This window comes from Aptenodytes forsteri, unplaced genomic scaffold (assembly GCF_000699145.1).
Source record: "Aptenodytes forsteri isolate BGI_AS27 unplaced genomic scaffold, ASM69914v1 Scaffold147, whole genome shotgun sequence".
Taxonomy (NCBI): Eukaryota; Metazoa; Chordata; class Aves; order Sphenisciformes; family Spheniscidae; genus Aptenodytes; species Aptenodytes forsteri.
The window spans coordinates 347651-405655 of NW_008795320.1; the positions used below are offsets into that span (position 1 = coordinate 347651).

Below are 58005 nucleotides of genomic sequence, written 5' to 3' on the forward strand. Positions count from 1 at the left end.
TACCTTGAAAAAAAAAAAAGCCCCCCCCCCCACCCCTAACTCCAAAAACCTGCCAGCCGGTGCCGTCTCCCAGCCCCACCTGCCTGGAGAGCTGCGCTGATGTTGATGTTACTGGCGTGAAAAGAGGGAAGCAAAACCAGGTTAATGGCGATGTTTGGAAACGTTCTGCAAAATTCCAGCACTACGTACACGGCCTTTTCCTGCACGCAAAGCCCCCCGTGCAGGCAACTTGCAGAAGGTGTCTCGGTGAGCTACTACTCACAGCACTTCTCAAAAAGAGGATCTTTAGTAACGACCTGTACTCCTCAGTGACACAAAACTTACTTTCTGTGTTCCCAAGTACATAATTCAGTGCTTTGTCAATCCGTATGATGGTGCCGTGACAGGGTTTGCTTGCGTATTTTTAGGTGTTATCAAAAGTTGTGTGTGCCTGCGTTGCTTTTTCGAGTTCTTGAAAACTATGTGAAGTAAAAAGTCGGTGTTTATATTTTAAACCTGAGTATTTTTAATACGAAGATCCTGTTTTAGTTTAATTTTTTCAAGTGGAATATATTGTAATGGCATGGCTACCCATAGATGGCCATTTGACTGAAGTGAAATTAAATAAAAATCGAGGACAAACCCCATAGTTTGTATTCGTGTGTGTAAAACACATACACAGGCACACACCTCCCTGTAACAAAATTGGTACTTACGTATGGGACAGTCACTCATTTACTTGTTCCTCCTGGCTGCGGAAGAGATCAAAATGTCTCTTTGTACGTTCCCAGATCATCGTTCGATGTAGATAGTATGCAAAACGGTATTTAAAAGCTTAGTTAAATCAGGAATGCTAATCTGTGGTTTTAAAAATGAGAAACACTAATGATGATGATACAGTGTCGCAATGTTTCCTAATGTCTTCAGCGTGTTTTTATTAAATAATTTGATAAAAAAGAGATTCCTGACTGCGTAATGGTATTTTTGAATGTCTGAAAGATGGTAAAGAAATGCCTCAAAAGCAGGACTGAGCCCTCCAAGCACGGAGGTTAACGCTTTCAGCTGGAAGTAGTTTTGTTCAAGCTAATAGCGTCGTGAGTTTCTCTCAAAACAGAAATGTTCATTTTTCAGGCTCTAGATGGTGTTTCTCTTCTTTGTAACGTTCCCAAATACAGGGTTTGGGCCCTATATTTGCACATTTCCAGGCCAAGAAATAGGCTGCTTAGGCTTCATCTGCGATCTTCCTCTAACTTCTCTGATGAAGCAGGACACAGAACCAAGCCAGTTGGTTTCTGTACCGCCGAATGCGCTCCCCACATCGCAGCATCTGCACCACCGGCTGTGGGCGTCGTCGTTCTTTTGACAAACACAGGCTGGGCGAGTAACTGCGTTGAACGTGCTGAAATAACGGTGCAGTGTCGTTAATTCTTTGAAAGAATTATTGTAAATCGGAGAGTGAAAATGCAGAGGTGAGCTACCCGCCGGGGCACAAAGAATCTCTGTTCTCGTGCAGCACTCGGCTTTCCTTAACTCGGCTGAGCTGTCCAAGGTAAACACGCGAGTCGGCTTCTGATATGCCATGCTGGGGAACTCGCATACTTCAGTTAGCAGTGTAATGTTTCTTCTGGTAAACCCAGTCAGGTTTTTTGTTGTGTGTTTTTTTTTTCCAAGGAGACAATGACTTTTTTTATCACTATTCCATCATTACCATGTGTTACAGCTGCTTGCTTCAGCTCTCGGACAAAGTCTTTTTCTGTGCAGTGGCCAAGTCCGTCTGTTTTAATGATGTAGCAAAGCTATGAAGGATCTGTAGGCACGTGAAACTATGATTGTACGACCGCTATATTTCAATGTATTAATTGTAAGTCACAGGGTGAACATGTGGAACTTGGCTCAGAGTGCTGCGTTTCAAAGTTTTCTTTCGCTTCAGTGGCGGAGAGCATTTGCAGTAATTTGCATTTATAGAAGCTACTCATTTAGTAAGAAAATACGTTCTCAAGGTTATGTACAGTCAGCTCTTCCACCTCTTTGAGGGTGATTTTGGGTTTTCCCTCGAAGTGAGTTACCGAGCTGCAAAGCCGTTCTTGCAGAGGTGAGCTTTGCCTGTAGTTAAGATCCTGAAAAGCTTTAGGTCTGGCTACTGATTTTTCTTGGTCTTGTATTTACAAACTGAAGTATGTAGTTTTGATGACTTCGAGTTATAGTTGCACATATAGGAGCTACAAACCTCCAGCAGAAGTTACAGACATGGCAAAAACATCAGTCAACAGGAGGAGTTGATGCTGTGTTAATCTAAATTATGTGCTGGCATCAGTAGAAGGGCAGAGGTAAACGAGCATTCTCTGTGTACGTAAAGCATTAAACCACAAAACGGTACAACAGGAATCGTTTCTTAGAGTAGTTTTCAAGAATATGTTGTACTGAACAATTATTTTAGTAGCCATGTGGCCTAGACGCAAACTTTCTTCCGTACCTGTTAGATGAAACAGAAAAGAGCTGTTCTTTACACAGCGCAAAAAAAACAAACCTAAAGGAGGGGAGGAAACCCCTAAGCCCTGGAAAGGACATAATGTGATTGTGTAAGGACGCGGTGTTGAAAACCATTTTTAACTGTAGTTAGGTTTCTTAATCAGATGACTTTTTATTTTAATTTTTTTGTAATGTAAACGGCATTTTTATTTTTCTGACTGTCTTGCATTACCTGTGCGAATTTGGAAAAGACTTTTACTTTAAGCTGCCATTCATCAAACCACCACTTTTAGCACTAACCATTTGTGTTCAGTTTTATAATCAATTTATTGATGTTATTGATTTTAGCTAGGAAGCATTTACCATACCTTATTAAGATCAAGACCCCAATTCTTTGCTGAGGCAGCAGCATCGTGTACATTTAAGCTCGTGTAAGCCTTCACTCCTGTGGCTGCCCAGTGCCGTGTTAGTGCCAGCTCCGGCGTGGCCGTGCGGTGGACCGTATGAAATCAAATCGATGGGTTTGGGGTTTCTTTAAGGTGAGCTTTAGCCCCAGCAGTCTCCTGCTCTGACTAGATGTGTAAGTTGTTCTGTAAGAAATCATCGAGTATTTCTAGACACTCTCATTGTAGTGGTAATAAAATACTAATTTGGCAAAAAGCAGACATCTTCTCAAAAATGATCAATAGGGATTTAAACAAAATGTCTTAAAGGCTAAATATTTGTCTTTGGTTTCTATTATCTATCTCTGATTGCAAAGGAGCGTTTTCTTGGGCTGCATTATAGCGGTTTTGTCAGTCTCCCCGACAGCATCGATCAGTCTCTAATGGTATGTTCCACGCCGGCATCAATATTTTTGTACCTAATGTAGGATCTGAAACTCAAGTATACTTCGGGGCACTTTTCAGCAAATGTAATACTGTGTCTTAAAAAACCAAAGAAAATAAGCTTTTCTTTTTTAAAATAACATTTCTGGTTGTGATGGCTGGAATTTTACCCTGGTGTTTTCGTAGATGTGCTGGAGTAGCTGTTGCTTTGTAGTCGAGGGTATATGGTAGCTGACAGGATTGGAGTAAGTGGGTGAAAAGAAGAAAACTGTCAAAATCTGGTAGATTTTTTTGTGAGCATAAGCTTGCAGCAGTGTTCATTTTGTGACAGCGACCGGTCGTGACCTCAGTGCTGCTTCCCTTTTTTTTCTTTTGGTCTAAACTACTTGCATTCTGATAAACAGATGCGGTCCCAAAGGCTTTGGTCTAAACTTGAGGTGGTAGCCAAACCTGTGAGTCTTTATTAACTCATTAGCTAAGATCGGCGTATCTGATAGTGCATAGGAGTTAATATTTAAAACGTTGCTTTGAGTTGTTTTAAGAGGTTTGCGTAGCATGTTTAGTGCTGTGTAAGTGATATCCAGGAATAAGATTTCTGTCAAGATCTCCACTGGTACTTGTCAAGCCAAACGAGCATTGCAAAAGCGCGTATTTGTCAACCAGGGATGTTTTTGTATGATCTCATTGGTACTTTATAAATTATGAAGTTGTAACTGAGTGTTGATAATAGTCTTGTTTTGTAAATTATTTCTTGGGAACTGAGAATTCTTCCCCTTGTACCAGAACAATCCTTTGCAATAAATCAACAACACACACCCACAAAAAGTGGGTCTTAAATAATGAAGTAGAGGAGAATGAAATGATGCGTTCTGGCTTTAGGCTTCAGTGATAATTCTACAGCACTTCATGGTCCTTGTCTGAAAGTCTGTATTTTACGGGCAGATTTTCTCAATGTGTATTTTACTTTCTTGCCTGCTTGGTCTATCACTTCTCTTGACGACTGGGACAATATCCTCTGTCATATCCCTGCTGGGCTACTCACTCGTGTTTTTTAGTGTGGTTACTTATCACTACCTAGTTGTAAGATGTGTTAATGGCAGATTGCAGTTCTGTTAGATGAATTTTCAATTAATTTTGATACCCAGCTATTACTATTTATGTTAGTAGTATTTTCCTTGGACGGCTGAGGTCTCAAAGGGGAGGGGATTTGAGCTGATTTTCCAAAATAGATGTATTTTCAGGCAGATGGTGATAGTTCTCAACTCAGAAAGCGTATCAGTTATTTGTGACCTGCCTTTCTGTACATTGGTGCCTCTTTAGACCTGTTGTAGAATCATAGAATCATAGAATCATTGAGGTTGGAAAAGACCTCTAAGATCATCGAGTCCAACCGTCGACCCAACACCACCATGTCCACTAAACCATGTCCCTAAGTGCCTCATCTACTCGTCTGAGTAGCAGACGAGACAGAAGCAGCATCTCGTAGCGATGTGAAGCTGTGCCGAAGGTTTTTCTAGCTCTGGAGTCCTTAAGTGGTGTTTCGACATCCATAAACTGGATTAAGGGGAAAAAAACCCCTCAGCAGCAAAAGGGAAGACAGTGATTGTTTAATATACTGACTTCTCACCTTTTTCTTTCCTTGCAAAGTCTTATGTAGATTGTATTCGTGGCATCCATTCAGCAGCCACCAATTATTGGAGTGGTGTTACTGGGTTTCTCCCTGTTCTCTCTGTACGTGCAATGGACAAGGATTGTCCTTGTTGCAGTCTCTTGCTCGCAATTCCACAAGACCCGGTTCCCCCTCGCCACCTCTGTGGCATTTCTCCACTAGCGAGGGAAGAGCAAAAATAACATCTTAAACATTGCGCAAGTTTCCACCAGCCTACTCAGATTCAAATGTCTTATTGACCTTCTCATTGTAATTAGATTTTTCTCTTGTGCAATGAAATGATTACATTGTACGAGCCTTTTGCATTCGAAGAATTTTGACTCTAATGGCAGACATTTTTAATACCTAGAGAATTGTCTGATGCCTCATCTTAAGAGCTACGAACAATTGCTTGAGCTGTAACAGGAGGGCTTAAGGTTGAGCTGCAGTGGGAGGAATTGTTGGAGGGAAGAACATGCTGCGAAGGCCATGGTGGTTTTGGGGACTGGTGAAGTGTTATCCTGGTATCGCGGACTGAAGGTCATCGTGAAACGGCTTTCTCGGTGTGTGAACCAACGTGAGCCTCGGCAGCAGCTAAATCGCGCGTTTATTCTGTACCAATAGGTTTTTAACTGAACCAGCTGCGCTTGTGGCTACTATCAGTGCAGAGTTAGGTGCTCTCCTGATCGCTAATGAACTCCAAAGAGTGCGAGCGTGCCCTGCTTGTCTCCTAATTTATGAAACTTGTAGGGTTACGTAACTGAATGTTCATTCTTTAGCTAAAAATAAAAAATGGAACATAAAAGCTATTTTTATCTTGCTTAATGAGGGCATCTCTGCTTTTATTTCATCTTTTCTGAGACATTTCAATAGGAGGAATGGGGATGGTTTAGGAACTTTTTTTAGCCTGGACACTCATTCTCTGTTGTTCTCTGAAGTGTTGTCTGTCAACCGGCAAACAGATATGTCGGCCTGCTCAGAATGAGTATTTTCTTTAAAAGTACGTTGTTAGCTAAGAATGATCATTAAAATAAATAGATTTTGAGCGCGTTGCGCTAGATTTAAATATAGCAAAAAGAATTCTTTGCCTTCTGGATATCAAATAATCAATGAGCTTCAAGTATGAGTCCTCTCTGATGTATTATATTGAATTATCAGCAACATACATGCCTTTCTCTTTTTGAAACCCTTTCAGAAAAGAAGGGTGGCATTTGCAGAACTGACACGGGATCTGGTTTGTTTTTAAAAGCAGTGCAAATCAGGTTTGGTTCATGTTGTAGCTTAGCTTGGCTTTCTGCCCGGTGATAGAGCAGAACTCTGAAGAATAGTCACTATTTTAAGTCTCTAGTTGTGCTGTATCCTGTTTTTACTTGCTACTCAGTTGTGACTGTTAAGTTTTAAACAGTAAACCTTTGTTCCCCAGAAATAGCAAAGTGTTTTTAAACACAGAGTGACAGCCTGTGTATTAAATTATTTATTATTTTTTATTATTATTACTTCATTTATTTATTCAAATTCTGCAAGGTGTGTTCTTACTGATTCTTTGCCCTCAAACCCCAAAACATCAAATAGCTCGTATTAGTTCATTTTTTGGAGAAACTTAAATGCAGCTAATGCGAAAAGAAGTGCCACTGTGCAAAGTTCTGCTGGTGTAAAACAGAAATAAATAATTAAAAAAATAAATAAATTGCAGCATTAAATGCTGCTGCCTTCTTCCCTCTCCCCTCCCTCTTTCTCCGCAAAAGTTAAACATTCTGGTTTGTTCTCTTTGGGTTCACAAGAGAAAGGATTTTTGATCTGGAGTGTAATGCGGATTTGGGATGGTTTATAAATAGTAAGTGTACGTTAGGGGGTGAGATCTTTTCGCTTTCACATGAATTCTAGAAGACATCTGGGGGTAGAGGTCCGAGTATGTGCGTAACTTTTACAACCCCCTTTCCTCACAGTTTTATAGCTGAGGCAATCCGGGGAGTTGGTTGCAGCTCCTGAAGGAGAATCTGATGGTGCCTTGGAATTTGTAGATGACTCATAACAGGACAAAACAATCCAGTTAAGTGATTTGAGGTCTTAAATAACCTCTTCAACAGGAAGGTGAAGAAAACATCATGAACTCATGAGTAATAATTGGCTCTCTTGGAGTGCTAAAAGTGCAGTGATGGCTAGTTGGCAGGGATTCAGATGATTCCTGTTTAAGCTTTGCTGATCAATATATATCTCAGCTCTTATGAATGAAACGTCTTTGACTGGACTATAATGCTTTTAGCAAAGCAGTATTACAGTTACCAGTTGGGAGAAGTTTGTTTATAGTAGTGACACTTTGCACCGCAGCTGTGTGGGCTGGGGCTACGTCTAATCTTTTCGGGTTTGCTTTTTCTCCTGTTCTCTGCTCTTCGCTACGTGAATCAGCCAGGTGACAAAGACAGTTTTTTGATGAGGAAGAACCTACGGTAACGGCTGCGCCTCCTGAAACGGAGAGAAAGTGGTCTTTGCCTTTGAAGGTCTTTGCTTTATGGACGTGCTAGCGGCAAAAATTAAATGGTTTTAGATAGTCCCAAAAACAAACCGACAGGAATACCTTCCTCAAATGGCTAGCATTGTCATAGACACTAGAGATAAGAGCTTACTCCATCATCTCCTTTCTCCTTTTCAAAGCACGGAATCATTCAGGACTGCCTTAATTTTGTAGAGGCTTTTGTGCAGGTGTTCCGGTACATGCACACCCTTTGAGACCTCACAGTTTTCCTGGTAAGCAACTGGAATTGCAGCGTGTACATAATACTATCGGGTAACCTTTAAGCTTAATCAGGTTTATAAAATCTTAAGTTAGCTATCTTGCTGTTCCCTTTCCTCTGACTAGCAGATTTCATTACTCTCTTGATGAAAAACCCTCCTTCTGATTCCCAATTTATTTTTCATTGGCACCTGGGGAGAGCTCCTCTTGCCTTTCAAGCCCTGGCTCTGTGAGCTAGAGGGGGAAGATTCTGCTTCCCCTTCCCTCCGTGTGAGCTGGGACGCTCACAGGCTGTAGCAGAATCCCTTTGGTTCTGGTCCTTGAATATGTCACCTCCCGTTTTGTTGTTAATTTCTGAAGTCTTTGAGAAAATTTGGGTATTTTAGTGCATTGGGAAAACCCTCAATCCTTGAGCAGTATATTTGGTAGCGTACTATAGCTATCCCCTGGTAAAAATCAAGTGCAGTGCTGGCCTTGTGTTTGCAGCTCTGCTATGAGTAAAGAGTTGGTTGTGAAGTGTTTCAGTGTGGCAGAAACAAAGCTGTTGCTCTTTTGTGGCTGCTAAATTCCAATATATTACAACAGATTCCTTCCCTTAAAAAAAAAAAAAAGAAGCAAAAATGCTTTTTTTTTCCTTGTCTTGATTTTTTTTGTTCTTAATGACTGTGTTTGGCTGGCCTGCAGAGCTTTTCTGTTTGTGTCCTGACATGTCGATGTGACAATGGATCAAATACTTGAAAGTGACTTAAATGACAGTTATGGTGATGGAAGAGTAAACAATGATGTAGCAGTTCTAAAAGCATGGGTTCAAATCCAGTTCATACCATATGTCTGGATTTTTTCGTGGTAATTTTCGCTTAGTTTGTAGTAGACATTTGGCTTTCTGTTTTGGCTTGGCAGTACTTTTTTCTGCAATATCTATTGCGCTAGGATGCGAATAGCATTAGAAGGCCAGCTATGATTGGCAGAGGCAACAAGGGAAACTTTTGCTCGGCTTGTCCGCACTTGTCTGTTTCTAGCCAGTGTTAAAATCTTCACTTTTATGAAAATAAAACCGTACTAAAATTAAAAAAAAAACATTGCAAAAGATGTTGTTACAAAGCTGGTGATGGAATATTTTAAATCCCGAGTGACCCAGACAGAGCAGCTGCTATCACTGCGGATTATACCTTTCCTCTAAACTTCAGACTTCATTTCCTTTACCAGTCTTCCTGGGAGGAACAGCTGTGCATTTGGATCCACGGCTGCTGTTGGATCAGTACTTGAAACTGCAGGAAATAAGTTACTTTAGAAATCTGGCTTGACGGTGTTTCTTCCTGATTGTGACAGCCCAAATGAGAGAGAAATGCAAGGGATTCTCTTTTCTTTTTCTTTGATAAATTAGTCTGTGTAGTCTGTCTCCATTAGCCAGGAAGAGTTGTGAAGAAGCTAGCTACGCTTCTTCCATTCTAGCATTACTCTGTGTGCCGTGTTCGCTTTTCGTTGTTGCCATGAATGGTTGATTATTCAGAAATAAAAGAACAGTGTCACTTGCTTTGCAGCAGGCACATTTAAATGTGTTCTGATTTTTCAAGGAACGCAGTTTTCAGCGTTCCCTTTTTATATCTACAGCATGCATTAGCTTTAAGGGGCTGATAGCAGGCTGCATACTTCTGTGTAATTCTAGATATTTTTTATCTAGCTCTGTGGTCAAGCCATTTTCTAGAGAATCAGTGTCTTTTATCAAAGAACTTGAGCTGTAGTTTCCTGATACTGCACCTTTCTCTTTTATATTAGGCAGAGTAGCATTAGGTGCTCTGAAAGGCAATTTAAAAGAAGTGGGTTTACATCATAACATTTATTTCCCCTGACTGTCAGGACATACTTTGGATTGAAAAGAAACATCTAGCATATGCACGCTTCTGCGGGTGCATGCTCAGATGAAAGGGAAAGTATTGATGTTATTAGATTTCATCATCTAATTTTTAATTACTTGGAAAATGAAAGTAGAGGGCTAAAATTGCAAATAGACATCCATCTCTTCAGCAGCCTATTCAGCTACTAGATAACATGTGTAGGTGGATTTTAATCTGTAACATCTAAATAATGGAAGGCTTTTTAATTATTTGCAATAAATTGTCAAAAACCTGATAGCACTATAAAAACGGTCAGTATTAACTTATCAGTCGTACTCAAACTACGGAAGCATCATATAGATCAAAAAGTCAAGCATTCCAAAAGTTTTTCCAATCTTCAATCATCTCCTTCTGCGTGAGCAGAATGATAGTCTTTAATTAATTTATCATATATTCCCTACTCCCCTAGCGAGACGGAGACCCCTGCCTCTTTCAGCACAAAAATAGGTAATGGTGGCTTACTGGGAGGCTGTTAAATATCTTGATTTATCCACATTGTTCGGTGCGTGGCTCTGGGCCTTAGAGTGCACCAGTCAAACTTTGGTTTGCTGATAGGATAATTAACCCCCCAGGGAAGCGCTCCACGCCTTACACTGTTAAGGAGTCTGAGTAGTTCAGAAACAACTTACTCTTTACAATATTCCACTGGTGTGATTATTCTTATTTTATAGGAGGATAACTAAGATGCAAGAAGTAAAATAGAAGAAATTGATGCTTTGAACGTCCAATTTGATACCACTTGGTACTCGGGGGGGGAAACCCAACAGCAGGTCTTCGGTTTTCCAAGTGCTTTATGCACTCACAGCACAGGTCCAGTTGACTCCAGGAGAAGTACTACTGTAGACCCCAATTGGTAATGTTGACAGACCCCCGATATTTTGTGTTGAGTAACCTGAAAATGAGCAATTGCCTCTGAAAAAGGCCTTAATTGCTCACGTAGTGTCCTGAGGAACTTTGGTGGCGGAGGGAAGACAGAACTGCCGGGTTGCTGTAACGCGAGGCCCCGTTCTCTCGTTGTTCGTTTGACTCATTCTTTTCATACCTTCCAGCTTCCGCGAGAGCCAAGGTGAGGTTTGCTCAGACATCAGCTTCGGTAGGCAGCCCTGAAACAGTGTGTGAGATTGGACCATACAGCTGAGTTAGTCCGAACATCGAAGAAATCGTCCGTTCGTTGGCTCCCGCCGCTCTCTCCTGTTTCCCTTCTGCTGTCAAAAATTCATCTGGTTGTGGGGTGAGCAAGTTAAGAGAAACCAAGCTAACCCACACAGTTTTTCTGCTGGTTCATCTTTAACCAGATTTCTTTCCGGTCATAAGAGTTTGGGTGCAAGGAGAGGGGCAAGGTTATACAGGCTTCTTTAACCAGATTTCTTTCTGGTCATAAGAGTTCGGGTGCAAGGAGAGGGGCAAGGTTATACAGCTTTCCTGGGAAAGAAAAGGCAGGCAGAGCACTGGGACCGTGTTCTCCATGGTGTGATCTGCTTGGTTGTATTATAAAACGACATCCTCCGCTGCTCGTGAAACTTTTTTCTGCTAATAACTTTCTGTGTCTTCTCATTATTGATATTAATTTTAGGTTCTTGGCTTTAATGAGATTGCGTCTGGGTCTGTTGATGTAGAGAGGGACTGGCAGATGAATACCTGCTATAATTCATGAAATTGTGGCTAACATTCAAGTTTTCTTTTCCTTGGCTTACCAGGATTCTCTTTTATCGATTTGTGAATCCTTCCTCATTTAATTAAATAAATTCTAGACAGCTTTCGTGAAGGGTGGTTTTAGTAAATGAGCAGTTATTTTGATGTATATTAATTTTAGAAATTGGTTGGGTAGCAAGTGCAGAGTTTTTAAAATTCAAATTCTAATACGAACTTTAGAATATTAACAGAAAAGGGTTAGTTTGAGGGGAAGGGAGGAGCCAAGCTCTTTTGGTGGTCAGAGCAGTTAGTTAATTGTCGGATAGTTTTTGGCAACTTGGACACAAACGTAAAGAACTTTTAAAATTTAATAGTTAGATGGGTAATTAGGTGATTTTTAGCTAGCGCCTATATTGCCACTGAGTCTAAATGCAATAACTGCGAATCATTAAATTGATGTTAACTTATCTTTCTTTTTAAGACTGTATTTGCTTTTCTTATCAACATGAGGATTGTGAATGGGAAGAAATCTCCCTCGGAAGAAAATACTTCCACTGGGATTCCGCTGAGTAACTGACTTGTCTTGAGGGTTTGTTTGACTTAGTGTTTAATTTCATGCTGGAGAAGGAAGCCGGATGAGTAGTTTGGGAGGCTCTCTGCCTTCTGCTTGCTCACGGGAGAGGCAGAGCGTGCACGCCTGACCTGGAAAGTTTCTCTCTCGCTGCCCTACCTGTGTAACTTGAAAAGTCCAGTTCTGTGGATAAAAGGGCACTTGGTCTCTGCTGTCTGTCTTTGGCTCTTCTGCAGAGAGGCCAAGAATAGTAATATAAGTGCCTTTTCTTTGAGGCAGAGCTTTCTACCAGGAGTTGGGCTGCGAGTTCATTCCTAGGGAGAGAGCAGAAAATAGCAGTGACATATTATCGAGGATGCCAAATCAATCCCAGCCGGTTTAAAAACTCCAGGCAACCATATATTCTTTTCTGTGGCAGGTCCTGCCTCTGGTTGCTCTAGGAGAAAGCCTTCCTGAGAAATTTCAGGCGTATCCAACTGGGAAACTTTGAACTGATTTGAACAGGATTTGTCTATAATGCAGTCTCTAAAACTTCCAGTTAAGCCTTTAAACAGAATTTAATTTCCAATTAAGCTTTAATAAGACATTTCTAATTTTAATCTGCGCTCGTTTTGCTGCTTATTAGCCTCAACAAGCTAAAGAGAAAGCTTTCTAAACTGAAAAGCTAAAATTTATAAGAAAGCTTGGTATGGAAACTGCAAACCGGCAAAAGAGCAGTTATCATGAAATCTTACTTCCTGTATTCATCAGATATCTTAGGGGGTTTTTTATCAAAAGGACACTCCACCCTTTTATTACGCTTATGGGAATCAAATTTTTATGTATTAAAAAGGGCATTTTAAAAGAAACGGTTGTAGTGGATTTTGATTGACTTCATTCCAGTGTCAGATTTGCTGTTTGATTACCGTTGAGATCTGTCCGTAAGTTTGTAATTTGCCCAGAATTTTTTGGGAAGAACTTAGAGAAGCTGAAGTGTTGAATTTTAATAAATGCTTCCTTTGATTCCCATCTGCATATTTTGGACACTTAGAAAGTCTGTAGGAAAACTGGATATGCTTTTAGGGATATGTTTCCTTTTTTTAAATTTTTTTATTGTATAACTTGAATCTCTCCCTACAGACGCAGCTGTATATCCAGCAAACTTTAACCCAATCTAAATGGAAAAATTGAGGTCGTTCATATAAATGGGTTCCCATAAAAGCTGGTATCTGGAAGAATGTTCTATTGTTAGCAAGTCAGTAATTGTGTTAAATCCAATGTTTTTGATTTCTTACCAAAGTCGTGTGTGTTTCAGTTCCATTAACCAGAGTAAGATCACGTCATGTTACTCAACTGTTAGCTGAGTTAAGAATGTAATTGCTTGCAAATTTCTAATTACTACATGGAAAGGTAATGATTCCTTTCCTGTTTGCTGTAAAGACGCTGCTACTGCCTCGCAGATTGTTTTTCTTGCCCTTTTGCCGAAATTTATTGGTTTTAACATAACTTCAAATCCGGCGGACCAACAGGGTGTCTGCCTTTTATTTGGGGAACGTTTTCAGCTGTTCTAGAAAACTGCTTATGCGGAAGTATTTGATTTTTAACGATTAAATTGGATTTTAACTTAAAATCTTCATTTTTTTCTTCAAGTAGCATAAGAGAAATGCTGGTGGAGGGAAAATTACAGATTCAGTTATGTTCTGTCGTTTGGGAAACATTTCTTCTGAACAAGAATGCCAAGCAGAAATAACATTGTTTAACTAGCAAAAGCTTTTTCCTTACCAAAAGCTTTCCCAGGAAAGAACTGGAATATTTAGCAATATTTTCAACTGTCAAGGAGCTGTTATCTTGGCCACATAATATATAAATGGAAAAGCTGTAATGTAGAGTCAATAAGTTCTCATTGTTTAAGAAATTAATATATCTGGCGAACACTAAGTAATTCATTATCGTACTTCACTATCTAAATTCAAGTTGCCACTAATTGAATCTAACCCCAGGAAGTAAAACTAGAGTTGTCATGAGACTTGTTAACATTTTAAGAGTAATCTGAATTTTTCTATTAAGAAAAGGAGCTTTTTTTTTCTTTTAAAATAAAACCCCACAATCCCCCTCTTCAAACCTAATCCCCAACCCCCCAGTTGTGCAATGTACTTAGTTTACCTCATAAGGTAGTTTTACAGAAAAAGGAGGAAATGCTCATTTTGGTCACAACCGATGTCTGTTTTCATTTGCAGTGCTGCTTTTCTTTCTGCACAGGTCCCCTCAGTAAGACTCGAGACTCCTGAGTTATCTCGAAGCGTGACCATGAAAGTTGCAGGGTTTTTTGCTGATCCTCTGCTTTGAAAGACCTGAGCTGGTTTTGCTTGAGACCTCCTGTTGGAATGACAGTAAGGTCTAATGCCGCAGTATTTAAAAATGCTTTCTTACCAGCTAAAAAGCCGGAGATTTGAGGCGCTCAGCAAACTGGCCTGCTCTGCTTACACTTGATCTTCACAGATTGCAAGTGGCAGTTGTTGATGGTCTCTTATAAACCGCGTAGTCTGGGGGCCACTCGCTGTTAAAAGGCAGGAGGCCGAAGAGAGGAACAAATACAGATCTACACGCTGGCGTAATGATATATGATAGCAATAACAAGCCATCAGTTTTCTTATTTCTGGCACGGATCTCCAAAAGTGTTTATCGAAGGTAGCGTTACTAAAATTAATGATACTGCAAAGCCATTTAACAAGCTCGTTTTTGAGAACGGCTTTAGTTCTCGATCTCTTGTGTTTCCTCGTTTCCACGTTTAACTGCAGTGGGAAGACAAATGGTCGTGACCTCCTTGTTACATTAGGCTTTGAGGTAGGTATGTACTGGGGAAGGCCAAAACGTTAAAAAAAACCCAAAAAACAACCCCCCCCCCCAGGGTCTTGTAGTAGATTCTTTAAAAGAAACCAACACCTGTTGAAACAGTTACTTCCATGTTTGGCACAAATCCCAAGCGAGCCTTTTTTTAACAACAAAAACATATGTACGGGCCAGGCAAAAAGCACAGCTAGTTCTGATACTGTGCTTTTAGTGATCTGCAGCTATGAGTTAGAGGGGCTGTGACTCATGAAGTGGTACCAGCGCGGAGCGTTTCTCTAATCTCATGTATTGCTTAGAGAGCCCTGGATTGTAATTGCGCGTCAAAAGATTGCAAAAGAAAAGCGGGGGGGACCCTTAACTGCTTTTTAGATGGGATCTTGTTGAACCGTTTGATACGGCACACTGAATATTTTATAAGTCTTCGGGCTGAGGGGATTTATCTGCCCTTTGGTTAAGAAAAAAACCCATCGGCCGCTTTGTGACTGGTATCCTGCCCGAACAGTTGAGGCTTTTGAGAGCGCCCGTTCCGTAGAGAGGTTTCATCTCTAAGAGCCGTCTTGTAAGTTTTGGATTAATTCGGTCCCTCAGCTAAAGCAGTAGATTTTGACTGTCTGCGTATTTGGAAATTGGTGGCTTCTCGGGGAGATTCTGTGAATAAAGAGTATTTGAGTTGCTTTCCTAGGGATAGTTTTAAAGTCGGAAGAATGCCTGCAGTGTTTGCCTCGGCGTGATCTCATTTTCTCCTCCTCAGTTCAGGGACTATTTTAATATATATACCCCTAAGTGTCGGCATGATATAAGCAGACCGGTCCCTTTTCTCTCTGTCCTGTCTTGGTGCTCTCAGCATGGTGTCTTCACTGTCGACACCGCTCAGCATCCCTGCTTGTGGTCTTACCGTTTCAGCAGAGGACTCTGCATAGATCACCTTGTCGACACGGAAGGTGCTAGCTCTTCCTTCGCTTTGCTAGAAACATCTTCACTCAACCTCAGGGCCTTTGTGGTGAAGCTGTAGAGGCAGGGCCACTCATTTCCATCCTGCCGTTTCCTTTGCTTGAAGAAGGTGTAAAGGGAAAACAAAACCACGTAAACATCCAGTTTGGGGGATGCCGCGTTTTCTAGTACTTTTCCAAACTTTGCTCTTCAGGCTTCTGGCATTGCGAGGCAAAGGCTTTCGGATCTGTTTGAATGAAACTAAAGCAGATTTGTTGATGTACACACTACAGTACCTTAGCAACCAACCTGCATCTAGTCCAAGATCTGAACATTTAGTCTTTAAACAATTCTTTGCTACCAATCTAGGAACGTTCTTGCTTTTCAGAGTGCAAAAACAGCCAGTTGACATCTAGTGAGGAACAACATACATTATAAAATATGTACTCCTCCACAGTGGGAGGAGAGGGAACTTATGTAAGCTCATTTCTTTGCTACTTTAATTGTAGTTTCTTGAGTCCTTGGAAGATGCATCCCTGGGAGCAGGATTGTTGTGTTCAGGTGATTGCGAATTCTGCTTTATCAGTGTAAAATAGGGCTTCGGTGGCAGCGTGGTATTAAATCTAGATGTGTTGAGTGGGAACATTACAGAATTGAATGAGAAATTATTTTCAATATTGGTACTACTAAACTAAAAAAAAAATGAGAAAGGTCACTAACAAAAGATTAATCAAAAATCGTAGCTCTTATTAATGAGCTGTTGAGACAGTATAGTCTTCTGAAAGAAGTGACAATGAAAATAAGTTGAAGTTTGAGTAGAAAAGAACCAGCTTTCTCTTGCACACTTTTTTGTACACCCGAAATGTATGCAACTATGGGAAAGCATACTAGAATATTTTAGTAGAGAGGTGTCATTCAGAGCTGAAGAGTGATACCTAGCAGTTATTGAAACTTTGCAGGCTGTCACATTTATTTTCATGCATACCTGTTCAGTAAGGAATTCTTTGCTGGTTTTTTTTTTGTTGGTTGGCTGGGTTTTCTTTGAAAATCTGTGTCTCTGCCCTTCCTACAGAGCTTTTCCTGGTGCAAGAAACAAGAACGCTTACCTAATGGTGGAAAGCTACAACTTGCTATAACATCTCTGTCACCTAGATTGCTAAAAAGTTGAATATTAGGTTAAACAGTATACTCAATATACTAAATTAAGATGACTTTCTTATTTGTATATCACACACATGAACAGCTGGTTAATTTTGATATTGGAGTCGTGATCAGGCTGACATGGGGTTTTTATGTCCCGGTTTTCAGAATAGCAGGTGACATAAGAACCATGTGGTTTCACGTGGTGATTATTTGTTGGAAATTGAATACGATCGCTGACTATGAAGTTGATTTTTCTTCCATCACTTTACGCTATCACTTAAGACCTAACGTGGCAGTTTGCCAGCCGTGCTTTGTGGAGAAGTTCAATTCATGCTGTTTATAGATGGTAACCATTCCCCGTGATAACGGACATGGTGTCGAGTTGAGTCAGTTGAAACAGTTGAAAAATGAGTTGCCCTTACACTTTCCTCCTCCTTTTCTTTCAGTTGCAGCTGCAGAAAACCCAATATTTGCAACTGGGACAGAGTCGTGGCCAGTACTACGGTGGGTCACTGCCAAATGTGAATCAGATTGGAAACAGTGCCATGGATCTGCCCTTCCAGGTGAGTTTAATAGGGTGTTTCTTTCTTTTTTGGTAATTAATGCTGTGCCTGCATGTTATTTGTTCCTCACAGGAGACCATGAACAAGCTGCTGGTTCAGAACACAGCACCATGGCCTCAGCAGATCGCCCTGTTTTAAAAAGTTTTGCTCTTTTGCAATGGAACATAATTGTGTATGGGGATGTGTGGATATTTTTGTACTGTATATATCTAGTGTTAGATATTAGTTCTCTTGTCCCCGGTCGTGATGCTTTTGTGTCAAGAATACGCAGAGGCGATGCAATTTCTTTATCAGTGAATATTCATGGTGGTGGGGGGGTTTTTTTGTTCGGTACCAAATTCATAATGAAATCTTCTGCGAAGATACCTGTAGACTCAAAGCAAAAGTGGAAGCAAATAATGCAAGGTGGTGTGGAAAGCACTGGGAGATGGGGGTGTTGAAGAAGGTACCCCATGGTGGTGTGCGTGTTCCATGGGGGTAATGCATGGATTTGAGGAGAGGAGAAGGGGGAATGGCACACGAACCAGTGTCAGAATAGTCACTTTTCCTTGGTCTGGCTGAAAAGTAAATGTAGAGATGTACTGGGTTTTTTTTTTCCCTGCTGTTGTGACTCCAGAGGTAATGCACTATAAACAGAAAATCAGTGTTTTATACGAATGTTTTGCTGTTAGTAAACATGTTTGGACAGAAGATGTTGTACAGTGGATAGGATTAGGTGAAGGATACTTTTGGGACTCCTGACTTCTGTAGTTAGTTGATTTAGGGTGCTCAAAATAATTAAAATTTCTGCATTAGTTCTCCTTTTTTGAGTAGTAATATTTACATTTTATCTCACGAGGATGTGGTAAGAATTAATTTTTGCAGTTTGTGGTTTTCTGATGAAGGCTGGCTTAATAAATACAGAGAAACTATTGATGACGTCCTCTAACTATGCCTTTTGAAATACATGTAGACAGCTGAATCTGTGGAAGTTAAAAGCTTGAATCTTGTGCAAGAGGAGAAGCAAACGTCTGTTTTAATCTGGTTGCCTTTAGGGAATGCAGTGCAGAGGTTTGTAACGTTACGAAGCCCTTAGTATTTACTCCACAAGTGCCTGGTCTCTTCGAGTTTTTGTCTTTAATTTCTTGTTAAGGAGGTTCATAGTTACTGTTCTTTTTAAGCAATAGTATTTCAGTATTTTTGTGCTTGATGGCCGTTACTGACGGTTGTTACATAGACTCTTTTAGACCTGAAACTAACAGAGTGCTTGAAAGTGAGTATTCAAAAACTTATGAATGACTAGAGGAGGACACGGAAACAAATTGTCCTTAAACTCCAGGGTTTTATGTATTTTTTTTCACACACACACACACAGAGACAAACATCCAAAGTTGATACCGTTACACACACACACACACACAGACAAACATCCAAAGTTGATACCGTTACAGATAACAAATGGTGGCAAGCACAAAACAAAATCATGTATTTGTATCAGCGATGAATGCTTTCCAGGCTTTTCGATTTTGAGCTAACATACGATGCAATTGTCAAAAGATACTTGTACGATGTGCCGATCAGGTGAAGCCTGTCTGGTTGTCTCTGGTAAGAGCGTTAGTGTCTGAGAATCTTGGTTCTTTGCATTTACAGCACAACGGAGCTCTGGCAGAAGCCTTTGGAGCAGTTCCTGTCTCTTTGGTAAACAAGTATTTAGGTTTGTGCAAATACGTATTTAGGACTGGTGTGCTGTTTGCCCAGGTAGATACGTATTTTGGCACATGTTACACTTTTTCTGGTATGCACACTGTGATTGATTTGATTTTATTTATTTGATTCACCGTCCCAGCTCCAAAGGAGTTATGGTCTGTCACTTAAATACAGGTTTTGCCATGCATCCCAGTTTGGAACATGCATAATAATTCCTGTACAGACTCCCTGGACTTGCTGTGGTCTGTCATGTGATTACTTATGATTTGTGGGGGATTCATTTGATGCAGACGGTGGTTTATTTGGCACTGTCTTGGCCTGTGATTTAAGCAATCTCTGAGCATGTGCACTTAGCCTGCATGTTAAACTCCATCGGGAAAGGCAGAATGATTACCCAAACGCTGCTTGTCCCCAGGGGGCACCGAAATGTAGACTGTCACTAGGTACCACTCCTCACTTTCCCCCTCATCCACCTTGCTCGTTTTTATTTCTTAAGTCAATGTCTTGATAAATCTTAAAGGGACACTGTTGCTTTAGAGCACTGAGCTTTTTCCTTCCTGTCTGTATTTAGCTTTTTTCAATTTTTAATGTTTTGTCGAGTTTTGGTTCTGATCTCAAATCCTTGAATGTTTTTTTCAGGGAAGTGAAACAGTTCTAGTTCTTCATTTTCCAAATAAAATTGATGCTCAGATCTGTTTTTCTTTTTTTTTTTTTTTTTTTTTCTAACCACAGTTGTTTACTATAGTTAAATATCACGTGCCCTGCAGGGATGGGGATTTTAATGAAGGTGTCTTGCCTGGTGTTTGGTCCAGAGTAAGTTTCATGGGATGGCTGCTGAGAGAAGCCAGACCTGTTGGCGGCGGTACCCGGTTTCTCAAGTGTTTGTATTCTTTCCTGATTTCCCTAAGCAAGTTAGGGATTCACTTGAGATCTTTGTTCCTGGAAAGCCGGAGAACAGCATTGCCCCCAAATTCCTCGCTCTGTAAATTGTAGCCCTGTGATGGGGCATGGTCTGTTTACTTGTGCCACTGTTGCACTCAAATTACGTTTTTGTTGTGTTTTTATATGGAAGATGTGCCAAAAAAAAGGAAAACTTAAGAAATAACTATTTTTGCGTTCAACTTTTTGTCTGTATACTAATATTCATTGGTTTCCTTTTAAATTCCAGGTGAGGTCTGCATTCTGTATGCTTCAGACCGGCTTCTCCTTTTTTAGTAACATTGTGGTTGAGACCACTGGCATAGGAAATTGCTTCTTCTGTTGACCTTCCAAGCACGCATGTATTTGCGAATTTTGCTGCCTCTTGGGGTAGAAGTGATGGAACAACAGTACAAAGAAGAGTTTGAGACCTTTTGCTGTTGTTTTGGAATTACGAATATTCCCAGTTCTGTGTGGTGCCAGTTAGGTAGAACTAGATTTTTGTTTAGTGTTTGCAGCGGAGATTAAACCAACGTGTTCTAATTTAGATATCTTAAAATTGAGATGCTATGACTTGAGGTTTCCAAGTCTTCATACAAGAAAGTCATACTTGCTAAGGAACTGAAGCAAAACACCATGATCTCAATGGCTGAGAGTACAGTAAAAAGTCACTGCGCTCTCTTGCTAGTCCCGTGTTGACTTAAGCAATATTCTGCTGCTTATAAGTGTTGGCCCTGAAACGAGAAAACAAACACCCCAGCCACTTTGCATCCATTTATATTATCACAGGTTGTGTGTGCATAGAGGGAGAGGAGACTAATATTTGCTAAATAGAAAAGAGTTTAAAATAGTAGAAAGACTCTTTAAAAAGTTATTGCAAACAAAACATTTTAAAATAAATGTAAAACTTTTCAGAAATAATCATTTAAATAGCCAAAGCTGGACACTTTATTTAAAAAAAAAAAAGAAAGAAAAAAAGATTAATGTGGAAGCCAGATGGTTTCATGGCTTGGCAGACAGGACAGTGCATTTGCCACGTTCAGCACCTGAATGGAGGAGGAGATTTTGGATTTCGAAACAGATGGTGTTGAGGGACTCAGCAAAGCTGTTCACATTGGCAAGGAGTGGAAGACTGTGTAGCTTTTTTTCCCCCAGAGACCCATACGTTGCTGTTGCAGTATGAGTAGAGGTTGACCGTTCGGTACTTCCTTCCCCCCCCGCAGGTATACACTGAGAAGGGCTTTTGAAAATGTAGGAGAAGTTTTCCAGTTTAGCCTGGGAATTTATCTTCCCTGTCTTTTCTTTGCCATCCTCATTCTCTGAAACCAGTTGCTGACAAGTAAATGCTCTCAAGATATTGGCGCCGATAAGATTCAGAGTGGAATCAACCCACCTAGGTTCACTGTGCAACCTGAATGACGTGAGAATCACTTAAAAATATCGGATGCTATAACTTTTTCTAGACAGAGGAGGAAGGAAACTGCTTTTCTTTTAATTCTAGCAGTGTCCCCTTAAAATAATTATGCTGAAAGGAGGGGTGAAAGGAAGTTTTGAGAGAACATGGCGTGTTCCGATGAATGTTAGGCTCACTGCGCATCTTCTTCCTGCATCTCCTGCCCTTGTAGTTTAAGCTCTGGTTGTCAGCATGTTCCTTCTGGATGCATGCTGCATGCTACACCAAGGGAATGTAAACAGCAGTTGTCAGTAGGCTCCCTGCCGCACTCACTTGTGGTATTTTAGATATACAAAGGTTGGAGAGCAGCGCTGATTTATGAGAGGGCAGGTCTAGCATGGTCTGCCTCCACTTGTCTCTAATCTCTGTCTGGAAGAGATAGCCTTGGTAATTGCTTTCCATGGCTGTAGTGAAAATGTTGTGGAGGAAAAATTTACGTGGTTACACTTGTCCATATCTTTTTTGAGTTTTATTCCTTAGAATAATACAGCCTTGCATACAATATGAATAGGTTCTGGGTGCTCGTGCATGTATTTTTCTGCTTATAACTTCATGTGTCTCTCTCAGACTCCTTTTCAGTCATCAGGATTGGACACAAGCAGAACAACTCGGCATCATGGTCTGGTGGACAGAGTGTATCGTGACAGAAACCGTCTCGGCTCCCCGCATCGGCGCCCTCTCTCTGTGGATAAACATGGAAGACAAATATCCTTTGGTTCATGAGCTGGCAGTGAACACCTACCTTTTCAACAGTATCACAATTTTCAGGTTTTACAGTTCCCTTCTTCCTCCCCTCCTCACCTGTCAGCGAGTTGCTTCCCATCTCTGTGCAGTTAATATCATCTGCTTTTTCTGAACTGTGAGCTAGTCTATAAATACCTACTATTCTGTAAAGTAAGCATTTACCTTCCTCTGTTTCCTCAGCTCTAAGTGGGGATAATGATACACATGAAGCCGAGAGGGATTGAGATCCTTTGATGGAAAAGGCAAGGCAGTCTTGGTGAAACTGAGTTTCCCTTCAGAACTGAGTAAATCCAAACGAGAATAATTCTTTGCAGTTCATTGTGCGTTTTATTACAAGTTGATTCATCAGTTTAGCATTTGCCAAGCGCTATTTCTTCTTGCCATTTGTGAAAATGAATTAGCTTATTATTTCTGACTGGCTTAAAATGTGCCGCAATCAGACTGGCTTGATGGGGCTAAAGGGGATGTGTGAGTGGGAGGGTGGAGAGATGACGGCTTCTCAGGGAAGAGTTAGATGCTCAGAAAGGGAAAAGGAGGATGGTTGTCCTGTTGCTCAAACGTTACAACAATCCAGATAATATTTTGGTTTGAGTGTCCTTTTAAAGCCAGTATGCTCCCCATAGGGAGTCTGCTTGCCTTTCTCATGCGAGCTTACTGGTTCTGACAGGGTAATTTGAATTATTCCTTAGGAAAAGATTTCAAATAGTCCTCCTACTTAAGTGAGAAAGTGGTGTTCTTCCCCTTAACTGGTGGAGTCACGTGGACAGCTGTCCGTACGGCACTGTGTATCTGTCACCTCCATCGGACACAAGCTGGAGAAGGTTAGTAGCACAATCATACGCGTGTGTTAGTATTTGGACTGCGTTGTCTGATACTACGCTGGCACGTGCAACAAAGGCCTTCGTTGTTCCCCACAGCAGTTGGTCATCTGAATTGCCATGACTTCCTGAACTTAGAAATGGATTTTTTTTTTTTCTTCCATTTTGCTGATTCTTTTAGGTGACCTGCTTGCCTTGACCTGAACTTAGAAATGGATTTTTTTTTTTTCTTCCTTTTGCTGATTCTTTTAGGTGACCTGCTTTTAAACGTAAAGTGTGTCAGTTAATGTGATCTTTTTAAGGGTAAATCTTGCCAGGTGTTCCAAGGCACACCCCAGAATTGTTGAGTTGTAAAAGACGGATATTTCTCACTGCGCAGAAACTGGGCTAGTCTGCCCTCGCAAGCGTTCGAGTGGAAAGGAGCACCGAGTTCCCTGTTCCTACCCTTTTAGGTGACCTGCTTTTAAACGTAAAGTGTGTCAGTTAATGTGATCTTTTTAAGGGTAAATCTTGCCAGGTGTTCCAAGGCACACCCCAGAATTGTTGAGTTGTAAAAGACGGATATTTCTCACTGCGCAGAAACTGGGCTAGTCTGCCCTCGCAAGCGTTCGAGTGGAAAGGAGCACCGAGTTCCCTGTTCCTACCCCTCATGCTCCTGGCACTGGAGGTGCCGAGTTGCCTAAGTGGTGGCCTACGTTCCCGAGCGAAGGACAGTTTGTCATGAGAGATGTGTTGGCCGTGGAGGTTCCCGTCTCCACAACGTACATGCATCCTGAACCAGTCATTTTCCCTCCCTATGAAACAGGGATGCTTTCTTTTCAAAGACTAGTATAACTGAAGTATGTATAAGCAGCTTTCAACTTAAAAGTTGCATTATTTGATCATGCATAATCTTAACAAAGCATATCAAATTATTTTCTAACGATGGCAACCAATTTACCCTGTATTCCTCTCAATCCCATTATTGAAACAATTGCTCTTCAAACTTGAACTAATTTGTTCTGTGAATTGATTGTTTCACAAGGAAGTTGTGCCTGGTATATGCCATATATAATTTTGTTTTTTTAATGCAGAGTATTCAGGTTTTACTGAGTTGGTTGCATTTCTCTGGGATTAAGCATTCTTTAATTTAGAGAAACTGACAATAAAAATGTTGGGTTTGCCTTCCTTTCAGGACAAATTCCGATTCTGCCTTGCACCAGAGTACTATGACTCCGGCTCAACCAGAATCCTTTTCAGGAGGGTCACAGGACATGCAGCAGAAAAGAGGTAAACAGAGAAAAACTGTAAAAATACTTGTAACATTCAAAGCATTGTACTTCAGATTATACGCACATGTGTTGGTGTTCCTCTATTCCTATAAATACACGTATGCATAACACTTTCTAGGTTCAGTTACGCAGGAATTGGAACACAGGACCACATTCACTCTTCTGGGTACTGAAATCCAGAAAAGATTATACAAAGCTGATAGAACACTTTCTCGAACCCCGTATTCTGTTGTTCTAAGGCCTTGCCCTACGGGGAAAAGTAATCTGGGCGTGTGGGACTCTGGTGGTTGGACGGCTCTCAGCGGTACTAGAGGTTTGCAGTTTGTGGTAACTTCTAGACAAGTGTAGAGATCACAGGCATTTCACAGTCAGTGAAACAATACCGTAAAGTAGCAACAGTTCATCTAGTTTTTTTCTATGGGATTGACATGACCAGTGAATATGCCCTCAGAGGCAATGCTTACAAACAATACTTCTGACAATATTTCTAGTTACAAGCTGGAGCAGCGCAGCCCTCCGGCGCTAACAATTCTGGTGCCCTCTGCTGGCCCTTGCTCCTGCTGTCAGTTCAAGAAATACGTTAAAAGCTCTTAAATCTGTGTAGAGACATTTAATCCTTAAACAACCACCCGGAGATAAGTGAACACGCAGCACTCAGATGCATATGCGCTGTACGGCAGCTCTTCCATATACTTCTAGAACTGTAAAACATTAAATAATGATCATCTTAAACAGTATTGCATAAATACGGATTTATAGTCATCAGGGTGAAAGGCTTCTGTCGATACATCTCTCTGGGCTTTCTTCTGATGTTTCTTTGTCACCTTGCTGTTAGCATGATGAAACAGTTGATTGAGCAAAAAAAGTGCTTGGAATATGGAGAAGTAACAGCTTTATAGCGTTTCTCTATCCCAGGGGAGATGGTCCGGATTTTTCCCCACTGGAATTGTCCTACTGGCCACCCGTTAGATGCAGCAGGTGTACGTCGCTTGTGCAAAATGCAAAAGATAGGAAAAACCAGGTCCCAAGATACACTCTGCCATTTAGATCTAAGCGGATGAAATTGGAAGCCAAAATTTTTTTCAAGTATTATTTGGGGTTTTTTTGAAGCTGGTAATGTCTCCTTGCTAATGAAATACAGTTTTAGTTTCTTCTGGTGTTCATTTAAAAAAATGTTGATCTCATAACAGTAGAGTGCCGCTGTTTCATATTCATTGATAATAGGTTACTTAAGAGTTTTCGAACCCTTGTTTGGTTAAACTTCCAATCTGAAAATTTCTTACGGAGAAGCTTAACATTATGATATGATTCCTTTTCTTCTCGTTTTTTAGTTTTATTACTGACTGTCCCTGGAATGGAGGAAACCACTTCTGAGGCAGACAAAACCCTCTCTAAGCAAGGATGGGACACTAAAAAGGTAGGAATCTCACATTTCAAAGTGCAGCGATTTTATTTTCTAAACATATTTAGGTAAATTAATGCTCTAAATATTGTCAACCAAAACAAACCGCTTGCAGAGATTAGAGATTAAATGCTATATTTAGCAACAAATCACTAAACATTAGATCAGAAAGGCACTTTATATGTACGTGTGCATGCACACGTTTGATTATATCAGGAGAAACTCTTTAAATTTGAGCCTTGTTGGACCAATAAAGCAAAATACCTTCTAAGAGCTTCACAGAGCTCTTGTGTAGAAGAATAGCTCTTCTGTAGAAATGTATTAAATTAAACTTACTAATTGACATATATCCTAAGCATTAATCTCTAGCAGTATCTTTGCCTTTAAAAATGTCTTCCTTCTATTTTAGACTGGGTCATCAAGACCTAAATCATGTGAAGTTCCAGGAATCAAGTAAGTTTTGAGCAATTTTTTTTTTTAAAGAGCATTGAGATCTTTAAGAAAGAATGCTGTGTATTGAATGTCCTCTTGCTTTTGAGTTTTCTGAAAAGCCCTTAGACGGTGTAACGCTGCAATAGATACAAGACAAGCCAAAACCTCATTGGCTATTACATCTCTGGTTTATCAGAAATACATTGTATGATTCTGTATAAGGCACTTTCCTCTTTAAAAAAGATTTTATAAAGATCTGTCCAGGCTGAAATTTAAATTGAGATGTGTCTTTTTTTTTTTTCTTTTTTTTCCCCTCCTCTCTCCCTGATTTAGCATCTTTCCATCAGCTGACCAGGAAAACACTACAACACTGATTCCTGCTACGCATAACACAGGTGGCTCCCTGCCAGACCTGACAAACATCCATTTCCCTTCCCCTCTCCCAACACCATTAGATCCTGAGGAATCCACATTCCCAGCCCTGAGTAGCTCCAATAGTACCGGAAATCTTGCTGCCAATCTGACTCACTTGGGCATCAGCACTGCCAATCAGGGTAAGAGCATAACTCTGAGGCGTTTTTACAGATTGGCCGTAACATGTCACTTGTCTTAAATTAGGGAAGTTGCATTGCTGAATATTACTGTTTTGTCTGAGAGGTAATCGCGCTTCACGGTTGATTGACGTTTCTTTGTAAACAAGTTTTATCAAGCCATTTCTGTACGAAAACGTGAGAAAGCTGTATTTCCTTATGAGACTTACAAATTGTCTTTCATTTCTCTCGTGTTCTTGGTGCCCAAATTGGCTTTTTTTGTTTGTTTGTTTGTTTTATGTGTAAGACTACAGGAGAGACTAGCATCCAAAGCGTGCCTCCCTTGTAATTAATTGTACTTAGCCCCAACAGCACCCGTGTTACGGAAATATCTTAAGTAGGCCTTTTGTTTTCATTCCTTTAGAAGGGTTTTTTTTTTTTCAGTGTGAGGATTCTTTCGGAGAGAGAACATTGCTTGCTTCGTCTGAAGCAAATTTTCTCTTTTGAGCAATCAGGAATAATGTGGAGCCTTTACAAGGTGTGCTAGTTTTTGTGAGCTTGACTGCTTAAGTTTTGAAAATATCCTGAATATTCAGGCTACATAATATAGCGGGGCTTTGGGAAACGATACCAAGTGCACGCCTTAATTTCTCACAGCTCTCATTTTGGGGCCTTTGTGTTGAAATCGTTGCCTTCCTAGCAGTGTAGTTTTTGTTGCAAGTTCTTCTCAAGTGCTGTCGCTGTTTGAGCTGTTCAGCATGGTGAGTCTGAGTTGTGTTTGTTGGGGTTTTTGGACTTTGGCAATACTGATAATTTTATTTTTAAAAAAAACCCACAAACAAACATTATTTGCCATGCTGGCAATTTATCGTATTCATACCGATCACCTGATAATTTCAGGACTTGTTAACTTTATAGGCAAATAGCCTGAACTGGTGATTGTTATTTTTTTAAATACTTTCACTGGGTCGTACCCGACTAGTTGCGAAGAGGGTTGCATTTTTTTATTGTCAGTGACAGTTGCAGTCAGTTGATTCCTAGAATAGAAATAAGGCGCTGTATCCAAAAATACAAGTATGTTAAGTGGGTAAGAGAATCCTGCCTAAAAATCCTCTCATATATTGGGAAAAGGAGATTAATTCTTGTCAGGTTAAGGTAGCGTTATGACTGAGCAGTTATATTTAAGAATGAAGCAAGAAGACGGTTTAACCATTTGAGTACGGAGTAGGTCAGCAGCTTTCAGCATCCTTTAACAAGTTTTCTGGTCTCAAAAGAGACTATACCAAGTTTCAGAGGTGGGCTGTCACTCAAGTAGGATTTAGCGAGTCTGTGCCGAGAGCACTATTGTGTGTATAAAAAGAAACAAACTACTTGCGTGGAGTTCGGCCAGATCGTCGCAAAATTTTTTTGCCGTACCCATAATTAGCAAAGTAAACGGTATAAAACCAAACCGGTAAGTATATAATTGCTTTGAAAACATTTCCTGATCTATCAAAGATATACTCATTGATGATTTTCCTGCTTCTCTTTGGAGACAATCCCGTAGTTTGGTCATTGGCACGGTCAGCGTTTGGTGCTTTTTTAACTGATTTTTTCCAAGCCCTCCTTGCCTCTCTTTATCTTCTAGCTCTTTAGCAGAAAACGTAAAGGCTTTTGAACCTTTTGCGGGAGCTCTGTGCATTGCACGGGCATGCCCTCAGCAGCCCCAAGAAAAGGTGGGGAAACAAACATCTGTCAGGTTACAGAGAACTGCCAGCAATTTAAGACTACGCATTTGTGCGTTTGAGTTTGTCGGTTCGCTGACAAGTTCCGTGAGACGGTGTTGATTTTGAAAACATCGCAGGGGAAGCCAGGCAGTCTTCAGAATCTGCGCGGTTTGAGCCAGTTTGCCTGCTGGCTCCTTGGCAGCCCGGACTTCCTGGCTCCCTGGCAGCCCGCCTGGAAGCCTTGAACGTTTGCCAAGTGCCTAGGAGCTCGCAGGCTCTTGTGAATTCCTCCTTTCTGGCAGCTCTAGAAGAACAGCTCGCTAGCTAGATTGTCCTGAAATCACTTTCCAGGGTGTCTCGGTTCCTCTAGGGTGAGGCAGAAAATAAGAAAACAGGGGAGGTTTCAAAAACTTCCAGATTTTTATCCTGGATTTGAACACAATTACGATACTTGACTTGTTTATCCCTACCCCCTGCTAGGTCGTGGCTCTTTAGAGTGTGAAGGATATTTCCTGCCTTCTGTGCGCTGGTATGCCGTTAAAAATGGAGTACTTCCTGTGTAACCAGTTTGCCTTCTGCGTTTTCCATTAAATAGGTGTTTGCTTCTATAATACCGCAAGTGCCCTCTGATTAGTCTCGTTATATGATCTGTTACCTTCTCCCTGAAGTTTGAGCCCTTGCAAATAGTAGAGCAGAATGTGCTTCTCCTGGGTTCCGTGCGTGCAGCCCGGGAGGCGTGCGGGAACGATACCTATGGTTTCTGTAAACCGCTGAAGCTGCTCTGCCTGTTTCAATTTCAAGTCGGCATCTGTGCACAAGCCTGAACGACCGTGACTGGTTTTGGCCCAGGGTAAACCACGGGGATCTTCCTCTCATCCTGATGCTCTTCAGCCTGACAAAATTAATTGCAAATTAGCTAACGAGTTTCAGCCTGACTGGCCGAAGTGCATGCAGCACTTCGCATTAAGTGGTTGCCCACTTAGGCCATTCATTTTTCATCGTTTAGGTAATTACCTCTATACGAGTATCAATAAACCATTGCTCTGTTCCCCTTTAAGCTGGTTTGTTCCTTCCTGGCAGGAATGACGACGACGCCAGCCCCTTCCCAGCAGCACCGTCAGCCAGCCGTCAGTCCTCTCTCATTGAGTGCAGACTCAAGACGACCGCAGTCGCAGCAAATGTCTCCTACGCTTTCCCCTTTGTCACCGATTACTCAGGTAGGAACTTACTTGGAGAACTAACATTTTTTAATCACAGAGTAATTATTTTACCTAGGGAGAAGCTGGCTGGTAACTTCACCTCTCTTGTTCTGTAATTTTCTTCTTTAAATGTGTCCATTAATTTAGAGCCTCAAGAAGAGAGAGGTTTGTAGAGGGGACAGATTTTACTTTCGCTTTTCTAGAACCGTGGTGAAAAACATCTATTAGGACACTTTTCTGTAACAATATTGTCCCAAAGGTAGTTGTGAAATTTGAAAGACATTTCTCAAATTCATGAGAGAAGCTCAGTTAGCTTTTTAAATTGATTTCAGAAGGGTGACTCTGCGACTGACTAGGTTATCAATTTCTGACCTGGACATTCAGCTGGGCTTTTAGAGTATTTGTTTGTTGTACGCGGGAGGTGATATTAAGCCTTTTGAAACATGGTCTTGACTGTTTCTGAACCTTTAGGTAACATTTTTTAAATGCAAGATGAGATTGACTAAGTACGGTTCACTTGGTGTGAACTTGATGTGCTTGAAAATGAAGGGAAATTACCTGCCAGCGTGGATGATTTTGATCTTTCTTTTTAAGGCCGTGGCTATGGATGCATTGTCTCTGGAGCAGCAGCTTCCCCCATATCCGTTTTTTACCCAGACAACTTCCCAGCAACAGCAGCAGACCCAGGTGGCAAGTACCCTGCCTCAGAATACTCCTTTAATGCAGACCTCTGGTTTACAGCGAGGAGCGCAACTCCCCCCGCTCTCCGTCACGGTACCTTCTACCATCCCACAGTCACCTCCGGGCAGCCAGACCCAACCGTCGATGGGAATAGACATCAACTCGGTAAGCTTGGGCCCAGCTGAAAACTGATAGAGCTTTCCTTCGGAAAACCTGGTAGCGTACAGCGTAGCGTCAGAGTTCAAGCTGGACAGCCCTTGTCATAAGTGTACTTTTAGGCAGAGTCTGAAGTAGACGTAGAATGGTTTTGGTTGAATCCACGTTTACATGATTTATAGAGGAGAATCTGGTTTTAATGCACGCTTAGGGTGGCCGTAGTTTCATAAAACGGGGTCCCTTACGGCTCCCTGATTAGACCGGCTTAAACATATCGGCATTTATTTCGTACCTTGCTGCTGCCGTTGCATTGAGATGTATTTTCAGGCTGTTAAATGTAACGCACCCCCGACACATTGTATGTTATACAGTGTGCTATAGACTGGAGGAGCTAGCAGAACTTTGATAAAGAAACCTGCTAACAAGCATTTTCCAAAAGTTGCAGAGAACCAGGTATTTTCTTACACTTTCTGTATTTAGAACCCTTTCATTTTAAGGGATTTTAGAGCATATGTTATTATCGTCACAAATTGGATTTGTGGCTGCCTTCCGATGCCCAGAAGAAATGGAGTGCATACATACACATAGCAAGGACTTACGGACACGTTTCCTTTTTTGCTTGTTTTAAGTGGTCTGTTACGAAACGTTGTCTGTCTCTCTCTCTCTCTCTGCGTATGAAAATCCAAAATGCAGAGCAAGATCAGGGTTCCAGGCTAGCTGGGGAGGAATTTCACAGCTCGTTCTCTGCTCGTTCTGCCCTGCTGTATGGGATCTTGGTGATCCGACCCGTTGTGTCCTTCTGGCGGTGTTGTAGTGACAGTAGCTGGTTTGAGAATGAGAAGAAATCATTGACTATTGACCTAGCGCTTGATCGTGGATTTCATTTGCGGATGAAATTTTTAACAGTTTGTGCTGATAAGAGCTTCTTGGAAGAAGCTGCTTCCCTTTCAGGATTGGAAGGGGAAGAGGAAGGACGAATCCGGCAGTGGAAAGGACACCGACCCACTCAAAATGTGTCCAATGTTTTGATTCTAATACTCACGTAGCTACCAGTACAGATGATTCTGCTTTTCCTTCTTTGCTTTCTGTGTTGCTTTCCTCATCCTAAACTTCTTCATGACCTTAACTTTTAGGGTGCTGTGCTTATCTTTTAAAGCAACTGAAATAATTAATAAATAAACTTAAATTTAAAGCTAGTTTATCAAAAAGCCGTTTGAGCTGCGTTACAGTCTCGCTGACAACTTTGATGCAGTTTTTGTAAAGCAATATTGAAATTAATTTTGCTGTAGTTTGGATGTCTGCTTAAAGCGCGTAAGTAGCAGTGCATGGCAAAGAAGGGTTAAGACATATTTTCTTGCGATTTACAGAATTCGGTGTCAGAAAGCCTTTGCAGTGCAGCGTTCTCCCACCCCGCAAAGCTGTGTGATTAAATTACTCCTTTTCTTAGAACTACTGGATTGCAGGTTTTCCTCAATCTGCTAATTTCTAAAGGAAGTCTAATGAGAAGAGCTGTGCTTACTATTTATGTTAATTAGTGCAACATTCTATTTAAACGCCACTAAGATTATTAATTTGTTCAAATCCGGGGTTCTTCATGACTAAAAAAAGGTAAATCTTTGAAAACGTGTTCTCAGGACGACTGAGAACAATGGGAATGTAACTAATGTAAACCTGCAAAACGTAGCGTGAATTCTCAGACAGCGTCTGTTCCGTGTCCTGGGGTAAGATGCAGCTTTGAGGAGGATTCCAGTCTGCATGGTTATACACTTCAATCTTGATAACGCACCCAGGCTATTTAAGACTAGGCAGAGTAATACGAGGAGGATTTCCAGAGCAGTGTAAACACAGGTCAAGAACGTGTGGGTACGGCAGTTGAACTGAAGAATAAATTACATTATTTTTGAGTAGTTCCCAGCTTTTAATACTTCTTTTCCCTAAATCGTTGGCTGACCAGATTATTATTTTTTTTTTTAATTGAACGTAACTGAGAACAGTGAGAAAATATTTCAACGGTTTTGCTTGTACAGCAGCACTGCCCCACTCTCAGCCGTTCAGTCAGACAAGACCGTGCCACGCTGACACCTTAACTCTCTCCTTTTTGCGGCATCGTTCACAGTAATCGTGTCTTCATACACAGCCAAGAATTGAAGAGGATGGTTTCTCCCAGCTTCCTCGAGCTGTATATGCCAGAAGTTTTATAATTTTCCAACCTTCCATCAATCCCATGGTCTTTAATTCTGTGTTGTTCTGTAGGCTTCACTCCAGCAGTACCGCAGTAATGCTGGATCCCCAGCCAACCAGTCTCCCACCTCTCCTGTCTCCAATCAAGGCTTCTCTCCTGGCAGCTCCCCTCAAGTAAGGGACTCTGTGCTTCCACAGGCCTTGCTTCTTGTGTTTGTTTTTAGTTGAGTCTCTCCATTACTGACCCATAGTTGTCTCACTGTAATTGTACGTGCCTCATGCATTACTGATGTCTCATCTTGTTTGCAGTTTCATTCAGTTCCAGAGTTTTTCAATAGCTGGTGAATTGCCTTTTTATTGGTCAAAGCTACTGTTTGAACGCTATTAGAACTCCGTTATTTCTTTGGGGTGTACCGTGGACAGAACCTCTTGGTAGACCCCTTTCAATTAGCAGTGTAGGGGCTGACAGATAAGGTTGGGAGGGCAGGGGAGAGAGGGGGGGAAGCTTAAGTGCGTCCTGCAGCAGGATGACTCCCGTGGCACTCAGTATCCCTTGTGTGGCCAAATGCATTTACATCAGGACCTTTTTTTACGTGGGAACATACACTTTGAAAGAAAACACTGGAGAAAATGCTCTTAAAATGAGCAGTTGTATCTTGTGGCTTGCAAGTAATGGGTTAGTAAACAGGCTTTCCTGCATGCTAGCTGGTTTTTCTTCCTGTGTATGTATATACTCGTACATCCACGTGTCCTATATGCAAGTCATAGCTTGGTGTGCATGTGATCCTATGAAGGGGAATTTTTACCTGCCAGCAGCAAGGCAGTTAAAAACAAGGCAGTTTTTGGGGGTGCCCCTAACGTAAGGGAGCGAGTGCATTTTCAGTACAGAAATAATCTGATGCTGCTAAAACAGCTCCGTATGGCTGCCCTTTTCCTAAATCCCACCCGTAGAAACGAGGCGCAGGAAATTCTTCCAGAGCATCACAACAGAGTCTGAAAATACATTTTCTGTTTCATCATTTAACGTTTAAGGCTGTAAGGAGGATCCTATCTAAATAAGTGCTGCCCCTTCATGGTTCCAAAGCAGAAGCTTCGTCTCTCCTTGCCATTAGCCAGAGACAGGTCACTGGTAAGCTCAGTAATAGATCCGAGTGTCAGGACTGTCTGGATTTTCTTAACCCTTGCTTAATTGCTTCTTAACTTCTCTCTCTTCTGCCTGCTTCTGCCAGTTCTGCTGTGTTCTGTGTGTGGCTCAAAGAAAACAAGCAAACTTACTCCTCTAGGCTGTCACGTAGAGCAAAGCTGTTGCCAGTCTTGCTGCAAATCTCGGGTCCAGTTCTCATTTGGGCAGCGCATCCGATTTTTTGATTTTTGCGTTGATTTTCTTTCCCCCTTGACTTCTCAATAACCCTTTCTTGGTTTTGTCCACAGGCTTGTTGCCACTGGTCAGTCCAAGTACTGGAGTGCAGCAAGCACTCCCCAGTGGAGCACAGACTTGACTATAATTTTTCCTGCTGGGCCTGTTTTATCCTGTAAACTCCTGCATAGGTTTTGCTGTTTTCAAGTGGGACGCCGTAACTCACGCGCGAAGGGAAGAGGGTTTATTAATACCACTTGACTTAGTATTGGCCTCTTAAAAAATACCCGCACAGTTCTTTATTTTTGCTAAATTAAAAATGAGACAGCTTTCCTGCCTCCATCGATGAACCAGAAGCTAGTAGTGGCGAGCGAGCTATCTGTGGTGGTGGTTGCAACAGAAAAAAGCAACGGGGGAAGAAAAATTTGGGTTGGTTGCGATTCTGGGGGGCAGCTCCCAAGTAGCAGGATCCATTAGACTGTAGAGTAACCTGCCAAGGGTAAAGGCAGATTGGTTCCAACAGCGGAATATGCCCATTGTGGAACAGTCTGGCACTGGCTGACAGGAGTGGAATAAAGTAGGTGCGACTGGGTAGGCGTCCCCCGCTTGCTCCTGTTTCTCTGATTAATTTTAGGTTAAATCGTTCTGCAGCGTATCAGTATGATGAGTGACACGCTCTAAAAATAGAAATCCGTGGTTTGATTTTTATCACATACGGTTCATTCACCAGAATTTATTTTTCATGTTTCCACATCTCCAAATCTATTTGCTCTTGTGTTTTAGATGTGTGTTTGTTCTATGAAGGTCTTCCTGTTCAAACACGAATTGAAAAGCTCTGCTTGTAGTTCTCAGCTTTGTGTTTGCATGGCTTTTCATTGACGATGGCTTGTTTATTACTACTTCGCTTTCCCCCTCTAACACCTGGCATACTGTTCCAATTAGATAGAAATCTGCTTTTTTTAGTAGAATGGCTGTATACTGGATAATATGGTATGTATTTTTAGATTAATAATTTAAGCCAGGGGTTTTGTGGTTTGGGTTTTTTTTTTTTTCCTTGCAGTCACCACATCATTAACCCAAGAAGATGTACTGTTGACAAAACAGACCTCATCTAGTGTTTCTGGAGGAGATGGTGTTAGCAAGATGTTTTTCACAGCGCTGTCGATAAATTATTCTAGGCCTCTGAAGTGTTGAAGTAATGACATTTCCAGTTGATTTCCTTTGGGAGTTTCAGTGCTTACAGATGTAATAACCGGTATACTTGAGAGCTGAGGAATAAATACGGGCTTGTATGTTTTGTTAGGAGCTACTAACGTAGACTTGCACAAATAGATTTTGGTCTACTGTTTATTATTTTTCATGTTGCCCAAACTTTTTAGGATGGGGTCAGTGCTTAGTGGAATGCAAAGATTTTAGTTTTTGCCCTGCTTCTGAAAAGCTCCTGTAAAAAGGAAATGTCAGAATTTGATGGAAAAAAAATACCTCGATTCTCTTTGGAGCTCTTGAATAGCCGTTGTATTTCTAGCGCCCGTCCAAACGGGCTTTGATTCCCGTCGAGTATGTGACGTCCTGAAGCGCAAATTTTTCATTAGAAATGGTTATAAAACATCACACAGCTCTGAAGCCGTGCCTGCCACTTGAGATGGGAAGGACTTTCCCGTGGCAGAGTTAAGCTTGGCCGGTCCTGGTCGGCTTGCTGAGTTAGCTCTACGCTCTGACTCCATTTTTTTTTTTATTATTTTTTTTGAAGAAGAAGAAAAGGTAACACGCGTAGCAGGTTGAATAATGTGGAGTTTGAGCAGTTGATCAAAGTGTGACTGGGCAGCAGGTAAGATATCAGTGGTTTAAAGAAAAATGTGGGGCTTTTTATTTAAGTGGTGCTTTGCTTTTCCTCTTGTCAGGTGTAATGTGGCTCTTGCTCGTGATGTTTGATAACTCCCTCGTAGCACCCCGTAGGCAGGGGGTAGAGCAGCCACCGTAGTTTTGAGGACCAGATGATAAATTGGAAGACCGGCTCCAATTACAACCATTTTCCATTTTTACCTGCTTCTAAGGAGGGCATCGAGTAGGGTGTTAAGCTGCAAAGATGTCGTCATTGTTCTGTGGTCATCGCTATGACAGATCATTAATGCCCAGGGAAGTGAATCAAAATCTTATTTTTGTCCATAAAAGCCTATTCTTGGCTCAGGCTCCATTTAATCAGCCTTGAGGATGAGCTGGCTTCATTTAGTTAAACCATTTCTTACGGAGAAGTTACCGTCGCGACCTTCTCTGACAAAGATGTGGAGGCAGTTGTCTCTACCTTTTCTGACTCTGCCAGTATCGCACCTGCAATGCCGCACGGTGGAGGTCCGTAAGTTCTGTGTTTCCAGGGTTCTGACGTTACCCAGCAGCGCTGTTCCGCAGCAAATTCCTCGCTTCTCCAAGTGCGTTCAAACCACACCCACACCCTCGCATGCGGCCGGTGGAAGGTGCTTCGCGGCGATGCTCGGAGCAGTTCTTGGATGGAACGGGATCTGCTCAGCACGGAGTTTTGTAGCACGGGCAGCATGTGCTGAACTTTCAGCCACCTTCCCCCACGGAGTCTCGTTCTCGGGCTGTGAATCCCTCCCTTGATGCCACATTTATCCAAAAGCGTCCCTATAATGTGGTAGCCAAGGATTCTGGCCGAAGGTGGGAAGGTTTTTGTTTGCTTTAAAAAGAATATATTGTTGCTTCCTTCCTGATAGTCCCCTCTCATGGAGGTCGTGGGCAGTTCAGGGTTTGGTGGGGTTTTTTTAATACGAGACTTCCATTCTTTTCCTTGCATGCAACCTGCAAATAAGCTGCGCTGAGATCTGCTACTGCCGTAGGAGGGAGAATGTTTAAAACGGGATGTTGCCTGAAATTTTTATGTTCACTGTTGTGGACGTCAAACTGTGTTTTTTGAATATCTTAATCTTTGGCCGTGTTCAGTGCTTCTAACTGTGGTGGCTGGTGTAACTCGGTTCTGACATTTCCTAGGCTTTTGCTTCATTTCATACGCTGGTTAGGTTTCTAAGGAGAAAATTTGTAGCCTTCCTCTTTTAATGCAGAGCTAAAACAGCTGGAAAATGCTGTGCAAGGTATTGAATTATTTTTCCAAGAGTGATACAAACGCCCCATGCAAATTGTCTTTTATAGACACCATCCTTTATAGACGCTCGCTTTGTCAGGAGATGGGTTTTTTTTTTTCAGCTGGAGTATCAGAATTTGTGACAGGTTTAAATAAGGAGTGATCTCTCTGTGATATCTTTTATATCTGGGACAGTACTGAATAGTATTAAAAGGTCGACCTCAAATTCTTGGTCGCCTTTAGAATAATTGGTAAATGATGGAGAATAACTGACAAACGCTTGTCGTGCTAGAGGGGACAGTAAAATTAGCAAGGCCGAGGAATTCCTCCCGAGATTCTCGCCTTCGAACTGCTGATAACATGCTTTACCGGGCTTTCTCGTTAACTCTTCTGCTCTGCAGCTAAAGTGAAACGACTTTAAAATGTCAGTTTTATGTCGGCCTGTTGTTGTCTCGGTGAAGCTGGCTGTTCCGTGAACGCGAGGTTGCAGAGACAGTGAGCTAGTCACTCCCTGCGTGCCGGTGATCAGCTTTTGCATTGCGTTTTGGTTTCACGTGCGGTTTAATTCTGTGTGGGGTTTGTCTTTCACCAAAACCAAAACAAACCAAAAACAAACCCCAAAATTCCCAGAAGAGCTGAAGTTGCAGAGTGATTTTTATTTCTCGTGTTACCTGGCGCACTCGTCTGTTTTCATAAATCAGCAGTTTTGTATGTTGTATGTCCCCCGTGAGGAAGTTTGTTTGGTTTACTTGACTGTATTTTTGTGCTCACCGAAAGGCAGCGTAACAGGGAAGGATTCGTGTCCTGGAGGGACGTACTGAATGTTTTATGAATTTGCTGGTGGCTAGTGGTTGTTAATAATAAAGGGCACCGCTAACGAACTTTGAGAAGAATCGGTTGGAAGGCTGGAGTCACTCGCACGCCGTGGGTACGTCTGTTTGTGAGATTTTTGCACCATAAAGACTCTGTTTTGTTTTCAGCATTCTTCCATTCTGGGGAGTGTATTTGGTGACTCCTATTATGATCAGCAGATGACAGCTAGGCAGGCTAATGCCCTATCCCATCAGGTGAGCAAATTCATCTCAGATTTTCAGCTATATTTCGGCCACTTTCAGCTTAAAATAAATATAGATCAACTTCTGATTATTTTACGTGAGATCACGTTTTGTCCATACAGTTTTACTTCTGTTATTTTCAGTTTGCAATACTCGGGGATTTCTTTGCTTCTGTTGTTTGGTTCCCCCCCCCTTCCTCCCTCTTAGCCATCATAGCAGATGTTTTTAAAGGTGTTCTGCCAAGTTTTTTGGATTAAAGATAATGAAAATAAATGTTAAAAACGCCACGTCTCCGGCCGTAGTTGCATTTGGGAAGGATTCGCTTGTAGGTGGTAACGATATTTACTCCTGGATTTTGCAAACAACTCGTGCACGGTACCAAAACCTCGCGAGCAGACCCACGCCTTCGTTAGTTTGGCCAACCGGCGCGTTGGTTCACTGAGCTGTGAAACACGCTCTGGTAGCAGGAAAAAATGAGATGCCTTCTGAGAGGCAATGCTTGATGGGCAGATACCTGAGTTAGTGGCATAAATTATGGTGGTTTTGTTTTTACTTTGTTTTAAAGCTACCTTCTCTTTTGTTCTTACGGTATCAAAAGCAACAATTTTATTTTTGCATCCACCCTCTCCTCATTCCCCTGCACTCTCAATCTGGCAGTCAACTATTCTGGCAAGTTAAGTGAAAATAGACCATATTTTGATCAACGAAACCTAAAGATGAATTTGTTTGCCTGTCTCTTTCGACATTACTTCCCGTACTTGAGCTTTGTAAGTTGTTTTGCTGTATTTCCTGATGGCTAGAAGTAATAATTCCTTTGTGCCTTGGTCTTCAGCTTGAACAGTTTAATATGATAGAAAACGCCATTAGTTCCAACAGCCTGTACAGCCCTTGTTCCACCCTTAACTACTCCCAGGCAGCCATGATGGGACTTACCGGCAGTCATGGCAGCTTGCAGGACTCGCAGCAGCTGAATTACTCCAGCCATGGAAACATCCCCAACATCATTCTTACAGGTAAGAAAATCACAGACTTAACTGACAAGTAAAGCCCTCCCGGTGTCGGTGTTTCTCTCTGTTGTGCAAGGGCTCACTTCGAGCCGAGAAAGGAAAGGGGTTTCACCCTTCTGTGTAAATGTTCGTGTTACCGGTCTGGCGTATCCCCCGAGTGCCGGGGAGCCTGACGGCTCTCGTTTAATCCCAGCAAACGGGTAGAGCTGCAGGGGCAGCACCGATTGTCTTGCAGACTTTCCCTGCCTCTGAATTTACTGGATCCTCCGTCGCAGCGAGGGAGAAGCGGTGAAAGCCGAACTTCCTCCTCTGCTGCTCTGTGCGAGCTTGCCAACGGAGAGAGTTTTTAGTGTCACGTATGGTAGCGAACCTGGTCACGGTTGGACGTTCGGAAACAATTTCTGCACAGGCCGCTGAGAAAGCCGTAGTTCTGTCCACCTTTCAGCCAAGGCCTCCTGCTGATTAGAATGACGTGAATGAAGGTGGTTGCCCCTAAACCTAAGGGGGAGAAAAGAGACTGAGGGGACAGCGCTTTGTGGCCCCCAGATACATGTATATGAATTTTGTGTTGTGTCAGGCCGTTACGACGGTTTTGAGATGCTCTGACAAATCTGTCGTTCATCCAGCTGGAAATGAGGATAGATGTTCCTCGTCTGAACTTCAGCCTTAGTTCAATAAATTATTCCAGAGTTTTTGCAAGCTGCTTTATGACTCGTCTGCCTGGAGAATATGTATTTGCTAAGTCCTACCGACACCTTTCCCTTCCTCTTCCCTGCAGTGACAGGAGAATCTCCTCCCAGCTTATCAAAAGAACTGACCAGCTCTTTGGCAGGAGTGGGAGACGTCAGCTTTGACACGGATTCCCAGTTCCCTCTGGATGAACTCAAAATTGACCCTTTAACCTTGGATGGACTGCACATGCTGAATGACCCAGACATGGTCCTCACCGACCCCGCCACAGAGGACACGTTCAGGATGGACCGGCTGTGAAGCGTGGACACCAGGAGCGTGGGAATGACGCTTGTTCCCGGAGCCCAGCCGAACTGGAGAGTCCGATGGGTCAGTGGTGTCAGAACAGGAGCTGCTGAGAGCGGTAGCTCTGTCCTGTACAACGTGTACAATGAGTAAAGCTTGTCGTTCTAAGCTTGCAGCGCTGCAGACCCCTACTCCCTGTCGCGCCGTATTTCGCCCCTTATCCACTCATTGCCATTAATGAGGAAGGAGTTTCCATCAGCCTTTTCCTCTCCGGAGCCCCCCCCCCTTCCCCCCACCAAAGCTCCAGCGTTAAGTCGTCGATTTATCCTTTGCACTAGAAAGGGGGTGGGTTTGGGCAGGCGAGGAAGGTTCGGAGCCAAGGGTAAAGAGATTCTTTCTGACGTACCAAATTGTTGGCTGCTGTTTGAGACGGGGAGGGGGAGGCGCCGCCTACGCGTGTCCCCCCCCCCCCCCTCCCCCTGACCCCCAACCAAACATAAAAAAAGGGGGGGGGGCCTTCGGCGGTTTTGACTCTGCTTTGTGACGGCTGCTTCGTAGAGCAACACGCTGCTCCCCTTGTCGATATGCCATGTTTGCTTTCAGGTTTGTTTCCTTGACTGTCGTCCTGCACCCACCGCCTCTTCCCATGCCCTGAGCAAACTCGCGTTACTTGGCAAAGCGGAAAAGCAGCCTGGCAGCCCGACGGCCCTTTGTAGCCGGCTAGGCGAAAAAGGCAACCGTGAACACTATTTTCAAAGCTTTTTCTTTTTTTTTTTTTTAAATATATATGTAATATATATATTTATAAATATATGTATACATATATATATATAGCGCATTTCTGAGCACACAAAAAAGTACTATAATTCATTACTTGATTAGCGCGGAGGAAGGATCGGAACATTTTAAAGCAGCTAAAAGAATATAGGAGACTAACTTGCAGAGCGTATGTCTGATTTTATTTTGCAAGAGATTCCTGGGCAACAGGAAGGGCATTTCTGTAGCAATGCCTGGCTCAAATCACGATGACTATTTTTTATTTTTTATTCGTATTCATTACTTATTCTGTTACCATTATTTATGATCTTTTCGTTTTTTATTTAAGTCTTTGGATATTAGGAAAGTAGCTAAACTACATACAGCCAATTGAAGCACTCTACGTAATACTTGTACAGTACATCTTTTTTGTGTTTTTATTCCAGAAATATATTATATATATTATATATATAGGTATTTTTAACTAACTGGAATTTTAAACAGATGTTGAGCAGAAGTAAGGAAGCCTAAGGCGAGTCTAGATGTTTTCCTTTTATATAGTCAAAATAGGGGGGCAGGAACTTTAGATATTCCTTCTTTCACCCTGGGGGAAAAACAGCTTGCTCCACAGTGACTAGTACTGTATCCTCGAGCAGGTGGAGAATCTGTTAAATTTATAATAGACTATTTCTGTTAGTCCTTGTTAATATTCCGTGCTGCGGCGTAACGGACCGGTGGATGACACTTTTTATCAATGGCAGATTGAAAACAAACCAAACCACGAACCACCCGTTGACTCTGAATTGGCGGGCTGACTTAAATGTCGTGGCTGAGCTGACGACGATTCCCAGACCTCTGCCCTTGGGTCTCTCGCCGATTTGAAAAAGGCGTTTAAAGATTTATCAGGAGCCCAGCAGGCTTACAGTAATCGCCCGGGGCGCCGTTAAAACGTTCTCTTCGTTACACTATAATCTGCACAGTAACAGAATCTGTAAGTACACGGCCCTTCTCTTCAGCAGAAGTTGCGGATTAACGTTATTTTGAATCTTATTGACAAATGAAAAGTTACGTTGCACCTGACACCCCGAACGTCCCATCCACATCCATTTTTGTTAAATACAGCCTCGGTAAAAAAGCCTTTTTAGTTTTCGTTGCAAGACGAGCTGCGCTTTGTTGATTTCCCCCCCCTCTGGCACGGCAATTCCACATCTGCTCTTTTCGACCGGTCTGCATCAGCTGGATTTGCTTTCCGTCTGAAAACGTGTCCGTTCTTTCTCAGCCGGCATGACTTTTCAAGGAAAAAAAAAAAAAACCAAACCCCTCAGCACTTCTACCCGCCCCATTCCCCTCGAGAAAGATTTTTTCCTTGCTGTTTTCAGCAAGCGATAACGAAGGTCCGCAGAGGAGCTGGGCTGCTCTTAATGAGTTATACTAGGTTTCTGTGTGCTTCCAGAAATCGGCGGGACGCCGTCCTGAGATTCATGCAAACCCTGCTGAGCAGAATCGTTGTTGGGATCTCTCTAATCTGGGTGCGCGTTTGCTCACGTTTGTGCCATTAGTTGACCATTTGCACTAAAAACGTTTTATTCTTCAGATCTCTCAGCTTACCCCTGTCTTTTTCTTTTGTTCCTTCCCCCGCAACTGAAAGGTTATCCCGCATCTTCGTTGAAAATTGTTTTTTGTCAGGATTTAAGCCCAGTAGTACGTGTTGACTCCCGGTGTCTGCTTATTTCAGATTGCTAATGCTTTTTCAATTTAAGGAGGGAAAAAAAAAAAGGTAGCTTCGAACAGGAGGACACCCTAAAAGAGCAGGAGTAATTTGGGCCCAGGTGACTCGGAGTCCTTTTGCTTTGAAACAGCCACAGGTACAGCGTGAGCTGGATACGCTTCTTGCAGTTCACGTGGTTCCCTGGCGGGATTTCTGTCTGTATCGCGCGCTCGTTCGAATGACTCTCACGCGCGTCAAGTCTTGTTCGCGATCTATTTTTTTTTAAAACCAGAGTCACTTCAGAGTGAAGCGTCCGAGGAGATGATGAGGAGATGAGATTCCTCACTGGAGACTTTTACAGGGAGCTGTTGCTAAATGCTACCTTCTCTTTTTTTTTTAAACGTGTATATAAGAGATCTTGTTTATTCGACTTCTAAGTAGACATTTAAAATGGCCTTAATTTAAAAATAACACGTCTGGATGCAACTGTCAAAATTAGGGACCATCTAGTTGAGGGAAATCCAGGTTTTGTTCCTTCCGTGCGGGGCAGACGGTGAGGGGCGCTTGGGGAGCGGGAAGGAGTAAGACGAAGTCATCGTGGGGAGCAGATGACGGCTGTGTATGACAAGATGCGCTTCATCTCGCAAGCCCCGGTAGTGGGCAGAGCAAAAGCTGCTTTTAGCACCGACCCTTTGAGAGCCGGAGCAGTTCTTTCAACAGCTCTTGCATTTTGCTTCCCGGAAGGCCGGTTTCCTGACAGCGTCGTGGAGGAGCTGCGCTTCGAGAGGGATTTTTTTTTTTTCCTCCCCCTCTCCCCTCAAAATGTATGTTTTTGTCACGTATGTACGCCTGAGGCTGATTTTGAAGCAAAACCGATCTATTACGTTGTCAAATGTAAACGCGGAGCGGATCCCCAGTGTTTCCGGAACGAGTAGTCTGATTTTATTTGAAAATTTAGTAGTACCGTTTTTTTCCTTTGAGATGGTGCGTGTAAGGGTGAGAGCCGTGGGGAGCGGCTGGCGCTTCCCGTGCGGGGAGGGACGGGAGCAGGAAGAGCAGCGGAAAGAAAGAAGATCACTTAGCAAAAAAAAAAAAAAAAAAAAAATGTCATCGTCATCTGTTTTTTCCCCATTTTCTCTTTCTGTGTTGCTGGTGCTTCTAGGTGAGCTATTCAGACATTGACCTGTGTGTAGTTAAAGAGATCAACCTGTCTGCAAGGATATGTGTAAGAAAAGAAAACAAACAACGGAGCAAACAGATGACGGAACAAATGAGGCACATTATCAGCTTTGTTTGTTCAGCAGCAGGACTGAGACCCACCTTTTAAAGATTTTCTAGGTTTAGTGCTTCCTATTATGGATGATGTAGCATTAGGGACCTTGAGTGTGTACTTATGTCCTCACAGTGGAATACCAGAGCAAGAGGAAAACATGCTGTTCTTACAGGGCAACTACAATGGAAGAAAAGAAAAGGCTGACTGTAGTGGCAAGTAATTTTTTTCTTTTTTCCTTTTTTTTTTTTTAAGAGGGGAAAAGGTTTCCAGAAAGAGGCTGCAAATTAATTTAAGAAATTGTTAACTACTTGTGCATTTTATTACCTTATTTTAAATTCAACTGATTTTTTTTAACAAGCGTGCCTGAGAACCCTGGTGCGAACCCGTGCGACGAGAACGCTTACGGATGAAAAGGAAGAGCTGCCCTCTGAGTTTGCGTAAAAGCAGCACCCGATAACTTACAGAATCGTTTAAACTTCCCTCAAAAATACGGTCTTGACTGTGCTTGTTTGCGAAAGCCTGGGTTTCTGCAGAAACAATAATTAAGGCCCGAGATCTGTCCCTCCGTGAGCGTGGTCCTCACCCTGGAAACCCCCTCTGTACAAGGAGGGAGAGGAAAGCCCCCCCTTCGTCCCGTAGGTTACAGCGTACGCTGTGCTTTCAGGAGAGAAAAGGGGGAAGAGAAAAAGAAAAAAGGCGTTTATTCCTCTGAAAAATGGAACCCCCGTCACTGTGATGGCAATGTGAAAGCGCAGGTAGCCTTTGTTACGTGTCTGTTCTTTTTAAAAAACAAAGAAGCAAAAAAAAAAAAAAAAAAACCCCAAACCCAACCCAATTTGTAGTGTTCCTGTTCTTTGTATTTTTAGTTGCATATTATTTATACCGCGCAGTGTAGGCATGGATTGCATGTCAGTTTTCTATGCGGGCACCATGATGACATTATAACTGTGTATTATAAATCATTTTTACCTTTTTAAACAGAATCATTGTGTGGAATTTCTATACTGCAAAACAAAACACTACATTACGTACTATATTCATTTGTGTTATTTATTTTACTATTTTGTGGGGGGGTGGTTTTAACTGTGGTGTATATTGCCTTATGTGGGCTTGACCAATTTTATCAAAATAAAGGCCTAAAGGGGTAAAATACGTTTACTGTTTTCTTCAGTAAATTGACCCGTGGCTGCCATAGAGGCAGCTGCGGAAAACTCCGTAGTAGAAGGCATAAAGGGGAGCAAATCCGTAGCGTAGAGGATCTGTACAGGAAGAAAATGCAGCTGCGTAGTATCTTAACTACAAGTAGCAAGGGGCGCTCACCTGAAAAGTGATTGGAGCCTCACAGGACAGTCTGACGCCGGTAATTGCGTAGCGAGGATGAAGAGCCTTGTCTGACCCTTTCAAATCCACCTGCGCACGTCCCCACTTCTTTTAAAGAAACTCAGCACGGTCGCCTTTTGGACCAGCCGTGACAAACCTCTTCTCACACGACCTCACGTTGCCCAAAACGGGCGGCGCAGATGCCTCGGAGAAGATCCCCGCTGCTCTTTTATCTGTTGCAGGTTTTCCGCTTTCGAAGTACGAAGCGTCGGTCTGAGCGCTGTGGGTTTCTGAAGGTCACAGGTAACGAGACCAAAGAGGAAAGAGCAAGAACGGGTGCCTGCACCCCGTGTTTCAGGCTAAGGTGCAGCATGGCCGCCGAGGCCCCCGGGTGGGGGATCGTCCCCGGCACGGTGCTTCTGGTTCTCCCCGGTAGTTTGAGTTCCCGCCTGCAGTTTGGTGTTTGGAGCAGCTGTAGGTCCTTCCCTCCTCGGGTTTCGAACACGGCGAATCTGTTCTGCCTCGATGTATTTTGCCTGGGAACAGTGCCGCGGTGACGCGCTCTGCACGTGTCGGCTTGGTCTTGGGTGTGGAACCGCGGGGCCGTGCCGGCGTCGGGTCCCTTGGCTGCTGCGTGTCGGTGGGGAGAAGCGGGTGGCTCTCGCGGCCGGATTCTGGAGAAGATGGTGCCATGGCATCAGCAGTTGGGCAGCTGCTTTTCCCTGCTTGTGTTCTGACCCCGGCTGTCTCCTCGTAACCAGCTTAACCTGTTGCTTCTTTAAGGTCGCGTGTGTCGTCTTGTAACTAAATAGTAGGCAGGGAAATGCCTAAGTAGCATTTGTTTTGTTTTATCTTGGTTCTTTTTACTTTAAATTTCGCTGTTAAGTAGCTACGGGAGAATAAAGTGAATGTGACGTGTTGAATTTTCTGATGTGCGTTTTCTGCTTGCTGGAGAACCGCAGTGATCTAACGGTGGTGGTTTCTGGTGTGTACGAAGGTCCTATTTTGTTGATTGTGTTTTAATTTAGTAATTGGTTCGACCCGTCCCCAGCCCTTTGCTGTCACGATAGGCCTGGTGGACCTCGGTGGCAGGTTACCAGTATCGGTGCGGCTGTCGGTAGCTGGTTGCTTTGAGTTTATCCGGTTGCTTTGAGTTTATCCGATCGCTCGTCCCTGTTCCCGATGGTGCGGTCACGCAGCAGGGCAGGGAGCGTCAGAACCGCCGACTGTCGGCGCACCGAGACTTTACGCAGGCTCTCGGCGAGCGCAGAGATGGTGTCCTGTGGTGTGGAGGGACGGGTGAGCCCTGGAGACGCAGTCGCACCGAGGCCGTCGCGCTGTCCTGCTGTGAAGCGTGTGCAGAACCTGCTGCGGCACCGGCAAAACCTCAGTCCTTGGAACGAAAGCGAGCGCCTCGGGACTCGCTGCCTCTGGAGTCGGCAGCAGCTACTGGGGACCCGTCACTGCAGTATCTCTGTGTTTTCTGAAATGCTTTGCTCGCCGTAGGTATTTCTGTCACCGCTGTCACACATGCGGGACACCCCTCTAAACGATGACAATACTGCAGACGTTTTCTCACAGTGTGATGATAGGATGGAAACAGAGACAACACTTTAGACGATTTTCCTCCTTAATTTTGCCTGCCCTCAGCCTATACCGACTTCCAGACACCGCTACTTTTTTTTAAATGTGCAGGCAGTGTTTCCCCTTGGTGGCTGTTGAGGTGTTCAGGCAAGAGGGGTAAAGCTGTCAGCAGAAAAACTAACCGTAGTATTTGCGGGAGCCACGTATGGGACTGCACGACGTTAGGGATAAATTGCGTTTTCTTGCCGTCCTTATCTCTTCAGTTTTTAGGAAACTGGGACCTGCCGTTGCAGACGGGCACGTGTTAAAGCAGTTTGTTTTGGGGTGTGGACACGTTGGCGTTTAACTTGTCACTGGTCCTAGTCTCCTTCTATTGAGCTCAAAACTAAAAATAATAATTTGAGCAGTCGGTCTGCTCGATGGGAACGTTAATTACCGATTTCCAATAGCTGCGTTCCAAATGAACAGTTCTATCCACGTGCAGAAGGGACGGCGTTTTCCGAGCTGGTGTGAGGATTCCTCCTCTGCAGGAAATCGGTTTTCAGTAATGACGGTGGCTTTCTGTGTTAGCGTAGACCCGAGCTTGAGGTTTGCCTTAATTGCAGTAGAAGACCTGAGCTACCTTTGGACTGGTTTGCTGGTAGCGGTGCGGCAGAAACCTCCCAGGGAGGGAACTTCGTCGGGGTTAACGCAGGGAACTCGGACAGACGTGCCCTGGCTTTGAGTGAACAGGCACGTTCTTGTTAGCGTGGCTTTTGTCGGTCTTAAAATTGTTGGGTTTTTAATCTGTGTCGGATCAAGTTTTTGTTTTATAGTATTTTTCTTCGTTTTGTGTGGCGGATGAGTCAGAGGGAAGCGAGCCTCGCTGCGTTAGGAACTGGTGGGCGTCGAACACGCTGGCAGATGACAGTTGCTGTCTTACGGTATTCGACTCTTCTGCTCAATGTTTTCAAAACCCTAGGAGGCTGGGGGGGACAACACAACGTTAAACAACTCCAGTCTTACCCAGATTTCATCTCCCGGTCTGCCTTAGACATTAGAGAATCCTTCAATAAATAAACCGGGACAAACGGAACTGAGATTGCGACAGATGCTCTCAGCATGTGAATCGAGAGACTGCAGAACCGGTCACAAAATGTCCCTCCCTGCTCTTGTCTGGAAACTTACGTTCTTCAAACGGAAGCTGTATTTGAGCCTTATATTAGCCCACTTAACGAACAGAGGAGGTGTCACTCGGCTCTCCAAAGCGTCTCTGAAAATGAGACAAAGCCAAAAGAGTTGGTGCTTCTGCTGGAGAAACGCAAGTCTCCGAGTCAGAGACCGTAACGGCTCCTGAGGCGGCTTGTCCTGAACCGAGTCCGTTCGTGTCTCATTTTTGCCACGCGCAGAGGGCCGAACCGTCCCAGGCCCTGACACCTGGGTTTTTGCAAGAGCAGAGCTGCTCGCTTATGTTAAACGTCTCCAAAGCCAGTATTTTATCGCTTCCTTTGGGAGATGATGCCTTGCGGCGCAAGGAAAGGAGGGGATTGATCTGTGTCGCGTTGCTTTGAGGCTGCTGGTCTCTGAACCGCTCTCCGGTGGAACCGCTGCGGGACGGCACAGGCATCAGAGATCAATTTGCCTGGCTATGAGCTCCGATTCGTTCGGATTTTCTGTACCAAATAGAGTTACAGCCTCATGCAGATAAAGCTTGAAAATCTGTCGAGGGGTGCCCTGTTCTGCCAGTAAGCCGAGAGTTCCTTAATTGCGGTTGAGGTTTTTTAACTCGGAAAATGTAGAGTTACAGGGAAATGCGTGTTCTGCCCCTGGGGACGTTACTCTCTACCAGATGCAAATTTTGCTAAATCTGTAAAGATTAGTCCGAGACCTGTGCAGATTCATCCACCCTTCGGTTCTTTCCTTCAATGTGCGATAGAAGTTCTTCCCTCAATAGGCTTAAATTGTCAGAACTGAGCGACGGCGAAGGGAAGCCTTGGGTGAGGCTTCAGCGGGTGGTAAGAGGTTTATATTTGCAATGAATCCCGACTAAATCTGCGGAAGTAGGGCAGGGTTTTGGATGCGGAGGCAGTCGGAGCTGGGATCGTTCAAAGAGCAAAGTACAAAGGGATGTGCTGGAACAGCGCTGTACGTGCCGTTGGCTCGCACGAGACGTCTGCTCTCGGCGCGCTGTGTCTCACTCTGCCTTCGGGGCTGCTGCATCCGCACAGTGGAATGTCAAGTCCATTTGTACGTGTCCTGTGGATTATTCGATCCAACTTTTTTTTACACTGAGGTTTAGAAAAAAGGGATGGAAGGTCTCCATTTGTAAATCTAATTTAAGAACTGGTTTCCGCAACTGGAGTGGCGGAGTTGTCAGTGTTTCCTTCAGAAATTTTACAGGCTTAAACTTGCTTATAGAAATTGAGTTGGTTACACCATATAAAGGGCAATTTTTTAATTCAACAAAATCTGCTCTGGCTATTTGTCAAGAAGGAAAAGCCAGCAGTTCTCAAGTATCCTTGCTTACGCGTAATGCCACGAGCCTCCGTTTGAAAGGAAAAGATTACGCTTGGCTCAGTTTTGGAATTTCTAAGACATTAAATACCGAGAGGATAAATAGGTAAAGCTTCCGTCCTTGCAGAGTAGATGACGAATATAAAAGTTAGACGATACAATTGAAAATAGACAGAAATATTTATTGGGCAAAATGCTGGGGGGGGGGGATAGGGCTCGCTTAAACAAAACGTTTACTGGATCCTGGATATTCACGGCATGAGCATCGACACACGACACAGGGGGGGGGATAGGGCTCGCTTAAACAAAACGTTCTTTACTTACTGGATCCTGAATATTCACGGCATGAGCATCGACACAGTCGGAAGATAACTGTGTGTATAAATATACCGTACACACCTCCGCCGATCTTTGGTCAGCATTATACAGCGTAGTAATTAAAATACTGTATTTCAGTCAGCTATTAACTAATAAGGAAGTAGATGTTGAGGTTTTATTTTGGGGAGGAATTAGGACTTTCAGATACTTTTTCTTCTTACCTTAACGGAGCCCCCATCCGTGGAAGGATTCCTTGTAGAAGAAATGGGAGTTAAATGTATCAGTACTCGTGAAGGGAAAGTTTGATTTTACTAAAATGAAATACAGCTGCTTTTGGCAGCTTCTCTCACAGACTGGCAGCTAAAAACAACTTTAGGTAGTTCATTGAGCTTGGGGAAAAATGTCAGATTTATGCATTTTCAGAGACAGTATAATATACTGTTCTTTACAAGCTAAACTTTTTCTATCAGAATAATTTGTGGATTATTTCACTGATATATGCAATCCTATATTCAGCTACGGCGTTGGTGGCACAGGAACTCTGGAAAAGTTGTCCCTGCGACATAGAAGTTTTATTTATTGTGTTTTTCTATAGGTAAAGTGGAAAGCTGAAGTTGGCTTTAAGTGTTTGCAATCTGAGAAATGATGTGAAAAAGCAGCTCAACTAAATGTACATTCTTTTCAATCTTTTCTTTTTTGTGTGAAGGCTTTTGTCTTTGTATCTTTGCATTATTTGTAAATGAAATGTAATAAAAGTTCAAATGTTTTTGTCTCGGGCTGCTTAGCTTTTTCTTAGTTTCGTTTGATTGATTGTTTGCTTTTTGACTGAAGGTTTTCAGTGTTGAAATATTGGTGTTTTCAATGTTTATAAAGAAACAGCAAAATCAAATTATTTTGGTTAGCTGGCCTCTTCCAGCTATGAAAACTGATCTATTACTCTCCCAAGAGGAAACTGCAAAGGGATCTAAAAGATGCAAAGTGTTGTGGTAAGTCTCAAAATGTGAACTGTCTCCAGAAGCGGTCCCTGCGTTCTGAAGTCTCCTGGCGACGGTGTGGTGACCGTCTCCACTATTCTCAAGTCAGGGCTTCAGGCACATTTCTGAGCTGCTGCGTCATTTTAGGGCTTTCTGGGGTAAGGAGAGTCTGTCTGTCTATTTGAATCGCTGGATTTTTGAAAGAGAAAATGAGCGTGTAAATGTTCAGACTTGCCTAAGTAAATTGTCGTACGTGCGTGCTTCAACAGCTGGGTGTAGCCTTCACCGCAGTAAATCTTGCGTTAGGATGGTCGTCGAGGTAAGTAGAGCCAGTGATGAAAAGAGCTTTACGCTACTGAGGCAGCTGGGACAGAATGACCAACTCCCTCAACCTGGGCAGTTATTTCACAGCTCCTCTGAATGGAATTTGTCTTTTTCTGGTGCTGTTTTATGCTTGTCTGTGGGGAAGGTTCATCTGCAATCAGCATTCTGACCTGAGGGACAGGTGTGCTGTGGGGAAAGCTCTCGTTCTGGTTGAGTATTTTGTGTGAGGCGTAACTAAGTCGATCTGCAGCAAGACTGAGTGAATGCTCCTGACCTTCCAGTGACCAAGCGAAAGGCAGTTCACTTCTGCTCTCGGCTTGGAAACACACCATCTCTGGCCATATCCACTTTGGAATCGGTTTCTTGGAAGCTATATAACGTCCCTTCAGTACTTGAAACCGTTTTGCGTAGGGGATATTGTACTCTGGACTGCCTCATCTGCGTTTTTTTCCTCTTGGGGAAAGAAAACTTAGCGGCCGTTTTCACGACAGTCTTAGAACGGCGAAGGGAGGTGTTCTCAAAGTGCTGTGATCAGTAAGCAGACTGTCTCTAAATGAGCCAGTTAGCAGAACTAGTGTTCTTCTGGCAGCTCTCTGCTTATGCTGTTGCCTCCGGAATGTGAATCTCAAATGCACACAGCTGTGGAGACCCGCGCTTGGTAAAGTGCAGCTTTTGCCATCAGCTTTCCAAGAGGAGAGGAAATGTTGTGTTCACGCCTTGCTTGTTTGGTAACAGTTAACAGAAGCAGCACATCCAGTGGACGGTGTTTATCACACAGCCTCATTCTAGAGTGGAACTTCTAACTAGCTTGCAAAACCGCACTGTTAAGTATTCGGCAGGAACTGCCTTTCTGATGAAACCACGAGCAAGTCTCCTGAAACCATGAGCAAGTTTCAGTATAATTAACGTGAACTGCTTACCTGAAGCATCTTGCAAAATTTGGCTTTTATTGTCTCTTTAGGCAGGCTGGAATGCTGCTGGGTTATTGTTTACCTGGAAAAGGCTGGGGATTACAGTGGTGCGGGATTTAAGGCTTTCCAGGTTACCAACTATAGAAACCCTTTGCTGTTCCCGGCTCAAGTGAGCACCCGTGATACTAACAGCTTCAGTTTCCCCAGCTCCTCGGCTGTCTATCTGTGGGAGTCCTGGCATGGTGTGATAAGACGAATCAAGCACAAAGCTTTCGTTTATCGTTCTAAAACTGCCACTTACAGGAACCAGGTAGGACAGTCTGACCAGAGGGAGGTTCTTGAAAGAAAAAGTGGCCCTGTGCATTTGTACTGCTAAGAAAATTATTAATTCAGCTGGGGGCTCTCTAGCAGTACTATTGCTTTCAGCTTTTGAGGGTTTCTCTGTTACACATCCGTATCGGAAGAGTTTCAGAAGAGGAAAAAGCAACATGCACATGACCAAGGAGAAGTCTATTATTTATTATCCAGCATTCCAGAGTATTTATTATCCAACATTCCAGAACAAAGATACTTTCCTTAAAGTGCCTTTTTTAATGTTTTGTGAGCAACTTGTACATCGGCTGCTCTCTGTGTCCTTTTCAGACTAGTGCTGGGTTTGCTTTGCAGTAGGTCTTGAAAAGGAGAACAACATTCACACTTGAGAGCCTTTGAGTAGGGAAAAGATTCCTGGGAATCATCCATGCTAAACTTACTCAAACAATTCCAGCTACTGCAGGTAGCTTCTCAGCACATCTTTTTCCATGCAGCGTAGAGAACTAGTGTTCACAGCAGCACAGGCTTCTATTCACACTTGCTGTCTACACCTCTGCCGTTCCAATACATTTTCGTAGCGTTTGAAGGAAGTTGCTGTTGTAGAAAAGATGCCAGATAATGCATTGACACTTGGTGCTGTGCAGAGTGCAGTGGTACGTTACTTACAGTTCTTTATACAGTATACCAGAGGCAATAGTGGGACAGCTGAGCACGTTTTTTAAAGCAAGTTTTGCTGGACAGACGTTTAAATCAGAGGTTAGTCTTGCTGAACTCTAAATGTTTCATAGTCTTCTGGAATGGTGTCTGGGGAGGATGAGATTAAAGCAAATGTAGATTAGAAGTAGAACCAGAAATAAAAACCAGAATAAGCTACTGCCTGACATCTCGCTACAGTTGTACGTGTGGGCTAGCCAAGAACAAACTAACATCTTGAAAGCAAAATGGCAAAAATGTCTGTATTTGACTTTCAAAACTAACTCACCATTGCAGCGATAACGCAGGTTTGACCAAATGATGTTCTCTTGGGAGAAGCAGAAGACTCCCAGGCGTCCTCCTCGCATAGTTGTATCGAGGACAACTCCAGTGTCTGCTACTACTTCAGGGCCTTCATAGAAGCGAGCTCTAGAAGAGAATAAGCGTGTGTCTGACATGAACGTGAGACTGATAGAGCCTTGTAGAAATTGTTCCTCAGATGGACGCTCTCCCTCCTCTTTACCACAGGACTGCGCTAGAGGTGCTTGTTTTGTGTGTTAACCTTCCACTCAGCTGTGCAAAGGAAACTGTAAACCCCTTACCTGATGTATCCGACTTGAGGCCGATGTTGCAGGAACCAGCGGTAAGATGTCTTGTCCTTCCAGCCAGAATTGCGAGGGTCTTTCCACAGCAGTTTGACCTGGTCTGTGGTGTCTCCGGTGTGCCAGAGGGAATTGCGGAGATACTCACCTGGGCCTGTTTTAGACTTCACTGCCTAAGACAGAGAGGAGACTGGTAAAATGTGTGGATAAAGGACTGATTGACTGTAGCTGCTTGCCCCACTGTATGTGTCCAAGCAGCACAGCTAAGAAAAAAGCAAAAATCCACTACTGAATTCTTTCTGAGTGGTGGCTTTACCTTCAGTTGAATTCCAGGTTCTGCTACTGCTCGGAAGGGGTTTGCCTGCCAGTATGTCTGTTCCATCTGCTTCCACATGACCACATAAAAGCTGGAACTGTCCTGGTAGCCAAATATGAAGCCAGCATAATCATCATCTGTGGCAGTGTTGACATGGAATGTGCCCTCAAAGTCCACTCCGTTGAATGCCGTGTAACCTGTAAGTGGGAGGAAAACAAATACTCCGTATTCTACAATCAAATGTAGATCCATATCTTTCCGGATTCAGATGGGGAAGGTGGACTTTGCTAAGCCAAATCTGAAGACTCTGCCTACTACAGAAAATGTTTTCCCAGGAGGTGGATGGAATCATTAAGTAGCGTCTGAAATACACGTAAAAGTAACTGCACTGAGAAGTACGCAGTTAATGAGCAATAATTTTCCAACAGGACAAAAATAAGTGCCTCACCTACAGCCAGGCCAGGATCGCTGTTCATGGTCTGGACAATTTCCATGCCCTGAGAAAGATGAATGTTGACTCATTAGTACAGTTCCAAACATACTAACTTTACTGTTGTTAAGTGATCGGGGAGAGGTACACCAAGGGTGGGACTCTAGGATTAGGACATGGTTGAACAGTACCATTAAGCCTGCAGAGTCTTTTAGTGAAAACCGCATCCAGTTTGGGACAGGCTTGTTCCCACCTGACTCACTAGCCCCTTCTGGAGCAGTCTCCTACCTGGTTGAGGACAATCCAGTTGGGGTCAATCTGTGCATCACCCTCAGGGTCCAATACAACTGTCTGGAAAGCCCTGAAGTCTGTTAGCGTCACTTCTGCGTTCTCTGGGCACACATCAATTCTGTCAATCACCATGTCTCTGTCAAAGTCATCTTCACAAAGGTTTCCCACACCATCACCTGAGAGCACGACAGGAAAAAAAAAGGAGTAACAAGCTTTCATTAATTTCTCCTGCCCCTTGCACCCGAGGTTTACTCAGCTAGCTTTTGGCTAGCACGGTTAAAGGTAGCCATGTCTATGCAAGGTTAAGAGGCGTTCAGAGCACTGGTACACTTCTTCCTTCAAGTCAGTCGCAAAGAAACCCTGAGGCTTCTCTTGCAGAGTTACTGTGAACGGAAGAAACGCCTCAAATTGTAGACACTTTGGGAAGAAAACTTTTCCCAAGTATGATCCTGATGTCAGGGTTATTTGAGATCTGAAAATGATGTAGGACTGTCTCAAGCCAGTACTGAGGAGATCTTGCTTCCTGTCTATCTCCAGAGGTGAAACTGATACGCATTGGCCACCAGGAACAGAAGACCCCCATGCAGGGCTAACGTGCATCCATTTCCCTTACCGTCTGAGTCTTCTTGGCCAGGGTTAGGGACAAGCCGACAGTTGTCAGGGCCTGGAGGTTTCTCATCTGGAATCCCATCATCGTCATCGTCGTCGTCACATTCATCTCCCAGCCCATCATTGTCTGTGTCCAGCTGGGAGCTGTTGGGCACTGATGGGCAGTTATCCCGTGTATCTTGGTGGCCATCCCCATCACTGGTGGAGAAAATTACAGGTAAAGATTATCCACTGACGCATGCTTTTAAAATAAGCACGCAACACCTTTCTAGGAGCTGGGATCCTCGACAAGAACAGCAGAAGTTGGTGATTTTAGTTACATCAACAATAGATCAGAAATATTCCAGCTGTAGTGTATGAACCAATCTGTGAGTGGCAGCTAATGACAAGCAAGCCTGCTGTCAGCAAGCTTACATCCGCTAGCCTTTGGGCCAGTGGCAAGTTTTTTTGAGGTCTGAAGAAAATTCCACCTCCCTTAACCTCGTCTTTTTATCGAATAAGGCCAAGCCAGGTCATCACAGAGTTGCCAACACATGCTTTTTCCCCTTCCATCCCCAAGTTTTCATGCAACCTAAGTATAATTTTTGCAGCAAGCTCTCACCTGTCCTGGTTGGTGTCACAGACATCTCCCACTAGATCATGATCAGTATCTTTCTAGTAAAATAAAGCAATAATAATTTAAACTTTCTATAGATCAAGAGGAGGATTAGGCAATAAAGAGAACAGAGAAAGGTGTTTGTTAGCCTCAGTGCCATGATTGTTCTGATTGAAAACAGAGCTGACAACAGCGGGAGAGTTCCTTCTGCAGGATTTACAAGTTGCCCGGATGAACTCAAGCAGCGCTATTGCTAAACACAGATGAGCAGGGTAGGAAGAAAGAAGTCCAAAGCACACCACTTCCTCTCTGACTTACTCTTCTATACCCCAGGACGTTTTGATCTCGAGGGGCTGTACTTTTGTACTGCAGGATGGCAGCTAAAATTTGCAAGAGGTACTCTTGGTGAGTTACCAGGTATGCACACCTTAGGCAGATAACATGAGCACTGTCTTGAGTGAGAGAAATGAACCCATAAGACTGCAAAATTGGGAGTGCTTACTTACCTGGTCTGGGTTACTGACTGTTGGGCAGCTGTCACACACATCTCCTACTCCGTCACCATCGCTATCTTTTTGATCAGGGTTAGGAACTCTTTTACAGTTGTCCATTGAGTTTTTGATCCCTGTAAAACATGTAAAGTAGACCCATCAAGGCAACAGGGCTATTAAGGTCTATGCAGCAAGAACTTTTTTGGATGTAAGAGATGGCAAAAATCTAGGACAGTTGAATTCATGCAATAAAGCAACAGATTCCATTTTTGTGTACATTTTAAATGCTTTTAAGTTACATCCTAGCAGCTATGGAGGATGGAAGAGATCATCAGCAACTGATCTTAAGACGTACTCCAGACTGCAGCACGATGGATGTCTGAGCATGCTATTGCACGTGAACCTGAGAGGAAATGTCCTTAACTGCATTCCTTAGAGGAAGCTAAAGACGTGAAGAACATGGCTCCAAACTGGCATCGTATCTGTGCAGGAGTGAGTGGCCAAGAGGATGAAGATGAAGCTGTCTGCGGTTCTCTAAACCGTGACAGAGTCTTTTTCCTCTAAAGTAGACGTCTATATAATTATAAAATAAGTCAAGGTTAATCTTGGCTATTTGACATGGAAGATTTAGACAGTGCCTTTTCAAGGCCTGAGACAGGACAGGAACAATCTAATTGGCAACCTGTATGACTTCATTTCCCGCTTCTCTGCATTTACCTACTACACCAGCAAATCATGCCAGCAGGGAGCTACTTGGCAGGATGTAGCCAGACCCAAACAGCACTAGATGCACTGGAAATACTCTGTAAATAAATACGTACGTCTCAGGCCAGCAGCAGTTGTGATTTCTGGCTTTTGAAAGCAGGCTTTGTGCAAATACGGCATCATTAGCTCACAGACTGTTTCTAAAGCCAGCCAGGTTTCTCCCTCCTCCCCCGGAAGACGGCCCTGACACATACTGCCTTGAGCCAGTAGCTGCTAACAACTTGGATGTTCCCATACTTATTTCATAAGTTTAAATTGCAGCACAAAGTAGCGTCCTTGTCTGGACTGAGATCAGTTTGCATGGTACATCTTTCTCTCTTAAGTCTGACAGGTTTGACATGATTGTGCACAATAAGAGTGCTAATAAAAATTGTTAGCACCATCCTGAAGATAGATCTTTAAACTCTGCAAGAGCTGAACTGTGAAGGATGCTGGCTTGACTGCTCATCTTAGCATCTCAAGAACTGAACTGTGCTTTATCCCATCAGAAATTAGTTCTACTCCTGCAGAGCTCAAGCCTCTGAAGTCTGTTACCTGCCGTGAGGATCTCTAGCTGCATGCTGAATAGCTTTCTGGTTCTTAGCTCAGTATATATGCACCTCTCTGAGGATGCTCTCCAGCTGCTCTTACCATCTCCATCCATGTCATCGTCACACTCATCTCCCCTCCCATCGCCGTCAATGTCCCGTTGATCATTGTTTTTCACTTGGCGACAGTTGTCACAGGCATCACCAAAGTTATCCTTGTCTGCGTTGCGCTGGTCTGCGTTGCGCGTGTACACGCAGTTGTCCTGCGGGAGAGAGGGACTGGCTAAGGAGAAACGTTTGGCACTGAGCATGCTGCTGAGGAGTAAGAAAGACAAAAGTTCTGAGGTGTGTGACCAGCTGCTCTGAGAAGCCCAGCAGCCTATCTGCAGCCAGTCTTGGTTTCCTCTATTCAGCCTAGTCACTGCCTGTTCAGGGAATACCAGTAGCACCTGAAAATATCTCCAACGAGTGCTTGACCAAGTGAGAGAGAGAATCCCTAACTGTCAGGGGACCATCATTTGTAAAGGCTCTTCAGTGCCATGATGTTCTCTCCTGTCTGCTTGTTTTTGGAGTCTTCAGACCATCCAGATTAAAAGGAAACATTGCATGCTGTGACCTGCAGGTTCTCTAAATTCACATTAAAGGTTGTCCTGGTTTCGGCTGGGATGGAGTTAATTTTCTTCCTAGTAGTTGGTACAGTGCTGTGTTTTGGATTTAGCTTGAGAATAATGTTGATTACACACCGATGGTTTAGTTGTTGCTAAACAACTTGTCCTTGACACTAGTCAAGGACTTTTCAGCTTCTCATGCCCTGCCAGCGAGAAGCTGGGA

General features: G+C 43.0%; 2 protein-coding genes across 4 annotated transcripts in view; one reads left to right on the forward strand and one right to left on the reverse strand.

Annotated features, from left to right (window-relative positions):
• Positions 1 to 17105: 17105 nt before the first annotated feature.
• Positions 17106 to 40047, forward strand: CRTC1 (CREB regulated transcription coactivator 1). 3 transcript variants are annotated; one of them, XM_019472235.1, is made up of 14 exons: positions 17106 to 17217; positions 18847 to 18894; positions 21842 to 21979; positions 22778 to 22839; positions 24011 to 24105; positions 25439 to 25524; positions 25919 to 25962; positions 26275 to 26495; positions 29258 to 29394; positions 29971 to 30222; positions 32467 to 32568; positions 37826 to 37912; positions 38733 to 38913; positions 39686 to 40047. In XM_019472235.1, exons 1-14 carry the CDS (start codon positions 17200 to 17202, stop codon positions 39895 to 39897), a joined length of 1683 nt encoding a protein of 560 aa, XP_019327780.1. In that variant the 5' UTR covers positions 17106 to 17199; the 3' UTR covers positions 39898 to 40047. The 3 variants fall into 3 exon arrangements, with proteins under 3 accessions (XP_019327780.1, XP_009278018.1, XP_009278019.1); XM_009279743.2 differs by having other exon boundaries at positions 17107 to 17217; positions 38814 to 38913; XM_009279744.2 differs by lacking the exon at positions 32467 to 32568 and having other exon boundaries at positions 17107 to 17217.
• Positions 40048 to 52039: 11992 nt separating this feature from the next.
• Positions 52040 to 58005, reverse strand: part of COMP (cartilage oligomeric matrix protein) — a 16828-nt gene continuing 10862 nt past the window's right edge. The window contains exons 10-19 of the mRNA XM_009279745.2: positions 57278 to 57437; positions 55898 to 56016; positions 55398 to 55450; positions 54801 to 54994; positions 54185 to 54363; positions 53915 to 53963; positions 53467 to 53663; positions 53151 to 53323; positions 52838 to 52977; positions 52040 to 52659 (exon numbers count right to left, since the gene is read on the reverse strand). Of these exons, the coding sequence (XP_009278020.1) occupies positions 52613 to 52659; positions 52838 to 52977; positions 53151 to 53323; positions 53467 to 53663; positions 53915 to 53963; positions 54185 to 54363; positions 54801 to 54994; positions 55398 to 55450; positions 55898 to 56016; positions 57278 to 57437 (1311 nt within the window). The 3' untranslated portion in view covers positions 52040 to 52612. The remainder of the gene's footprint in view (positions 52660 to 52837; positions 52978 to 53150; positions 53324 to 53466; positions 53664 to 53914; positions 53964 to 54184; positions 54364 to 54800; positions 54995 to 55397; positions 55451 to 55897; positions 56017 to 57277; positions 57438 to 58005) is intronic.

Excerpts from the sequence above, each read along its gene's own strand:
- CRTC1 (XM_019472235.1), top strand. Across the intron at positions 18,895-21,841 it reads GAGCAGTTCCTGTCTCTTTG|ACTCCTTTTCAGTCATCAGG; the intron begins GTAAACAAGTAT and ends TGTCTCTCTCAG. Across the intron at positions 32,569-37,825 it reads CTCCTGGCAGCTCCCCTCAA|CATTCTTCCATTCTGGGGAG; the intron begins GTAAGGGACTCT and ends TTTTGTTTTCAG.